The 72089-nt window shown below is 39.7% G+C and overlaps 1 protein-coding gene and 2 pseudogenes across 1 annotated transcript; all 3 read left to right on the top strand.

Annotated features, from left to right (window-relative positions):
* The first annotated feature begins 9195 nt into the window (after positions 1 to 9195).
* Positions 9196 to 43522, top strand: LOC103234270 (uncharacterized). The gene is made up of 4 exons (XM_037995101.2): positions 9196 to 9324; positions 22838 to 22964; positions 24067 to 24162; positions 41874 to 43522. Exons 1-4 carry the CDS (start codon positions 9322 to 9324, stop codon positions 43352 to 43354), a joined length of 1707 nt encoding a protein of 568 aa, XP_037851029.2. The 5' UTR covers positions 9196 to 9321; the 3' UTR covers positions 43355 to 43522.
* Positions 26461 to 30628, top strand: LOC103234269 (hsc70-interacting protein-like; annotated as a pseudogene).
* Positions 43523 to 47707: 4185 nt separating the features above from the next.
* Positions 47708 to 60527, top strand: LOC140711890 (cytochrome c oxidase assembly protein COX16 homolog, mitochondrial pseudogene; annotated as a pseudogene).
* The last annotated feature ends 11562 nt before the right edge of the window (positions 60528 to 72089 follow it).

The following is a 72089-nucleotide window of genomic DNA, read 5'->3' on the forward strand; positions in this document are numbered from 1 at the left end:
GCCTGCATGACAGGAGTGAAACTCCATCTCAAAAAGAAAATGTAAATAAATAAATATAGGGCCAGGCGTGGTGGCTCATGCCTGTAATCCCAGCATTTTGGGAGGCTAAGGCAGGTGGATCACCTGAGGTCAGGAGTTCAAGACCAGCCTGGCCAACATGATGAAACCCCATCTCTACTAAAATTACAAAAAATTAGCCAGATGTGGTGGCGGGCACCTGTAACCCAGCTACTCAGGAGACTGAGGCAGAAGAATCGCTTGAACCTGGGTGGTGGAGGTTGCAGTGAGCTGAGATCATGCCACTGCACTTCAGCCTGGGCAATGAGAGACACTCTGTCTCAAAATAAATAAATAAACAAACATAAATAAATGAAAATAAATTGTGTGTGTGTGTATGTGTTGGGGTGTGACTATTCTAAATTACTAAAATAGGTTTGACATCTTTCTTTTGTCAAACATATAAACATGAGAAAACAATAAAAACTTCATGTTTTCTGCTCTCCCATGGGCCATTTAAACATTTACACAGAAATTTTATTCAATTGTCCTTTATAATGCATGTTTTCTCACAGTAGGAAAGCTTTCTCATCCAAGAAGTCTGCTGTTATAGCAGTAGCTAAAAGGATATAAGGAAATGTTTTTCTCATGGGACATTTCTGAAAAAGTCTCCAACGATAAAGATACTTATTTCACTACACAAGTTTTAAAAATGTTAAATAAGGTATAATGGATACAATAGTATAAGAAAAGCTAACTAAATTGACTGGATTGCTTTTGTAACTGCAAATTGATGACAATCATATACACTTAGAGTGAAAAAAATGTGTTGACCCTCATAAAATAGTCATTGGAAGGCCTATGCACCTAAACATAGATCCTCATGTATCTTCTGTTACTGAAGTATAGTATGACTAAATGCAGCAAGGCTTTAATGCATTATGACAAAGCATATTTTCACCAGGTAAAGAAAGCCTTTTAAGAGTCTACTGACTGAGGACAGTAACTCTTTATAATCTACAACCCAGAGATCAAGTCTGCTTGCCATCTACACTGCAGTAAGACTCCAGGACCTTGAACCTTGGATTCATAATCTCACAACTCAGAAGCAGACCTCCAAACTCTTACAATTTTATACCCATTGGAGATCTTAAGGTAAAGTTAACTAGGAAAGTTTTTCCTCAAAAGGAGATGGCAACCCTGATGTAGATCACTATTTTCACAAAATCAAAAATCAAGACATTTCTACTATCATGACACTCTTAGTTCACTGTTTTTTTTTGTTTGTTTGTTTTGTTTTTGCCTCTGCAAACAAAAGGAATAAGAGGCTGGGCACCATGGCTCACACCTATAATCCCAGCACTTTGGGAGGCTGAGGTGGTTGGATTTTTTTTTTTTTCTTTTGCTTCTGCAAACAAAAGAAATAAGAGGCTGGGTACGGTGGCTCATGCCTGTAATCCCAGCACTTTGGGAGGCTGAGGTTGGTGGATCACCTGAGGTCAGAAGTTCAAGACCAGCCTGACCACCATGGAGAAACCCCGACTCTACTAAAATACAAAATTAGCTGGGTGTGGTGGCATGTGCCTGTAATTCTAGCTACTCGGGAGGCTGAGGCAGGAGAATCACTTGAACTCAGGAGGCAGAGGTTGCAGTGAGCTGAGATCATGCCATTGCACTCCAGCCTGGGCAACAAGAGTAAAATCATGTGTTTAAAAAAAAAAAGAAAAGAAAAAGAAAAGAAAAAGAAAAAAAGGATCTTTTGTGTGCACTCATGGGTTTTACTTTTATATGTAGAGGATTTTGCAGTCAACTTTATCTATGAACAAACTTATGCCTTGATAGATTAAAGATGAAAGGCCAATGTGGGTGAGACATTTTAATGGGACATTTGTTGCCTCATAACATCAGAAACAGAATATTGGTCCACTGCTCTCAACTTACTTCATAAGTTAAAGAGAACTTATTCAGAATAGGATAAAGAGCATTGCCAGGAAGCCATTACTCTTCTGAATGAGCATCATTTGGTAGGTTATTTTTTTCCATGGTTTAGAGTAAATGAGACAATGGTTAGAAATTTATCCCCCATAATAGGGCTCTATAGCAGATTCTAGTCTAAGAATTATGGTTACACTATTGTAGAAAGTAAAAAGTTTCCTCTTCAAAGTTTCCCTTCTTGTTAAATAATAAATCGTAAGTGTTAAAAATAATAGTTTCTTTTAAAGACTAACTTCCTTCAAGCCTCCTTGCTCTGTGCTAACAACACTTTGTTAAGCTCTATCCTATGTAGCTGCTAGACATGCTCACAGGCACATAGTGCATTCTATGTCCATGTACCTTAACCAAGATATTTGTGCTGGACATGCTCACAGGCACATTCCAGCTCACAGCCTATGTCCCTTCCCTATTTGGCATAAGCAGCTTCTTCCTTTCCTTTGTTCTCCCTTGCCTTTACCTATTTAGGAAAGTTTTAAATTATTAGCCAGTTGGGTTAACTTAGATTATGTGGTCTGGCTCCAGCCAATGGAGACGGGACACAGTAGCAAGGACAAGCTGTGTAAGGGCTAAAAATTGTTTCCCTCCTTTGTTCAGGTGTGCTCTCATCATTGTTCCATCTGGGGAGCACCCTTTCTGCAGAAAGTAAAATTGCCTTGCTGAGACAACTTTTTGTCTGAATGTTAATTTTTCCTTGTGGTACCAAGGAACAAGCATTCTGTTTCTAAATAAACATTTTACTTATAACAACTATAGACTTTAAATTTTCCTCCTAAAGTTGTTCTGAATAATATAATTTTTCTAGATTACTTACTGGATAAACAGAGAAGTATCTGTGCAGTTGCTAACACTCGTAGTTGCACACAGAGAAATACATTGGGTATTACAGAGATTCAGTTGTAGGGGATTAATGAATACTCTGCCTGGTTGAAATGAGTAGGCCATTAGTCTAGTTAACTATTTGATCTATTTAATTTCAGTTGGTTGTTCATGGGAACCCTGGCCAAAAAAACATACTTAAAAGTTGTAGTAGTATTCTTCTGATAAAAATTGCTTCCCTCTTTTGTTCAGGTGTGCTCTCGCCAGTCAAACCAACATGGAGAAACCCTGTCTCTACGAAAAACACAAAATTAGCTGGGTGTGGTGCTGTGATAGTCAAAATAGTGTCTCCCTATTGCAGTGTATTCTCTCAAAAGTTATAAATGTTTGCATGTAGTCATCTCTAGAATGGTCAAATGGTATCTCTCTCTCTCTCTCTCTCCGTTTTTTTTTTTTTTTTTTTTTTTTTTTTTTTTTTTAAGATGGAGTCTTGCTCTGTCACCCAGACTGGAGTGCAGTGGTTTGATCTCGGCTCACTGCAACCTCCGCCTCCTGGGTTCAAGTGATTCTCCCACCTCAGCCTCCCAAGTAGTTGGGATTATAGGCATCTGCCACCATGCCCAGCTAAATCGTATTTTTAGTAGAGATGGGGTTTCACCATGTTGGCCAGGCTGGTCTTGAACTCCTGACCTTGTGATCCACCCACCTCAGCCTCCCAAAGTGCTGGGATTACAGGCATGAGCCACCACACCCGGCCCAAATGGTCTTTCTTTAACTGGCATTAAAAAAACTCAAAGACATATGTGACCATGGGGACACCATAACATATGAATGACATTATAAGGACAAAACCCCAAAATAATAAAAACTAAGAATGGCAATAAGACCCCTGAGTTTTGGTCTCACTTTGACCTATGTGAGAACTTAACCTAAAGGAGAAAATGTTTTAAACAAAGTTATTGAAGGCCATCATTCTGGACTGAATTTGTGCACTAGGCCCAAACAGACCAAACCAAACCAAATGGAGTCACTCATGGTAAATATGACATAATCAAACTGAAAATTTAAGGAAATAGGAAGATCCTTAGGATCTACAGGCCAAGTTTTGTTTTTCTTTTGTAAATAGCAGATTTGAACACAAGGAGATCCCCTCTACTGTAATCCTTTAAAAAACTAATAACCTGAAGTCTTTGTTTTCACTTTTCAAAACCCATAGTTCTGCTATTTTAAAGTGAAAATTGAGACTCATTAAGTACTTTTTTTTTTTTTTTTTTTTTTGGACACGGAGTTTTGCTCTTGTCATGGACCCAGGCTGGAGTGCAATGATGCGATCTCAGCTCACTGCAACCTCTGCCTTCTGGGTTCAAGGTATTCTCCTGCCTCAGCCTCCTGAGTAGCTTGGATTACAGGCACCCACCACCACCATGCCCGGCTAATTTTTGTATTTTCAGTAGAGATGGGGTTTCACCATGTTGGCCAGGCTGGTCTCAAGCTCCTGACCTCAGGTGATCTGCCTGCCTCAGCCTCCCAAAGTGCTGGGATTACAGGTGTGAGTCACCACATCCAGCCTAAAAAAGTACTTTTTAATGGTGACAGAGTGACATCAATATCTAAAGTTCTAGTCTATTTCTCAGCATTGAGAAGATGTCCAAAAGTGAGAAATTGTTAAATTATAGCCTAAAGCTGTTTCCTATTGTGTTTAATTTTGGTTAATAGGTTTTTTTAATATATAGTAAATGGAAACCTAACTGGATATGTAAATAGACTGTAACCCATTTTTGTACCAACTGCTGTGTTATTGTGAATAAGAGGACATCAACTGTTCAAACCATGTTCAAATAAGGCAAATTCCTGGCTGGAATCAATCTTGCTGTTTGTGTACCTCACTTTCATTATCTGAATGTCACTTTGCTTTTTCTGTCCATAAATCCTTTTCCCATCGTGTGGCTGTGCTGGAGTCTCATTGAGCCTACTGTGGATCTACAGTCTGCCTGATTTGCAAATTATTAATTGCTCAGTTAAATTCTGTTAAATTTAATTTTATTTCTTTAAAGTTTTTTTTTCTTTTAAAAGTTTTCAAATTTTTTCTATGATGAAAAATACATAATGTGTTGTTGGGCCTTTTCTTTTTCTTGAGACGGAGTTTCACTCTTGTTGCCCAAGCTGGAGTGCAATGGTAGGATCTTGGCTCACTGCAACCTCGGCCTCCCGGGTTCAAGTGATTCTCCTGCCTCAGCCTTCAGAGTATCTGGGTTATAGGCACTTGCCACCAAGCTCGGCTGATTTTTTGTATTTTTAGTAGAAACAGGGTTTCACCATGTTAGCCAGGCTGGTCTCAAACTCCTGACCTCAGGTGATCCACCCACCTCAGCAACCCAAAGGGCTGGGATTACAGGTGTGAGCCACCGTTCCCGGCCCCAATTTTTTCTATGACGAAAAATGTATAATGTGTTGTTGGGCTTTGATCTTTTTCTTTTTTTTTCTTTCTTTTTTTTTTTTTGAGATGGTGTTTTGCTCTTGTCACTCATGTTAGATTGCAATGGCAGGATCTCCACTCACTGCAACCTCCGCCTCCTGGGTTCAAATGATTCTCCTTCCTCAGCCTCCCAAGTAGCTGGGTATATAGGTGAGCACCACCATGTCCAGATAATTTGTATTTCTAGTAGAGATGGGGTTTCATCATGATTGGCCAGGATGGTCTTGAACTCCTCATCTCAGGTGATCCACCCACCTCGGCCTCTCTGGGATTACAGGCGTAAACCACAACGCCTGGCCAGCTTTGATTTCATAAACTCAGTCCTAGCTATTTTTCCAAATTATTTTATGTCCTTTTTGATTTATTTATGTATTTTGAGACAGGGTCTCACTCTACTACCCAGGCTGAAATGCAATGGTGTAACCAATCATGACTCATCACAGCCTCGACCTTCCAGGCTCCAGCAATCTTCCTGCCCCAGCCAACTGAGTAGCTGGGACTACAGACATGCACCATTATGCCTGGCTAATTTAACTTTTTTTTTTTCATGGAGACAAGATTTTACTGTGTTGCCAAAGCTGCACTTGAACTCCTGAGCTCATGTGATTCTCCCGTTTCAGCCTCCTAAAGTACTACAATTACAGGTTTAAGCCACCATCTGCTTCTGGAATTTCTTGAGAGAATTATTCTCAATAATAAACAGTAACATATCAGCATGAATCTAAAGAATATATATCCTCTATGGTAGAAGTTTCACTCTCCAGGATTTCAAAGGACTAGGGCAGATTCTGTAACAGTGTTATCTATGGTGGTGCATGGACTTTGAAGTCAGACAGAATTTATTCTGAATCTCAGCTCAGCCACTTAGTAGCTGTTAGTCTTTGGACAAGTTTCTTTCTGTGGAAGAGTTCTATAAACCATGTACATTAAAAAGGGCAGAATAATAATGATTGCCAAAATGGTCACAATTTTTCATCCTCCTATATTCCTGCCCATTGCCAGGTGCTTTTACAGTTATTCTAATTGACATCCAGTATCTGCTTTCTGAACACTAGATCTGGCAGCTCATATTTGCTCAGGGCAGTAGAAACCTGTGAACATGACAGTGGGCTAGTTTGCGGCCCAAGCTCAAATGGTCTTGAATGTTTCTTGCTTTTATTTCAGAATGCTGCCATCTCCATGGGAAAAATCCATGTTGGCCAGCCGGAGAATAAGATACCATGGAATGGAGAAAAAAGTTGCCCCTGTTGACAGCTCCAGAAGCAGAAGCTCACTCCCAGAAACACAGCTGCTTAGTCAACATGCAGTTGATGATACATGTCTAAAAATGCTCAGCTGAGACTAGAGAAATGGCCCCACTGAGCCCAGCCCAAATGGCTGACCCTTTCAATTATCGCTAATAAGTTTTGGATGGTTTGTTATGCTGCAATAGCTAACTAATACATGCACCCAGTGCAGATAGGATGCCAGGATTTAATGACAGATTCAGTACTACTTACCTTCTCACAGTGGACACCCTAAAGGTACTATTTTTTTTCCTCTGATTTAGAGTTGGATGTCTTGTAAGGTAATATTGAGTAATGCAGAAATACATGTAGATATTGTATGCATGTGACTGGTGCTTATTATCCACACAGTTCCTCACACCACAGGAGAAAATAGACAACCACAGCCTAATCATAAGGGCCAAGGTCAAATAGCAAAATAAGCTTGCCTTTAATCTATTTTCTTCATATCTAAAAATTGGAGGTCAAGAGTGTGGACAGACCTGACGACATAGGGTTCTCTTCTGTGGCCACATCATCCTTTGTTCATTGTCTGATCTCTAAAAGGAAGGAGGGCAAGAGGTGGCCAGCAGTGGTCTACCTGTGGTTATTTTATTCCTGTTGCTCTCTGTTCTTTTTTTTTTTTTTTTTTTTTTTTTTGAGGCAGTCTTGCTCTGCCACCCAGGCTGGAGTGCAGGGGCGTGATCTCAGCTCACTGCAACCTCTGCCTCCCAGGTTCGAGTGATTCTTCTGCCGAGTAGCTGGGATTACCATACCCAGATAATTTTTGTATTTTTAGTAGAGATGGGGTTTCACCATGTTGGTCAGGCTGGTCTTGAACTCTTGACCTCGTGATCCGCCCGCCTTGGTCTCCCAAAGTGCTGGGATTACAGGCATGAGGCACTGTGCCCGGCCTGCCCTCTGCTCTTTCTATGGCCACTATCTGTTCTACCCCCAGAACTGAAGAGAGATGTTGGTAGGGAGAGGCTGTCCCCTCACCTCTGGTAGAAAAGGGATATTCAGGCCGTTCACCCTCCTGATGTCAGAGCTGCACTTCAATGTAGCAGCTGTTGGCCATGCGTTGCTACTGGGTGCCTGGAATGTGCCTGGTCTGAACTGCGATGTGCTAGAAAGGTAAAACACGAGTTAAGTTTCAAAGGTTTAGTTCCATATATATATACACACACACACACACACACACACTTCGTTAATAATTACGTATTTCTCATATATTAAAATGACAATATTTTGGAAATATTGGGTTAAATTGTTACAATCAATTTCACCTGTTCTTTGTTTCTTTTTAAAAAACAGAGCCAAAGTCTTTTTAAAGTTTGGCTACAAATTAGCTGGGCATGGTGGCGAGCACCTGTAATCCCAGCTACTCGGGAGGCTGAGGCAGGAGAATCACTTGAACCTGGGAGGTGGAGGTTGCAGTGAGCTGAGATCACGCCATTGCACTCCAACCTGGGCAACAGTGCGAGACCCGGTCTAAAATCTAAAAAAATTAAAAATAAAAAAATAAAGTTTGGCTACTAGAAAATTTTAAATTTACATGTGACTCACATTTTATTATTTTATTTTATTTATTTTTTATTTTTTTGAGATGGAGTTTCACTCTTGTTGCCCAGACTGGAGTGCAGAGGTATGATCTCTGCTCACTGCAACCTCCACCTCCCAGGATCAAGCTATTCTCCTGCCCCAGCCTCCCAAGTAGCTGGGATTACAGGCGCCTGCCACCATGACCAGCTAATTTTTTTGTATTGTTTTACAGACGGGGTTTCACCATGTTGGCCAGACTGGTCTCGAACTCCGGATCTCAGGTGGTCCACCTTCCTAGGCCTCCCAAAGTACTGAGATTACAGGCGTGAGGCACAGCATCCAACTTGTGGCTCACATTTTATTTCAGAGAATTGCCTCCTTTTTAAAATCCCAGGCTGCCTGCTCAAAGGACCAGTAGCCAGGAAGGTCATAAAATATAAAATTTTAGAACAATTGGGCCGGGCGCGGTGGCTCACGCCGAGCCCAGAGGCTCGGCCGGAAGGAGGCCAAGGTGGGAGGATCACCTGAGGTCAGGAGTTCGAGACCAGCCTGACCAACATGGGGAAACCCTGTCTCTACTAAAAATACAAAAAAATTAGCCAGGCATGGTGGCGCATGCCTGTAATCTCAGCTACTCGGGAGGCTGAGGCAGGAGAATCGCTTGAACCCGGGAGGCGGAGGTTGTGGTGAGCCAAGATCGCGCCATTGTACTCCAGCCAGGGCAACAAGAGCGAAACTCAGTCTCAAAAAAAAAATTTTTTTTAGAACAATTGTTGTATTCTTTTCATTTGTGATAGCCATATAGCATATTATTTACAAGAGCATATGACCTTACACACAAGATTAAAGGCAAACAACCTCTTGGGTGGGCCTAGCTCAGCTCACGGAGGAAGCCTTGCCTGAAAAGGCTGCAGCCTAGGCGGTCACACTTCATTCAGCCCAGCATCTGATCACATCTTCCGTCACTCAGGGCCTGAAGGGGCGGGTCTTAAACATTATCCAATCAGGGACTCTGAGCTAGGGGACAGTTCAATCAGACACGCAGCTGGACCGGACAGGGCGGCTTCCGGGTTTGGCGCGGCCTTTGTCTCTCGCTTCAGCTGGAGCTCCAGGTCTCGTTTTCGCTGCTCTTTGTCCTCTGCTCTTAGAGGCCCAGACTCTGTGGCTCTGTGACCGACAGGTATTGGGAGATCCACAGTTAAGACGCCAGGACCCCCTGGAAGCCTAGAAATGGTGAGAGTGCGGTCCGACATCCCGAGAGAGGGGAAGGGCTGGTTGAAACCGGTGGGAAGTGGCTGTGGCGGGACTCAGGCCTCCCTGTAGTCAGCTTCACAATCTGCGCCCCGAGTTCTCCTTGCCCAGCTCAATGTCAATCCCCTTCAGCCATAAGATGGCTGCTGCGCCGACAGCCTGGCCCCCGGGCGTCCTGTCTATTCCTTGCGTAGTGACCGTGCCCAGGTCTGGAGCCTTCTCTCGACAGCTCTGCAAGGGCAGCGCGGCGCCTTCCCAGATTGTGCACGGACCATGGGAGGGTCGTCAGGGGAAAATCCTGACTTGGGGTGCGGGTTCATGAATGGGAAGAGCTTTGGTATGTGGAGTTGCCAGTTGCTATTTTCTCATATTAAAAAACGGTGGCAGTCATCGCAAAAAATATTAAAGAATTTAATCAAAGAGTGATTCAATAATTGTAGAGCACAAAAGTATGTTTTGTAGTTTGTGGTTCATGGGAGGAGCTTGAAGGAAAGACTTTTATAAGGTACATGATGAAGAAAACTATATTTAATAATTGGTTAGGTACAGTTACGTAGCAGTTTTTGTTAAGTAGAAACCCTGGGACTAGAGCCTCCTCAGTGTAATTGCCTGCCCCTTCATTATTCTCACACTCCACAGGGGACTGATTTTTCCACTGCATTTTTCTCGTGCATTCTCAGCAGGGTCTCAAGTGTACTTCCCAGCCCCATTCCTCCAGCCTAACTCTGGCCTGCAGTTAGATTTAAACTGAAAATAAACTAAAATACTAAATTTCCAGTTCCTTCTGACATTTCCAAATGCCAGCTTCTCTTTCCTAATTCATGTTCTCAACTGTTTTTCCTTTAGTGTACATTTTTGATACCGTATTTTAATCATTTTTTGACGAAGCATTGGATGGCACTTAAAATTGTTTTCTGTTTGAAAATAGTTCTCATGAGAAGAAAGCAAAAAATAATTCCCTGACACTGTATTTTATGAAATTTCTATGCCTCTTTTTTTTTTTTTTTTTTTAATCTTCCTTAGGCACAGAAATCTTATCAGAATGTTTTCGGGTGAAGGTTTTTGGAGGTATGGAGTGTAGCTTCTCAAGGGAGTAGGTGGATGCCCTGGAGCTAAGAGGCATCTCCTGGCATACTTTTCCTTTGAAAAGCTAACCCCTGGAGACATTTTGTCTTCACCCAACCCAGCTTTCATTTCTTGGAGACACAATGCTGGTCAGCCAATCAGATGCTGGTATTGAGGGGAAAACACGGAAATAATTTCTGCCCTCTGAATTCTCTGAATTTTGTGGGGGGGAAAAAAAAGGTATCCCAAAAGACAAAGAAAAACCTGACCCAAGTGAGATGGTGCAAGAACTTACAAAGTAAAATGCACCTGGGGCATAGTGTAAGGTCTCCTGAGAGGGTGGTTATTGAGCACTTAAGGTGAGCAGACTGGGGCGGGTGAATATCAGTCAGACACATTTGTTTTCTTTCTTTTCTCCCTTCCTTCCTTCCTTCCTTCCTTCCTTCCTTCCTTCCTTCCTTCCTTCCTTCCTTCCTTCCTTCCTTCCTCCCTCCCTCCCTCCCTCCCTCTCTCTTTCTTTCTTTTCTTTCTCTTTCTTTCTTTCTTCTTTCTTTTCTTCTTTCCTTTTTTTTTTTTTTTTTTTTTTTTAAGATGGAGTTTCACTCTTGTTGCCCAGGCTGCAGTGCAATGGTGCGATCTCAGGTCACCGCAACCTCCGCCTCCTGGGTTCAAGCAATTCTCCTGCCTCAGCCGTTCGAGTAGCTGGGCTTACAGGCATGCACTACCATACCTGGCTAATTGTTTTGTATTTTTAGTGGAGACGGGGTTTCTCCATGTTGGTCAGGGTGGTCTCGGAACTCCCAACCTCAGGTGATCCGCCCGCCTTGGCCTCCCAACATGCTAGGATTATAGGCAAGAGCCACCGCGCCTGGCCTAGACACATCTGTTTTCTAATTAGCACTATCACTCCCTGGGTTTGTCACCTTGAAAAGATTTGTTCACTTATGTTGACTTCCATTATTTAACTGATAATTGCATTTTATTAGTAGGACTTGAAAGGTAAGAAAATATTAACAAGGTTCATAAAAGAGGTGGATTTCAGATAAAAATTAATATTAATCATGTATTTTACTTGTGAGAAATTCTCATTTAACTTTTCCTTTCTTAGAGTAAGTTTAGAAATGTTCTCAGGTGTATTTTTTTGTGTATATACACATAATCAAGTATATATATATATACATTTATATTTATATTTAATATGGACTCTTGCTCTTGTTGCCCAGGCTAGAGTGCAATGGCACAATCTCAGCTCACTGCAACCTCCGCCTCCCGGGTTCAAGCGATTCTCCTGCCTCAGCCTCCCGAGTAGCTGGAATTACAGGTGGGGCGCCACCATGCCCAGCTAATTTTTGTATTTTTAGTAGAGAACGGGATTTCTCCATGTTGGCCAGGCTGGTCTTGAACTCCTGATCTGGACACAGAGAGAGAGAGAGAGAGAGATATGTAAAATATAATGTATATATATATAATATATATAAAATAATATATGCACATATATAATATATACACATATATATTAAGGATAGATCTTTATTTTTAAAATTTTTTCCTGTAAGTTATTCAAGTACAGGTGGTATTTGGTTACATGAGTAAATTCTTTTTTTGTTTGTTTTTGAGAGGGAGTCTTGTTCTGTTGACCAGGCTGGAGTGTAGTGGCACAATCTCAGCTCACTGCAACCTTTCACCTCCTGGGTTGAAGCAATTCTCCTGCCTCAGCCTCCCGAGTAGCTGGGATTATAGGCAAGCACCACCATGCCCAGCTGATTTTTGTATGTTTAGTAGAGACAGGGTTTCACGATGTTGGCCAGGCTGGTCTGGAACTCCTGATCTTGTGATCCACCCACCTCAGCTTCCCAAAGTGCTGGAATTACAGGCATGAGCCACTGCGCCCAGCCTACATGAGTAAGTTCTTTAGTGGTGATTTGTGAGGTTTTGGTGCACCCATCACCGGAGCATTATACACTGCAACATATTTGTAGTCTTTTATCCCTCGTCCCCCTTCTACTCTTCCCCTCAAATCCCCAAAGTCCACTGTATTATTCTTATGCCTTTGCATCCTCATAGCTTAGCTCCCACATATCAAAACATACAATGTTTGGTTTTCAACTCCTGAGATACTTCACTTAGAATAATAGTCTCCAGTCTCATCCAGGTTACTGCAAATGCTGTTAATTTGTTTTTTATGGCTGTGTAGTATTCCTTTGTATACATATACCACAGTTTCTCTATCCACTTGTTGATTGATGGGCATTTGGGTTGGTTCCATGATTTTGCTGTTGTGAAATGTGCCACTATAAACATGCACGTGCAAGTATCTTTTTCGAATAATGACTTCTTTTCCTCTGGGTCAATACCCAGAAGTGGGATTGCTGGATCAAATGGTAGTACAACTTTTAGTTCTTTAAGGAATCTCCACATTGTTTTCCATAGTGGCTTTTCTAGTTTACATTCCTACCAGCAATGTAGAAGTGTTCCCTGTTCACCACATCCATGCCAACATCTACTGCTTTTTGATCTTTTGATCATGGCCATTCTTGCAGGAGTAAGATGGTATCGCATTGTGGTTTTGATTTGCATTTCCCTGATCATTAGTGATGTTGAGGATTTTTTCATATGTTTGTTGGTCACTTGTATATCTTCTTTTGAGAATCGTTTATTCATGTCCTTAGTCCACTTTTTGATGGGATTGTTTGGTTTGTACTGATTTGTTTGGGTTTGTTGTAGATTGTTTTGTACTGATTTGTTTGGGTTTGTTGTAGACTCTAGATATTAGTCCTTTGTCAGACGTATAGATTGTGAAGACTTTTTCTCACTCTGTGGGTTGTCTGTTTACTCTGCTGACTTCCTTTTGCTGTGTAAAAACTATTTAGTTTAATTAGGTCCCAGATATTTATCTTTGTTTTTATTGCATTTGCTTTTGAGTTCTTGGTCGTGAAATCCTTGCCTAAGTCAGTGTCTAGAAGGGTTTTTCCAATGTTATCTTTTATAATTTTTATAGTTTCCGATCTTAGGTTTAAGTCCTTAATCCATCTTGAGCTGATTTTTGTATAAGATGAGAGATGAGGATCCAGTTTCATTCTCCTACATATAGCTAGCCAGTGTTCCCAGTACCATTTGTTGAAAAGGATGTCCTTTCCCCACTTTATGTTCTTGTTTGCTTTGCTGAAGATCAGTTGGCTGTAAGTATTTGAGTTTATTTCTGGGTTCTCTATTCTGTTCCATTGGTCTGTGTGCCTATTTTTAAACCAGTAACATGCTGTTTTGGTGACTATGCCCTTATAGTATAGTTTGACATCAGGTAATGTTATGCCTCCAGATTTGTTGTTTTTGCTTAGCCTTGTTTTGGCTATGCAGGCTCTTTTTTGTTCCATATGAATTTTAGAATTTTTTTAATTCTGTGAAGAATTATGGTGGTATTTTGATAAGGACTGCACTAAATTTGTAGATTGCTTTCGGCAGTATGGTCATTTTCACAATACTGATTCTACTCATCCATGAGCATGGGATTTGTTTCCATTTGTTTGTGCCATCTATGATTTCTTTCAGCAGTGTCAGGTGTATTTTTTTTTGGCTTGGTAATTTCCAATAAAATTTCAAGGCTGTTTCAGAATGCTACCAAGAAAAAGAATAGGGGAAATGTGTTTCCCATTTTGGCTGTAGAAAATGAATACATTTTCACAAGAAAATGTAGTAGATAATTGCTGAGTTACATAGATTCATGAAAGCATCAGTTCCTCTTTTTGCAGGGTAAATTTGTGACAATGAATATCTCTGTTCAAATCCTGTTATCTTGATTTCTGAATTTTATGCTAAATTTTATTTGAAACTTGGTATCTCCTAGACATGTTTCCATATGGCTAATTGTTTACTATATGACTTTTAATGGAAATAATAAAATAATGCATTTATTGTTTGAAAGGAATAGATACTTTTGCTTTTCTTATTGAGATATGAAATATAAGCACTCTAAAGTTTTCTTCTCTTATGTCAACACTGTGTTTGAGAAACTGCTGGATTTATTTTTTTATTTTTGTATTTTTTGAGATGGAATTTCACTCTTGTTGCCCAGGCTGGAATGAAATGCCATGATCTCGGCTTACTGCAGCCTCCGCCTCCCGGGTTCAAACTATTCTCCTGCCTCAGCCTCCTGAGTTGCTGAGATTATAGGCATGCGCCTCCACACCTGGTTAATTTTGTGTTTTTAGTAGAGACGAGGTGTCTGCATGTTGGTCAGGCTGGTCTCAAACTCCTGAACTCAGGTGATCCGCCCGCCTCAGCCTCCCAAAGTGCTGGGATTACAGGCTTGAGCCACTGAACATGGCCGCCACACTTCTTTTTACAATGGTTGAACTAATTTTCACTCCCACCAGCAGTATATAAGCATTTCCTTTCCTCTGCAACTTTGCCAGCATCTATTGCTGACTTTTTAACAGTAGCCATTCTGACTGGTGTGAGATGGTATCTCATTGGGTGTTTTTTTAAATTTATCTAATAATTGATGAGCATTTGTAAAATATGCTTATTAGCCACATGTATGTCTTGTTTTGAAAAGCATCTGTTCAGCCATGCATGGCTGTCTCTACTAAAAATACAAAATTAGCTGGGCGTGGTGGCGCATGCCTGTAATCCCTGCTACTCTGGAGGCTGAGGCAGAAGAATCCCTTGAACCTGGAAGGCGGAGGTTGTGGTGAGCTGAGATCACGCCATTGCACTCCAGCCTGGGCAACGAGAGCGAAACTCCGTCTCAAAAAAAAATAAAAGCTCATATTGGGAGTACACAAAAATTGACCACAAAGATAGGAGTAAATTTAGTAATACAGAATAATAAGGACTAAAACATACCAAGTTCCTTTGACAGAAAACTAATTATGCAAGGCAATTATCTAATATTTGCAGATTGAAATACTTACACTGCAAAAGCAAGAACAGTTCAGTGTATAAACTGAAAAGTGGAGTCTGTAGTTGTACTTTGGTTTCTATTTATTACTTAAGAACAATTAGCATAGTTATGTGAAGTGTTTTTAGACAACATACATTCATATAAATTAAAAAGTATTTTCTACAATAGTATGAATATAAGATCAAAATATGTACTTTGAATGCATCTCCTAAGCACTCATTTTAATATTGTTATTTATACTTCTGAAATATAAAGTGTTTAAACTGAATTATGGTTATAGATAATTTTTTTAAATCCTGCATACATTATGACTAGTACATTAAAATTATTTATACTTATTTATATAATATCCCAAAAAAATACTACCAAATTGTAACATGCATCTGACATACATATTGCTTTATCCAATAGGTATAGTTATAGGTAAGCATAATTTTAGTGTCTTTCATTTTACTAAATTGGAATGCTGCCCTTCCAGGACAAATAGACAGGTGATATGGTCACCCAAAAGCCGTAATAGCCCTTCAGTTAGTTATGCGGCAAGCTCTCATATATTCTATTATATGAACAAAGTCAGATTCCAGTTCCTAATTAAAAAAAGTGCTGGTGAATTGTCAGTTGTATTTCAATATGGAACCCCCATTCAATGGCTAGGAGACGAGAGCAGCAGAGATGGAAGAGAAACTTATAAAATTCTGCTGAGAATATGCTTTTTTTCTTCATAATGTTCATGTTTCTCATGCCAAGAGTAGCTGTGCATTAGGGGTAGTTTGAGAGAAACTCCTTTTAGGGGAATATTTTCTGGCTGACTTGATCAATCATCTAATCTGAGTTTTTTCTCAAGATACATTTAACTTCTTTTTTCTCTCAATATAACTTTGCAATAGAATCAGACTGAGAGCTGTTCTTCTCTTCAATGCTTTGGATGTCTGTTTTAGAAGCCCTAATACAATCCCTTGGTGTTGACATAGAGGTGGGTTTTCACAGGGAGAACCATCCTATCTCTATCTGGACTCATGCTGGAAATCCAGTAGTATTTTTTTCAAGTCACCATAATAAATTGAAACTGAGGCTGACACACTGCTCCCATTCCCGTTATTATGAAGGTGCAATTCTACCCCCAAATCCTGTAGGCTCTCCTGTACCATAGTCTTCAGTCTCTGATGAGGTACTGGAGTGCTGCTGTGGCAATTGGGGTTCATTTAAGATGTAAGCTGCCAGCTGTGAGCTCTGTGCTTTGGGGTGTGCCTCACTGGCAGATGGTAGGGGTCAAGAGAGGACACTAGCCACAAGTAGAGGGCAAGCAGGAGTGCTGAAGCTGAGTGCTCAGAACATAGAGAGCCATTGCTTTAAAGTGTAAATAACCAAAAAGATAGCACCCTATTCAACCATTGTAGTAGGAGATTGAGAGTCTACCTTCAGCAGGCACCTGGCTTCAAGTCGCACAACTACCTCCTGTCATGAAGATGTGAAAAGTTTATTTTGTCATTGATTATAACCAATTAGCATACACAGATGGCATCCCCAGTGACCAGGTGAATTTAGGATGAGCTATGTATGACATGGTGCTGTAAATTCTTCTACTTGTGGACTAATTATGATGACCGTCTTTCTGTCTTTGCAGTCTCTTAAGCAGATTGATTGTGATGCATGGTTTAATTGTGTAATAAAACAGTTTTCTTTCTGTCCTATCATTGTGAAGTTTTTCTGGGGCTGGAGATAATTTCTCTTGTTATACTTTCCAAACACAGTCTAGAATTACCAGACATGATATAAACATACAAGGTGCTAACCAGGCTTTACTCTACAAGGGTCTTTCCCTCTCAGGCTTCCAATCAACTCACAATTGTGCTGCAAAGTGCATGCTCTTCCCTAATTATGCAGGAAGAATTGCGTCTCTGCCTATTTGATATCTATTGTCCTCTACAGTCACTTCCAGAGAGGCTAGATCAGATTTCTACAAATCTTACAGGGCAGCAATCAACCGTTTTACCTCTTTCAGTGACTTTTTTGTTGTTGTTGTTGAGTTGGAGTCTCGCTCCATTGCCAGGCTGGAGTGCAGTGGCATGATCTCAGCTCACTGTAACCTCTGTCTCCTGGGTTCAAGCGATTTTCCTGCCTCAGCCTCCCAAGTAGCTGGGATTACAGATGTGTACCACCATGCCTGGCTAATTTTTTTTTCTTTTGTATTTGTAGTAGAGATGGGGTTTCACCAAAGACTGGGCACGGTGGCTCACACCTGTAATCCCAGCACTTTGGGAGGCCCAAGCAGGCAGATCACCTGAGGTTAGGAGTTCGAGACCAGCCTGACCAACACGGAGAAACTTCGTCTCTACTAAAAATACAAAAATTAACTGAGCGTGGTGGCACATGCCTATAATGCCAGCTACTGGGGAGGCTGAGGCAGGAGAATCACTTGAACATGGGAGGTGGAGGTTGCAGTGAGCCAAGGTTGTGCTATTACACTCCAGCCTGGGCAACAAGAGTGAAACTTCATCTCAGAAAAAAAAAAAAAGAGATGAGGTTTCACCATATTGGCCAGGCTCTGGTCTCAAACTCCTGACCTCATGATCCACCCATCTCGGCCTCCCAAAGTGCTGGGATTACAGGCATGAGCCACCATTCCTGGCCTCTGGGACTCATATCATCAGACTTAAAACTGACTTAGAGACCATGGGGCCCAGAAACCCAATCAGAGTAACATGTGTGGATTGAATAGACATGTAGACATGATAATTTTTAATTTCCTTTTTTCTCCTCTTGCTAAAAAGTCACAAGTGTGCAAGTAACACCCGCTGCTACTCCACCCATCCAGAACCTAAATCTGCAGCTCCAATTTCTGAATCTAGATCTTGAGGCTTGGAAAAAATGAAAACTTTGCCCAGTATGGTGGCTTACTCCTGTAATCCCAGCACTTTGGGAGGCCAAGGTGGGCAGATCACCTGAGGTTGGGAGTTCGAGACCAGCCTTACCAACATGGAGAAACCCTGTCTCTACTAAAAATACAAAAAATTAGCCACGCATGGTGGTGAATGCCTGTAATCCCAGCTACTCGGGAGGCTGAGGCAGGAGAATTGCCTGAACCTGGGAGGAGGAGATTGCAGTGAGCTGAGATTGCACCACTGCACTCCAGCCTGGGCAACAAGAGCAAAACTCCATCTCAAAAAGAAAAAGAAAAGAAAAGAAGAAAAGGATTTGCATTTCTTATATAAAAAGTGTTTTGTTGTTGTTGTTTGTTTGTTTTTGTTTTTGTTTTTTTTGAGGCAGAGTTTCACTCTTGTTGTCCAGGCTGGAGTGCAATGGCACCAACTCGGCTCACCGCAACCTCCACCTCCCAGGTTCAGGTGATTCTCCTGCCTCAGCCTCTCAGTAGCTGGGATTACAGGCATGCACCACCACGCCCGGCTAATAATACTTTTCTTCATAAGTCTCAGAGAGACATTAAAATAAGGCCACAATTACGTCTTTTTTCTTTGAGCTATGTATTTACCTCTGGAAACTGCTTGCTATTGCCACAAGTAGCTATAAATTGAACTACTAATGCCACACTGGACACTATAACCCACACCCTATAGCCGAACAATGTATATCCAATCAATAATCAATTTATTTTTGTAAAAAAAAAAAAACTTTGACAGACAACTTTGTATCAATCCACTTTATGTGTCTCTCTTTTTGCCTTTACAAATCCACTTGTAACTGCTGCTAATCAAAGTATATGTTCCAGGCAACTTGAATCTTTGCTCCCAGGTTACAATCCTCAAGTTTGGCCCAAATAAATTGTATACTTATATTCATGTTTTCTCAGCTATTTCCTTTTAGGTAAGCATCATTTGGAATGTGCCAGAGCAGCCTCTGAGGGGATCTCTCCTTTGATTGTACTTTGCTTTCTGTAACACCTAAGGATGCAGAGTTAGGTTGATCCCACTTAGAATCTGCACATAAGATCTGGCTTCTGCCTGGGATTACAAGACAGGGCCAGACTTTGAATTGGGAATGTACTGAAAACCAATAGAAGGCATTTTCTGCATTGTGAGATGTCAGCATAGACATCCTACAGCTCCCTTTGAGACTGTGGCTCTTTGAGCTTTTTAGATTTTGTCCAATAAGATCTTGTAGCAGGTCTGCCACAGTTATGTGAGAGGATCCAGATGTAAATAGAATCTGATGGCAAATTCTGTAAATATAAATAAACATCTTAAGAGTGAGAGATCAAGACCACAAAGTAGCCAGAGCCATGACCACAACTATACCTGCCTATAAAATTTTATGTACAATATTCTTGTCCTTCCTCCTACCCAAAAGCTAGTTAATCAGAACAAGTAATTCTGGAGCTCAACCAGGGCAGTTCCATTTTCTATTTAGAATTATTATGACTCTCTCTAGCCTGGCTTATTATTGGACCCTCAGCCCAGGGTCACTGGGAACCCTCTCACAATTTCGTAGGCATTTTTTGAGACATTTGAGGATGTCCAGAGCAGAATTGTATCAGGCTGACAAGAGTGGTTAATTCTGCTTTTGTCTCATTGTAAGAGAAATGAGTCATCCTGTGTTTGTCCTTCCCTTATACAAGGGATGTTTTTTGTTGGTACCCAGATGAGAGTTTCTCCAGTTTTCTGGTACTTAGGTAAAAACAAGGAGGAGATCTGGAGACTCAAGCAGATAAACTGATTGCTGTAATTTTATATGGCCATTAGAAAAATAGATGAAGCAGTCATGGTTTCTACAATCCAGGAACTCTTAGTCTAGACTAGCAACTGAAAAAATGGTTGTATTAATTATCATTTGGTTGGTACAGCAAATAGATGTGTGAAAAAATCGTGAGCTTCATTTGGGCCACTTTCTTTATATTGTTGTGGCTTCTGATGTCATCACCTGAAGGGATATTTATGGACAGAAGCATTATTATTTTTTGATTTCTTTTACCTTGATAAGAATACATATTTATCTTCTAATAATATTACCCTAGAAAACTTTAAGAGATTTGTTTAAATTGCTTATTAGTATATGTTATAAAATTGACAGGGCAGTGGCTAGAAAAGATTAAAATTACACAAACACTGGGATTTAAGTTTCTCTTAGGTAAGCTTAGGAAAAACAGAAGTTGAAATACCCCAGTGGCATAGAGAACAGAATTCTACAGAGGGTCTCTCCCTTCCCCAGTTCTGTTCAGATTCACCCTTTTTGAGGACCTTGTTTAGATCTCACCCAGCCCTGGAGTCTTGCCTCACAGAATTGATCAGAAGAGATCAGGGTTTTGGTTGGTGAATTCTGCTGCCTTTCTAGAGCTGGTGCTCCCAATTTCCAGAAACCCAAAAGCAGATAAATCAGAAAAATAACGTATGTATTTTAGGGTCGTAATTTCTTAATTTTTCATTAAAACCAAGGTTGCAGAAACATTCCATTTAGCAACTTGTTTTCTATTCCTGCAGATTCAGTAGTTGCTCCACAAGTCACAAAAAAGTAAAAATAAACCCAGTAAAAATTCCTTGAAACTACATTAAACTTTTTCTGTAATCCTCTCATCTGTCTATATTAGGCTTTTATTCTACACTTTTTTTTTTTTTTTTTGAGACATAGTGTCGCACTGTTGCCCAGGCTGGAGTGCAATGGCATGATCTTGGCTCACTGCAACCTCCACCTCCCAGGTTCAAACAATTCTCCTGCCTCAGCCTCCTGAGTATCTGGGATTACAGGCACCCACCACCATGCCTAGCTAATTTTTGTATTTTTAGTAGAGATGGGGCTTCACCATGTTGGCCAGGCTGGTCTCAAACTCCTGACCTCCTGATCTGCCCTCCTCGGCCTCCCAAAGTGCTGGGATTATAGGCGTGAACCACCATGCCTGGCTTTTCTACACATTTTTTAAAAAACTAATGACAGAGAAACAGTAGAAGAGATATAAATGCTGGGCTCTTTATCTAAATCCTGGTAATTAGTAAACACTTAGTACCAACTCCCATGATGTTACAAGAATTATATAATATTTTATTCCCAGCACAGTGCTCTGTAACATACTTTTTTTTTTTTTTTTTTTTTTTGAGACAGGGTCTTTCTCTGTCACCCAGGCCAGAGTGCAGTGACACAATCTCAGCTCACTACAACCTCCTCTTCCTGGGTTCAAGCGATTCTCCCACTTCAGCCTCCTGAGTAACTGGGATTACAGGCACATGCCACCACGCCTGGCTAATTTTTGTATTTTTAGTAGAGATGAGGTTTCACCATGTTGTCCAGGTTGACCTTGCACTCCTGATCTCAAGTTATCCACCTGCCTTGACATCCCAAAGTACTAGGATTACAGGCATAAGCCACCGCACCCAGCCTGTAACATACTGTTGAGGGCACATAGTACCTGCTTAATAAACCTTGCATTAGTACACGTTGTTTTGCAAATGCAGACTTACTCAGACATTGCTGCCTCTGTTTCCTTTGTAAACTTTAAAGAGCCAGGAAAGAATATGAAACTTTAGGATGAAGATGGGTTGTCTTTATTTGTACCAGAAATACTTGTGTTGTGACAAGAGTGCTGAGTGTAAGGGACTCTGCTGTGCCTGCTTTCTCTAACTAATGCTAATCATGAGCCCAGGGGGAGCAACATTAGCATTGACAGGGGACATGTTTAAAACATTTATCCATGGATCCTTTCCAAACCTGCAGAATCCCATTACATAGAGTGGGTCCAAAATTACTAAGTGAATTTTAAGCTCACTAAAGCTTGAGAGGCAGTGCTTAGCTAAGTGGTTGTCAGCCTAGTCTTCTCATTAGGATTACACAGCCAGTTTGCAGAAATCTCTGCACTTGTCCCCTCCCCACAGGTTCTGTTTATTGCTCCGGGTGGCCACATCCATATTGTTTGTTTTGAGATGGAATCTCACTCTGTCTCCCAGGCTGGAGTGTAGTGGCTTGATCTCGGTTTACTGCACCATCTGCCTCCCAGGTTCAAGTGATTCTCCTTGAGTCAGCCTCCCAAGTAGCTGGGATTACAGGCGCCCGCCACTGTGCCTGACTAATTTTTGTATTTTTTTTTTTTTGGAGATGGAGTCTCACTCTGTCGCCAGGCTGGAGTGCAGTTGTTAGGAATTCAAAAACTGAGACTTTATTCCAGATCTTCTGAAAAAATAATCTCCACTAACAAGATCTCCAGTTTATTTTACAGACTAAAATTTGAGAAGCACTTTCTAACTCAACATTTCTTTTCCATCTGAAAAATATACACAAGTCATTCTGTATGATGTATATATAGCTATAAAAAATGTACATGTTTGTGTCCATGCCCTTAAGTTTATGCTTTATGATTCAGAAAAGTAACATATATACGCTGATGTTGTGGATCTTATACTACTGTCTTTTCTCAGAGTTAGAGAATACATTAGAGAATATTTCTGGGTTGAAAATTATTTTATTGGATAATTTCAGTCACTCCTATAAGTCAGAACCAGTTCTCTTTACTCTCTCATTTCACCTTGAGTCAAATTAAAAATTCTGTCCATAACCACTTGGTAAATATGTATGTGTGTATGTGTTTTTCAGGGACTATTGACATTTATGGATGTGGCTGTAGAATTCTCTCTGGAGGAGTGGCAGTGCCTGGACACAGCACAGCAGAATTTATATAGGAATGTCATGTTAGAGAACTACAGAAACCTGGTATTCCTGGGTGAGGATAAGTTTTTTTTTTTTAATTTTTATTATTATTATTATTATTATTTTTTGACACAGAATTTTACTCTGTTGCCCAGGCGCGCACTGTAACGTTTGCCTCCAGGGTTCAAGTGATTCTCCTGCCTCAGCCTCCTGAGTAGCTGGGACTACAGGCGTGGGCCACCATATCCGGTTAATTTTTGTATTTTTAGTAGAGACAGGGTTTTACCATGTTAGTCAGGCTGGTCTCGAACTCCTGACCTCAGGATCCGCCTGCCTCAGCCTCCCAAAGTGCTGGGATTACAGGCGTGAGCCGCTGCGCCCTGCGGGTGAGGATAACTTTAATACACAATTCCTGATATACTCTAAAGGTTTCATTTCTGTTTTTGTCGCATTTTTTTTGACAATTTATGCTGTACATAAATGAGTTTCAGATACCTGTTTTTAAGAAAATGTAGGATTTATCTGTGTAGATGTTTCACCCTGACCTGAACTTTCCATCTTTCTGAGCTGATCTGTATCCTTCACTCTAGTGGTAATTCCAGAAATTTAGTGGTATAAAATATTGTTGCCCACACCTTAAAATCTAATTGCCACCACCAGTTTTTGATTCAGTAGCACTGAGTAGTAAAATTAAGAACATACAAATTGAAAATATTTTCTTAATATTTAGAAATTTTGTTATAAGTTAGTATTTTGTGATTAATTTACTAGAATATTCTATCACATTCTCTTTAAAATATTTTTTTCTGAGATGGAGTCTTGTTCTGTCACTCAGACTGGATGCAGTGTGCAATCTCAGCTCACTGCAACCTTTGCCTCCTGGGTTCTAGCTCTTCTCCTGTCTCAGCCTCCTGGCAGCTAGGACTACAGGCGTGCTGCACCACCACATCCAGCTAATTTCTGTATTTTCAGTAGAGACAGGGTTTTGACATTGTTGATCAGTCTGGTCTCAAACTCCTGACCTCAGGTGATCTACCCACCTTGGCCTCTCAGAGTGCTGGCATTACCGGCATGAGCCACCGTGCCTGGCCTACATTCTCTTTACTGAGAAAATTACTAGGTTGGTAATTGGAGAATATGAGCAAGATTCATGTTATTTATTTTTAATAAAACAGGTATTGCTGTGTCTAATTTAGACCTGATCACCTGTCTGGAGCAAGGAAAAGAGCCCTGGAATATGAAGAGACACGAGATGGTAGCCAAACCCCCAGGTAGGTGAGAGCGATTATAACAGACGACACAGATGAGAGGTCCAAAGGTGAAAAAGAAAGCCAGTCCTTAAAATGTGACTTGGAAATCTGTGTTCCAAAGGAAATAGTTTCTAGGCAGCTTTTTTTTTTTTTTTTTTTTTTACTTCAACATAGGGGCATCTTCTGTCTTATGCTGATTCTTTAAAAATTCCCTTCAGTGATCTTCCTTCAAGTTTACAGTGAGCTAAAGTCCTCTTCATGGCATATAAGAGATTGTACAATCTGACTTTTTTTTTCCATTGTTTTTGGAGACTCAGAAATGTCTGCATAATTTTGAGAAACTCTGTGTTACACTATTTTGTAAGTTCTCTTTTTGCATCATGTCTGAAATGTGTAAGAGTTGTGGTTTCTGTTCCATTTTTTTTGTTTGTTTATTTTTCTGCACATTTCATCCTGTTTGTATTACTACAGGCTTGAAATATAGTTTGAAATTAAGAAGTGTGATGTTCTGCTTTGTTTTTATTCCTCATGATTGCTTTGACTATTCAAAGTTTCTTGTAGTTTTGGCTGGGTGCAGTGGCTCACAGCTATAATCCTATCACTTTGGGAGGCTGAGGCAGAAGGATCCCTTGAGCCTAGGAGTTGGATACCAACCTGGGCAACATAAGGAGACCCTGTCTCTTAAAAAGATTTATTGGGCTGGGCATGGTGGCTCATGCCTGTAACCCAGCACTTTGGGAGGCCGAGGTGGGTGGATCACCTGAGGTCAGGAGTTCAAGACCAACCTGACCAACATGGTGAAACCTCGTCTCTACTAAGAATACAAAAAATTAGCCAGGCGTGGTGGTGCATGCCTGTAATCCCAGTCACTCTGGAGGCTGAGGGAGGAGAATCACTTGAACCGGGGAGGCAGAGGTTGCTGCAAGCTGAGATTGTGCCACTGTACTCCAGCCTCAGCAATAAGAGTGAAACTTCATCTCAAGAAAAAAAAAAAAGGGTTTATTTTAGTTTCATGTAAATTTAGGGATTGTATTTTCAATTACTGTGAAAAAATGCCACTGGAATTTTGGTAGGGAGTTTCTTGAATCTATAGATCACTTTGGATAATATGGTACTTTAACAATATTTATTCTTTAAATCCATAGATATTAAATATTTTAAAGCTTACTTGAATCTTTTCTAATTTCTTCATTGAAATCTTATATCTTTAATTGTAAAGATTTTTTTTCACTTTCTTGGGTCAATTTGTTCTCAGAAATACATTGTTTTAATGCTATTGTAAATAATATTGTTTTCTTTATTTTAGACAATTTAGATTTATGAAACCATAACTTGTATGTTGATTTTATATTTGGTAATTTACTGAGTGTATTTATTAATTTAGATAGGTTTTAATGTACTGTTTATATATTTTTATATATAAGATTTTATGATCTACAAACAGAAACATTTTACTTAGTTGTCTTCAATTTCAATGGGTTTTTTATTTTTTGACTAATTCTTCTGCCACATACTTTCAGTGTTATGTTAAAAGAGAAGCATTAACAAGTGGGCACAATATAGTTTGGCATTGGTGTCTGTGAATTTGAAAATGCAAATACCTCTTCAAGTTTTTATAAACTGATTTCAGGAGGTAAAGTTTTTTTGTTTTTGTTTTTCCGAGACTAAGTCTGGCTCTGTCACCAGGCTGTAGTGCAGTCGCGTGATCTCGGCTCACTGCAACCTCCACCTCCTGGGTTCAAGCGATTCTGGTGCCTCAGCCTCCCGAGTAGCTGGGATTACAGACGCATGCCACCATGCCCAGCTAATTTTTAGTAGAGATGAGGTTTCACTATGTTGGTCAGGCTGGTCTCGAACTCCTGACCCTGTGATCCACCCTCCTCAGCTTCCCAACTTGCTAGGATTATAGGCATGAGCCATTTTGCCCAGCCAAGATCCTCTTTTTTGGGTGCCAGGGTTCTGGGATGCCCCCTGGGTTTGTGGAGAGGGGTAGTAGCTTGGTCTCAAGCCTGCAGTTTCTGTACTAGGGTCCATCTTTAGTTGGCTGGTTACAAGGGGCTTAGATAGTTGTAATTCCTATTTTATTTTATCTTGTTTTATTTTATTTTTCTTTTGAGATGGGGTCTTGCTCTTGTTGCCCTGACTGGAGTGCAGTGGTGTGATCTCAGCTAACTGAAACCACTGCTTCCCGGGTTCAAGCGATTCTCCTGCCTCAGCCTTCCGAGTAGCTGGGATTACATGCATGTGTCATCAGGCCTGGCTAATTTTGTATTTTTAGTAGAGACAGGGTTTCACCATGTTGATCAGGCTTGAACTCTTTTTTTTTTTTTTTTTTTTTTTTTTTTTTTTTTTTTTTGAGACGGAGTCTCGCTCTGTCGCCCAGGCTGGAGTGCAGTGGCGCAATCTCGGCTCACTGCAAGCTCCGCCTCCCGGGTTCACGCCATTCTCCTACCTCAGCCTCCCGAGTAGCTGGGACTACAGGCACCCGCCACTGCGCCCGGCTAATTTTTTTCTATTTTTTAGTAGAGACGGGGTTTCACCATGTTAGCCAGGATGGTCTCGATCTCCTGACCTCGTGATCCGCCCGTCTCGGCCTCCCAAAGTGCTAGGATTACAGGCTTGAGCCACCGCGCCCGGCATGGCTTGAACTCTTGACCTCAGGTGATCTGTCCACCTTGTCCTCTCAAAGTGCTGGGATTACAGGCATGAGCCATTGCACCCAGCTTCCCATTTTGTTTTTAAACAGACTGAATATCCTTCAGAATTTTGCTCTGTAGGGCAGACACTAGGGCACGTTTCTACATTCAGGTCTGCATATGGTTGGGCCTTATATCAAAATGTGGGTGAGTATGGCTTTCACTGAGTACCAAAGAGGATTTCTACAGGTCATTGTTTAGGTTTCTCTGTAGGCAGAACTGGCCATGAACTGTGGCCCATGGAGCTGGAACTGAGTCATTGAACTGTTTCAGGGACCACAGTGAAGGCCAAAGTCTGCTGCAGGCCTGCCTGTATGGCTATAAATCGATGTCTTACTCCAGGCCTCTGAAAGAACAGGACCTCTCCCATACTGTGCCTGGGAGTAGTTTGGGATGATTACAGAGGAAGTTCAGAATTCTCAGTGGGGGCTGGGTGTGGTGGCACACGCCTGTAATCCCAGAACTTTGGGAGGCCAAGTGGGCAGATCACCTGAGATCAGGAGTTCAAGACCAGCCTGGCCAACATGGCAAAACCTGTCTCTACAAAAATACAAAAATTAGCTGGGCATGGTGGTGCATGCCTATAGTCCCAGCTACTCGGGAGGCTGAGACAGGAGAATGTTGAACCCAGGAGGTGGAAGTTTCAGTGAGCTGAGGTCATGCCACTGCACTCCAGTGTGGGCGACCCACACCACAGTGAGATTTTGTCTCAAAAAAAAAAAGAACGCATATATACATATATGAATTCTCAGTGGAACCAAGTTGAGGAGTGGGCTGTTTTCTTACCTGTAGCCAAGAACAGGGGTCCTGTAGTTTGCCACCTGAATGAGGGCCTGGCTTCTGAAAAGAATATTCCTTAATTTGGGGCTTTAGCAGAGTTTCACTTCTCCCTCCCTGGATCTCAAAGCTCTCTTAAAGGCACTTATTTTGGAGATCGGGGCTTTCTACATAACCCAGGCTGGTCTTGAAATCCTAGCCTGAAATGATTTTTCAACCGTGATGTACCATGTAACTCTCATTACAGGTGTGAGCCATAATGCGTGGCTCGCTCATAAAGGCATTTATGTCAGGAATGGCTGACACCTGTGGTCTCAGCTACTTGGGAAATTAAAGGGGTAGGATTATTTCAGCCTGAGAGTTTGAGGCTAAGTGAGCCATAATTGTGCCACTGTTCTCCAGCTTGGGTGATAGAGTGAGATCTTGTCTGAAAAAGAAGCTATACATTTCAGCCATGTTAAGTATATTCACATTGCTATGCAAAAGACTTCTAGAAATTTCACATCTTGTTAAACTAAAACTCAAATACACATTAAGTAACAATAACTTATGTTACCCTCTCTCCACCCCTTGACAAATACCCTTCCACTTTCTGTTTTTATGAGGGTAACTACGTAAGGCATCTCATATAAGTGGAATTATACAGTATCCATCATTTTGCATCTGGCTTATTTCAGGTGACATAATACTCTCAAAGTTTGTCTTAAAATATGAACAGATTGGCTGGGCACCGTGGCTCCCGCCTATAATCCCAGCACTTTGGGAGGCCGAGGCAGGCGGATCACCTGAGGTTAGGAGTTCGAGACCAGCCTGGCCAACATGGTGAAACCCTGCCTCTACTAAAAATACAAAAATTAGCTGGGTGTTGTAGCACATGCTGTAATCCCAGCTACTCAGGAGGATGAGGCAGGAGAATCCCTTAGAACCTGGGAGGTAGAGGTTACAGTGAGCCGAGATTGCACCACTGCACTCTAGGCTGGGCAACAGAGCGAGGCTCTGCGTCAAAAAGCAAAATAAAAAAGTGACAAGATTTTGTAAGAAGTCTTTTAAGACTGAATAGCCCCTTCTGCACGGTCACGCCGAGCCAGTGCCTGAACCTGGAACTGGACCGCAGTCCCCCAACTTCGCCCACCACCTCCCTACCATGGACCCCTGCAAAGCGAACGAGCTTCAGGCCTTTGTGAAAACATGTAAGCAGGATCCGAGCGTTCTTCACACTGAGGAAATGCACTTCCTGAGGGAATGGGTAGAGAGCATGGGGGGTAAAGTACCACCTGCTACTCAGAAAGCTAAATCAGAAGAAAATACCAAGGAAGAAAAATCTGATAGTAAGAAGGTGGAGGAAGACTTAAAGGCAGACAAACCATCAAGTGAGGAAAGTAATCTAGAAATTGATAAAGAAGGTGTGATTGAACCAGACACTGATGCCCCTTAAGAAATGGGAGATGAGGCCGGGCGCGGTGGCTCAAGCCTGTAATCCCAGCACTTTGGGAGGTCGAGATGGGCGGATCACGAGGTCAGGAGATCGAGACCATCCTGGCTAACACGTTGAAACCCCGTCTCTACTAAAAAAAAACACAAAAAAACTAGCCGGGCGAGGTGGCGAGAGTCTGTAGTCCCAGCTACTCCGGAGGCTGAGGCAGGAGAATGGCGTAAACCTGGGAGGCGGAGCTTGCAGTGAGCTGAGATCCGGCCACTGCACTCCAGCCTGGGCTACAGAGCCAGACTCCGTCTCAAAAAAAAAAAAAAAAAGAAAGAAAGAAATGGGAGATGAAAATGCAGAGATAACAGAGGGGATAATAGATCAGGCAAATGATGAGAAAGTGGCTGCTATTGAAGCCCTAAATGATGGTGAGCTCCAGAAAGCCATTGACTTATTCACAGGTGCCATCAAGCTGAATATCCTCACTTGGCCATTTTGCATGCCAAGAGGGCCAGCGTCTTTGTCAAGTTACAGAAGCCAAATGCTGTCATTCGAAACTGACAGAGCCATTGAAATAAATCCTGATTCAGCTCAGCCTTACAAGTGGCGAGGGAAAGCACACTCATCTTCTAGGCCACTGGGAAGAAACAGCTCATGATCTTGCCCTTGCCTGTGAATTGAATTATGATGAAGATGCTAGTGCAATGCTGAAAGAAGTTCAACCTAGGGCACAGAAAATTGCAGAACATCAGAGAAAATATGAGCGAAAACGTGAAGAGCGAGAGATCAAAGAAAGAGTAGAACAAGTTAAGAAGGCTTGAGAAGAGCATGAGAGATCCCAGAGGGAGGAAGAAGCCAGATGACAGTGAGGAGCTCAGTGTGGCTCTTTTCCAGGTGGCTTTCCTTGGGGAATGCCTGGTAGTTTTTCCCAGAGGAATGCCTGGAATGGGAGGGAGCATGCCTGGAATGGCCGGAATGAAATTCTTAGTGATCCAGAGGTTCTTGCAGCCATGCAGGATCCAGAAGTTATGGTGGCCTTCCAGGATGTGGCTCAGAACCCAGCAAATATGTCAAAATACCAGAGCAACACAAAGGTTATGAATCTTACCATTAAATTGTCAGCCATATTTGGAGGTTAAGCGTAATGCCTGTCAGTCCTCTGGGCCCAAGCCAAGCCATCGCATCCCCTGTGACTTGCACGTATATGCCCAGATGGCCTGAAGTAACTGAAGAATCACAAAAGAAGTGAAAATGGCCAGTCCTTGCCTTAAATGATGACATTACCTTGTGAAAGTCCTTTTCCTGGCTCAAAAAGCTCCCCTACTGAGCACCTTGTGACCCCTACTCCTGCCCACCACAGAACAACCCCCCTTTGACTGTAATTTTCCTTTACCTACCCAAATCCTATAAAATGGCCCACCGTTATCTCCCTTCGCTGACTCTTTTCGGACTCAGCCCACCTGCACCCAGGTGGTTAAAAAGCTTTATTGCTCACACAAAGCCTGTTTGGTGGTCTCCTCACACAGACGCGCATGACGATGCCCTTCTGATAAATAAAGCCCTTGCTGAAGGAAAAGCAACATAGATCACCTTATGGATGTCGCAGTAATACAAACCAATGTACCTCTGACTGTCTCATCAAGAGAGCTGGGGTGCTTTGAAGATAATCCCTACCCCTCTCCCCCAAATGCAGCTGAAACATTTTATAGTGGTTTGCCATTAGGGTATTCATTCAGATAATGTTTTCCTACTAGGAATTACAAACTTTAAACACTTTAAATCCTAAAAATATTTAAAATAAATTTAAAGGATCTGTTAATTCTTATATTTTTCTTTACTAACCATTTTGGATTTTTTTTTCTTTGAATTACTGGGCAGGGAAGATACTTATGTATGGAAGATTATTGCTCCAGTTTGAGTGAAATAAATATTAGTGTGAGGCAAACATTAAAAAAAGACTGAATAATATTCCATTGTATGTTTACGTTACATTTTTTGAAGTATTTATAAATTAAGGAACATCTGGGTTTCTTCAGCCTTTTGGCTTTTGTGAATACTGATACAATAAACATAAATGTTCAAATGTCTTACAGGTCCTGTGTTGCATATTTTGAATATAGATTCATAAATAAAATTGCTGTATTTGCTGATAATTCCATTTTTAATTACTTGAGAAACATTTATAACTGTTTTTTGTTTGTTTTTTTTTTTTGAGACAGAGTCTTGCTCTGTCGCCCAAGCTGGAGTGCAGTGGCACGATCTCGGCTCACTGCAAGCTCTGCCTCCCGGGTTCAAGTGATTCTCCTGCCTCAGCCTCCCAAGTAGCTGGGATTACAGGTATACACCATCACGCCCGTCTAATTTTTGTATTTTTAGTAGAGATGGGGTTTCACCATGTTGGTCAGGCTGGTCTTGAACTCTCAACCTTGAGATCTGCCTGCCTCGGCCTCCCAAAGTGCTGGGATTACAGGTCTGAGCCTCCATGCCTGGCCGACATTTATAACATTTTAAAACAATGGCTGCATCTTTGTTTTATACCAACAATCAACAGGGGTTTTATTTTCATTGCATTATCAACAGATTTGGTGTTTTTCATAAATTTACAGTGGCCATTTAGTGGGTGTGAGGTGATTTTATTTTTCATTTTTCTGTGTTTCTCTACAAATTATTAATTTTGTTTTTCTTTTCAAATGCTTTTTCCCATTTGGGTAATTTTTTAAATGAAAATTCAGTTCAATTATTTTTTCATTAATAAATCAAGTTATTCAGCTTTATTGTTCAGTTTTAAGTTGTTTATATATTTTGAATATTAACTCATCACTCGTCTCTTGTGATTTGCAAATATTTTCACCCATTTTCTAGGAGGCATTGTCTATTGAATTTTTGTTTTGATGTGCCGAAATTTTGAAGTATAGTGCAGTTAAATCTTAATGGTTATAGTTGTTGCAGTTGCTCATGCATTTAGTGTCGTATCTAAAAAAAAAAATAGCCGGGTGCGGTGGCTCACGCCTGTAATCCCAGCACTTTGGGAGGCCGAGGCGGGCGGATCACAAGGTCAGGAGATCGAGACCACGGTGAAACCCCATCTCTACTAAAACATACAAAAAATTAGCCAGGTGCTGTGGCGGGCACCTGTAATCCCAGCTAGTCCGGACGCTGAGGCAGGAGAATGGCATGAACCCGGGAGACAGAGCTTGCAGTGAGCCGAGATCGCGTCACTGCACTCCAGCCTGGGGGACAGAGCGAGACTCCGTCTCAAAAAATAAATAAAAAATAAAAAAATAAAAAAATAAATAAAAAAAATAGTGCCAAGACCAATGACATGCCTTTTTCCTATATTTTTTCTAAGAGATGTTAGTTATCTTTTCATGTCTAAGTGTTTAGTTAAACCATTTTTTTTGTATTTGGTGCAAGGAAATGATCCAACTTTATTTCTTCAGTGTCGATATCCAGTTTTCGACATTATTTTTTGAAGAGAGTATCTTTGCTCTGTTGTATGCTCATGGCAACTTAGTGAAAGATTATTTAATCTTATACAGGAGAGTTCATTTCTGGGCTCTCTATTCTGTTCTTTCATCTGTTTATTTTTGTGTCAGTACCACATTGTTTTGTTTTTGTAGCTTTTAATATGTTTTGAAATCAGAAACTATAATGCCGCTTTGTTCTTTTTCAGGGGTGTTTATCTATAGTTTATAATCAAATTAAAATATTTTAGGCCAGGTGCGGTGGCTTACGCTTATAATCCCAGCACTTTGGGAGGCCAAGGCGGGCAGATCATGAGGTCAGGTGTTCGAGACCATCCTGATGAACATGGTGAAACCCTGTCTCTACTAAAAAAAAAATTAGAAAATTAGCTGGGCCTGGTGGCGGGCACCTGTAATCCCAGCTATTCAGGAGGTTGAGGCAGGAGAATCACTTGAATCCGGGAAGCAGAGGTTTCAGTGAGCTGAGATCATGCCACTGTACCACTGCACTCTAGCCTGGCAATAGAGTGAGACTCCATTTGGAGGAAAAAAAAAAAAAAATCAAACTGTATTTCTGTAAAAAACTGTGTGATTAGGGTTTTTATAGAGATTATATTAAATTCATTCACCACTGTAGGTCATAGTAATGTCTTTAAAAAATTAAATTTTTGGACCCTGGAGCAAGAATACATTGAAGAGTGATTAGGTGCAGTGGCTCACGCCTGCAATTCCAGCACTTTGGGAGGCTGAGGCGAGCGAATCACAAGGTCAAGAGATCAAGACCATCCCGGCCACCCTGGTGGAACCCCGTTTCTACTAAAAATACAAAAATTAGGTGGGCATGGTGGCACACACCTGTATTCCCAGCTACTCAGGAGGCTGAGGCAGGAGAATCGCTTGAACCCTGGAGGCAGAGGTTGCAGAGAGCTGAGATCACGCTATTGCACTCCAGCCTGGTGAGAGTGAGACTCTATCTCAAAAAAAAAAAAAAAGAATATGTTGAAGAGTGTGTTTTAATTTCATATATTTTTGGATTTGCCAGTTTTACTTTGATTTTTAATTCCTACTTTCAGTTTTGGTCAGAAAACATAGTGTATAATTTTGGTCTTCTTAAATGTATTTGTTGTTATTTTGAGGCAGCATCTTACTCTGTTGCCCAGGCTGTAGTGCAGTGACATGATTTTGGCTTACTGCAACCTCAGCCTGCTGGGCTCAAGTGATCCTTTTACCTCAAATTTTTGAGCTGGGACTACAGACATATACTACTACCCCTGGTTAATTTTTTGATTTATTGGTAGCGACACGGTCTCGCTATGTTGCATAAGCTGGTCCCAAACTTTTTGCCCCATGTGATTCTCCCAAAGTGTTGAGATTATAGGTATGAGCCTCTGCACTCAGCCGGTATTCATAAATTTAATAAGACTTGGTATGCGTCGTAACAGAACACACCAGGAACAAGTAAGAATATTGCATATATTCTCTTGCTTTTGCCTGGAAAGTTTTGTACATATCTGTTAAGCCTAGTTGGTGATATGATATGGTAGGCCTAAGGTTAGAGGATGTCTACTTTCTCTAAACCTCATCCTTCAATATAATCCTCCTGTTTGATGTGGGACCTGATGGGATGTGTTTGGGTTATAGGGGAGCAAATTCCTCATAAATGGCTTGGCACCATCCTTTTGATAATCAAAAAGGCTACACTCTATTGATTCAAATGAGAACTGGTTGGTTAAAAAAAAACCTGGCTTCTTCACCTCACACTTACTCTCTCTCTTACTGTGTGATGTGTCCAGTTATACTTGACCTTCCACCATGATTATAAGCTTACTGGGATGCTTACTCACCAAAAGCAGATGCTGGCACATACTTCCTGTACAGTCTGCTGAACTGTGAGCCAAATAAATCTTTTTTCTTTATAAATTACCTACTCTCAGGTATTCCTCTATATGTAAGATAATTAATACCGTCTACAATGTTGTCTGAGTTTTTTGTTTTCTTATTTATTATTGCAAATGGGGTGTTGGTGTTTACAGTTATTATGTTGCTATGTATTTCTTCACTCTTGTCACTATTTGCTTCATCCATTTTGCAGCTCTGATGTTTTATACATATATACATATGTATAGAGGGATATAATAGTTATAGATTCCTGGTAAATTGACCTATTTTATCATTATATAATATCAGTTTTGTTCTCATGCTAGTACTTGACTAAAAGCATATTATGTCTAATATAATTATAACTGCCTCACCCAATTGTGGTTACTATTTGCATGAAAAATAAATTTTTCTATTATGTTACTTTCAGCCTATTCAATACAATGCTAAAACCAGTCTTTTGTAGGCAGCATATTGTATGCTTTTTTCTAAAGTTACTCAGGCATTTTATTTCTTTTTCTTCTCTATAATTTTATTTATTTATTCATTTATTTTATTTTTTTTCTTTTTGAGAAAGAATCTTACTCCAGGCTGGAGTGCTGTAGCGTGATCTTGGCTCACTGCAACCTCCACCTCCCGGATTCAAGTGATTCTCATGCCTCAGTCTCCCAAGTAGCTGGGATTACAGGCATGTGCCACCATACCCATCTAATTTTTTCTGTTTTCAGTAGAGATGGGGTTTCACTGTGTTGGCCAGGGTAGTGTCAAACTCCTGGTCTCAAGTGATCCACCCACCTTGGCCTCCCAAAATGCTGGGATTACAGGCATGAGCCACCACGCCTGGCCTATTTATTCATTCAGTTTTGAAATAGGATTCACTGTGTCAATCAGGCTGGTTTTCAGTGGCATGATCAAACTCTCATGATCCTCTCATTTCAGCCTCTCAAATAGCTGTATTACAAATATGTGCCATCACACCCAGCAAGTTTTGTTGTATTTTTTTTGTAGAGACAGGGTTTTGAGATGTTGCTCAGGCTGATCTCAAACTCCTGGGATCAAGTGATCAGCCCACTTTGACCTCACAACGTCCTGGGATTATGTTTCTTTCTATCAAGTAGTTTAATTAATTTGTATTTAAAATGGTTACTTTAAAATAGAGTTACTATGATCAGTTTTACTGTTACTGTTATACGTTTCTTGTAGATATGCTTTTTTCTCATTTCTTGTTTTATTGGATTTATTTTTGTTTATTCTGTATAGTGACATGCTTTGGTTATTTTTCCATTTCGTTATTTATACTTTCCATAAATATCTTTGTAATTGTCTTGAGAAATGGAGATTACATAAAACATTTTAGTATGAAAATAATATATTTTATTTTATTTTATTTTATGTTTTTGAGATAGAGTCTCACTCTGTCACCCAGGCTGGAGTGCAATGGCATGATCTTGGCTCACTGCAACCTCCGCCTCCCAGGTTCAAGCAATTCTCCTGCCTCAGCCTCCCAAGTACCTGGGCTTACAGGTACCTGCCACCACACCCAGCTAATTTTTTGTATTTTTAGTAGAGATGGGGTTTTGCCACGTTGGGCAGGCTGGTCTTGAACTCCTGACCTCAGGTGATACACCTGCCTCAGCCTCTCAAAGTACTGGAATTATAGACGTGAGCCACAGCGCCCAGCCAAAACTAAAATGATATATTTTAATCTCATAACAACTTCTATTTAATACAAAAGCTATATCTTTATGTTTTTCAGTAGTTATTGATATTAAAGGTTATTTTATACTATATATCTACTAACAGATTTATATTTTATATTTCATATTCTGTAGAAGTAGTTTAAGGATTTTATGTACCATCATTATGATAGTAAATAATTCTATATGTGTCTGTATATTTACATGTAATAGAGAGCTTTATTTTATACATGGTTTTATGATGCTGGCGAGCATCATTTTAATTTTCAAAATAATGGGCTCATTTTAGTATTTCTCTTTGCTTCTATGTAGAGTCTCACTATGTTGCTCAAGCTAATCTTGAACTCCTATTCTCAAGTGATCTGGCTGCCTTGGCCTTCTGAAACTGTAGGATTCATAGGCCTGAACCACTGTGCATGGACACCATGTAGTACTTTTCATAGGACTGTGCTAGTAGTGATGAACACCCACACCTTTTATTTTGGAGTCTTTATTTTTATCTTGTTTTTAAAGTAAAATAATTTTGGATCAAGTGTTATTGGTTAGAAATTTTTTTTTATTACATCAAAATTTGGAAAGTTCTTAGGTTTTTCTTTTCTTCTTTGAGACTAAGTCTCACTCTGTTGCCCAGGCTGGAGTGCAGTGACGTGATCTCGGCTAACCGCAATCTCCACCTCCCGAGTTCAAGTGATTCTCCTGCCTCAGCTTCCTGGGTAGCTGGGATTACAGGCACGTGCTACCATGCCCAGCTGATTTTTGTTTTTTTGTTTTTTATTTTTGAGATGGAGTCTTGCTGCGTTGCCCAGGCTAGAATGCAGTGGCTTGATCTTGGCTCACTGCCACCTCTACCTCCCGGGTTCAAGCAATTCTCCGGTCTCAGCCTCCCGAATAGCTGGGATTACAGGGGCCTGCCACCACACCTGGCCTTTTTTTTTTTTTTTTGTATTTTTAGTAGAGATGGGATTTCACCATGTTGGCCAGGCTGGTCTCAAACTCCTGATTTCAAGTGACCCATCTGCCTCAGCCTCTGCAAGTGCTGGGATTACAGGCATGAGCCACTGCACCTCACCTAAAAATTTTTTAAATATTTAGTTTTTTCATATTAATTATATTTATATTGGTATGCAACATATGCTAAAATGTTTTTATCTTGCAAAGCTAAATCTGTGTTTTTTTGGTGTGCGTGTATGAGACAGAGTCTCACTCTGTCACCCAGGCTGGAGTGCAGTGGTGCAATCTCGCCTCACTGCAACCTCCGCCTCCCAGGTTCAAGCAATTCTCTGCCTTAACCTCCCGGGTAGCTGGGATTACAGGCACCCACCACCATGCCTGGCTAATTTTTGTATTTTTAGTAGAGATGGGGTTTCACTATCTTGGCCAGGCTGGCCTTGAACTCCTGACCTCGTGATCCACCTGCCTCGGCCCCCAAAAGTGCTGGGAGTACAGGCGTGAGCCACCACGCCTGACCATAAAGCTGAATCTTAATATACATGAAACAACTACCAATTATTCCCATTTCATCTCACTTTTCAAACACCACTCTTGTTCTGTTTCAGAGAGTGTAACTGTTATATATATCATACGATTTCTGTCTTTTTGTGACTGGCTCGTTTCATTTTGCATAATGTCGTTAAGATTTATCTTTATAGTTGTTATAATATTTTCTGCTTTTTGCAAACTGAGTGATATTCCAGTGTTTTTATATTTCAAATTATATTTACTAAATGATTTTGTAACAGAAATTTGCATTGCTTTTACCTATTGGCTTTGAGTAACAGTGCTGCAATAATTATGGGTATGCAAATGACTCTTTATATGACTGTATATGTGAAAGTTCATGTGCTGGATTCTATTTTATTTATCTACTTTCTTTATATTCATACAAAATTGTTTTTATTATGTAGCTTTGTCATGTGTTTTGAAGTAAAAAACTGTAATGCCTCCAACATTGTTCCTTTTTTTGAAGATTGTTGAGTATAGTCTCTTGAGATTCCATATACTTTTGGGGTTGCTGTTTCTATTTCTTCAGAAATGCAATAAGAAATTTGAAAAACATTACATTCAATCTCTAGATTACTTTGAGCCGTATGGAAATCTACACAATATTATTTCAACCTTTGAACAAGAGCACACTCAAAATGTGTTGTTTAATTTCTATGTATTTGTGAATTTTTCCATTCTTTATAATCCCATTCCATTTTGGTCACAGAAAGTAATTCATAAGATTTCTGTTTTAAAAAATGTGTTAAGAATTTTTTTTGGCCTAACAGATGGTCCTTTCAAGGAGAATGTTGTATGAGCTATCGGGAAGGGTGTATATCCTAATGTTCAACTCTCTATACCTCTATTAGAAATAATTGCTCCATACTGATTTCAAGTTTTCTATTCCCTGGCTAATATTCCATCTTGTTTTATTTTTATTCAGAAAATGGAGTCTTGATATATTCTATAATTATATTGCTCTCTGTGTGTTTCTTCAATTTTGTCAATGTTTGTTTTATATATTTGAAACCTTAATGTGAGATGTGCATGTGTATACACACACACACACACACACACACACACTAGTCATTCGTTCCCAGTAAATGAATCTACTATTGTTCAGTGTCCTTTTTTCTCTTTTCAGAGTTTTGACTTAAAGTACATCTTGTTAAATATGATACTTTTTGACTTAAGATGTAGCTTGTGTAGTATTATTTTGACCTCTTCTCTCATTTGGTTAATATTTGCGTAAAATTTCTACTTTCATCTTGCTACTTTCAGTCTTTTTTTTATCATTAGATTTCAACTGACTCTTGTAAAAAGGCAAATGAATCTTGGCATTTAAAAGATTTTAATAAATCATTTTGTTGAAAATTATGTCTCTAGATTGAGAAATTAATTTTATATATATTTAAATAATTTTCTGAAAGCAAAACTAATGTAATTTTATTAATTCTCTTTAACTCTTGTATCTTTGTCCCTCATTTTCCCTCTTTCTGTCTTTTGTGTCCTTTGGTTTTTGTATTATATGCTTTCACTACTTGCTTATTTTCTTTTGTGTATCTATACAGATATTTTCTTTGTGGTACCTTGGGAATTACATAAAAACTTAAAAAAAAAAACAATTTTAATGTAGTAAAAAATTAACCTTATTTGCACCACAATTGCTTGAATCCAGGAAACGTAGGTTGCAGTGAGCCGAGATCATGCCAGCCTGGGCAACAGAGTGAGACTCCATCTGAAAACAAAACAAAAAAAATTGACCTTGTTTGCATACAAAAAGTTCTTTCTCATTACATCTGCTTTCTACTTTGTTATTGATGTTGCTAATTATATCCATACATATTTTTAAATTGTTATTTATTCATTTTTTTTTGAGAGACAGTCTTGCTCTGTCACCTAGGCTGAATTGCAGTGGTGTAATCTTGGCTCACTGCAACCTTCACTTTTCAGGTTCAAGCAGTTCTCCTGCCTCAGCCTCCCAAGTAGCTGGGATTACAATTGTCTGTCACCACGCCCAGCTAATTTTTATATATTCAGTTGAGATGGGGTTTCACCATGTTGGCCAGGCTGGTCTTGAACTCCTGACCTCAGGTGATCCACCCTCCTCATGCTCCCAAAGTGCTGGGATTACAGGCATGAGCCACTGTGCCTGGCCGCTAATTATTTATTTTTATGTTACATTAACAGATGTTTATAATCATTTCTATGCTTTTATCTTTAAAATTTTATAGAATAATTAATAATGTTTTCTGCATGATTATTAAAATGCTAAGGAATTCTATTTTTGTGTATGTAAATATCTTTCCCAGAAAGTTATATTTTTTTGTATGATTATGTGTTTTCCTGCATCATGTTATTTTCAGTGGGAAGAACTCCTTTCAGCATCTTTGGTATGTAGGGCATATGTAGTGCCAATATACTTTTTCAGGATTAGGTTATTTTTAGAAGGTCTTTCTTTTTATTCAGTTGAACAGTTCTTTATTTATTTATTTATTTATTTATTTATTTATTTATTTATTTTTGAAAAGGAGTTTCACTCTTGTTGCCCAAGCTTGAGTGCAGTGGCATGATCTTGGCTCACTGCAATCTCTGCCTCCCAGGTCCAACCGATTCTCCTGCCTCAGCCTCCTGAGTAGCTGGGATTACAGGCGCATGTGACCTCGCCTGGCTAATTTTTTATATTTTTAGTAGAAATGGAGTTTCACCATGTTAGCTAGGCTGGTCTCGAACTCCTGACCTCAGGTGATCCGCCTGCCTCGGCCTTCCAAAGTGCTGGGATTATAGGCATGAGCCACTTTGCCCAACCAGTTCTTTTTAGTTGTATTATTTTCACTTGACAGCTGTTTTTTTTTTTTTTTCCAGGGCTTTGACTATATCACCCAGTTCTCGTCAGGTATTCCAATTTTTTTTGAAAATTTACTGGTTATCTCATAAGACATTTTTATAAATGATACATTACTTTGTCTTGCAGCTCCCAAGATTCTCTTCTTGACTGTGACATTTTTATCTTCCTAATTTATGTTTTTTGATATTTTTAATATTTTTGTTGTTATCCTGAGTTTTCTAAACTTCAGTAGTTGTCTGTGTTCCTGTTTCATTCACTGTGTAGTATTTAATTTATTTTAAATTTTAAAAATTTGTACATCTTTATATTCCTATGGTTGCTTTCTGAAAGTTTAGTAATGTTTTTGATGGGGTCATCCTGCCCTAATATTTTGTATACATTAATCTTTGATTGAGATTTAGACATTAAAAACAAGCTACCTGTCACAATCTTTTTTTTTTTTTTTTTTTTTTTTTTTTGAGACGGAGTTTTGCGCTTGTTGCCCAGGCTGGAGTGCAGTGGCATGATATCAGCTTACCACAGCCTCTGTCTCCCAAGTTCAAGTGATTCTCCTGCCTCAGCCTCCCTAGTTGCTGGGATTACAGGCATGTGCCACCATGCCCAGCTAATTTTGTATTTTTAGTAGAGACGGGGTTTCTCCTTGTTGGTCAGGCTGGTCTTGAACTCCCGACCTCAGGTGATTTACCCTTGTTGGCCTCCCAAAGTGCTGGGATTACAGCTGTGAGCCACCGTGCCTGGCCCTGTCACAATCTTTATAATGTAGCTTAGGCCTGGGACAGTCTGAAACCAGTTGTCTTGGCTAGAGATTTTGGGAGTCTCTCTAACATTTTCTTAGATTGTGTCTTGTCTAAAATTTTGTGGGCTTTTTAAGTTAAACAAGTATGTTAGCGTTTCTTCTAAATACTCAGTAATCACTTGCTAAACCTGTTTCCTGTATGTGGTACTGCAGTCTCTGCTGCTGTAACACTTAACTTTGGTCTCAGCAGACTCAAACTGTCATTCCAAAGTATACTACCATTTATTTTAGTACTTTTTGTCATGGGAGACAGAAACCAGTGTCTGAAAAGGCCCCTGAGAGCCAGAAATAAAGATGTATGTGACACTATTTTTTTTAGTCATTTAAAAAAGAAACCAGGAGTTGACAATTTACTTCTGAAGGCGCCATGTTATATTGGGCAGCAGAAAGAGATGTGTTGGGTAAATGTAACAGACTTTTCTTTTTTCTCCTATGTGGCTCTTTGCATTATCCTCGCCTGGGACACTGCACACACTTTACTCATTTATAAATTTTTCACAAATGTATTTTGGTCAGAATGTTTTTGTTACATTTATATGTCTATAAAGGATTTAGGATCTGTGGTGTTTTGCTGTGCCATTTTGCTTACATAGCTGGTGTAAGTTAGATTTGTAAATGACATTAATTGGAGCCGAGTAAGTGGAATAATTTGTTATTTTTATTTGTTTCAGCTATGTGTTCTCATTTTGCCAAAGACCTTAGGCCAGAGCAGTACATAAAAAATTCATTCCAACAAGTGATACTGAGAAGATATGGAAAATGTGGATATCAGAATTTACAATTAAGAAAAGGCTGTAAAAGTGCGGATGAGCATAAGTTGCACAAAGGAGGTCATAAGGAACTTAACCAGTGTGTGACAACTACCCAGGGCAAAGTAGTTCAGTATGATAAATATGTGAAAGTCTTTCATAAATATTCAAATTCAAAGAGACATAAGATAAGACATACTGGAAAAAATCCTTTCAAATGTAAAGAATGTGGCAAATCATTTTGCATGCTTTCACAACTAACTCAACATGAGATAATTCATACTGGAGAGAAACCCTACAAATGTGGAGAATGTGGCAAAGCTTTTAAAAAGTCCTCAAACCTTACTAATCATAAGATAATTCATACTGGAGAGAAACCCTACAAATGTGAAGAATGTGGAAAAGCTTTTAACCAGTCCTCAACTCTTACTAGACATAAGATAATTCATACTGGAGAGAAACTCTACAAATGTGAAGAATGTGGCAAAGCTTTTAACCGGTCCTCAAACCTTACTAAACATAAGATAGTTCATACTGGAGAGAAACCCTACAAATGTGAAGAATGTGGCAAAGCTTTTAAGCAGTCCTCAAACCTTACTAATCACAAGAAAATTCATACTGGAGAGAAACCTTACAAATGTGGAGAATGTGGCAAAGCCTTTACTTTATCTTCACACCTTACTACACATAAGAGAATTCATACTGGAGAGAAACCCTATAAATGTGAAGCGTGTGGCAAAGCTTTTAGTGTATTCTCAACCCTTACTAAACATAAGATAATTCATACTGAAGAGAAACCCTATAAATGTGAAGAATGTGGTAAAGCTTTTAACCGGTCCTCACACCTTACTAATCATAAGGTAATTCATACTGGAGAGAAACCCTACAAATGTGAAGAATGTGGTAAAGCCTTTACCAAGTCCTCAACTCTCACTTATCATAAGGTAATTCATACTGGAAAGAAACCCTACAAATGTGAAGAATGTGGTAAAGCCTTTAGTATATTCTCAATCCTTACTAAACATAAAGTAATTCATACTGAAGAGAAACCCTACAAATGTGAAGAATGTGGCAAAACTTTTAACTACTCCTCAAATTTTACTAATCATAAAAAAATTCATACTGGAGAGAAACCCTATAAATGTGAAGAATGTGGCAAAAGCTTTATTCTGTCCTCTCACCTTACTACACATAAGATAATTCATACTGGAGAGAAACCCTACAAATGTAAAGAATGTGGCAAAGCTTTTAACCAGTCCTCAACCCTTATGAAACATAAGATAATTCATACTGGAGAGAAACCCTACAAATGTGAAGAATGTGGCAAAGCCTTTAACCAGTCCCCAAACCTTACTAAACATAAGAGAATTCATACCAAAGAGAAACCCTACAAATGTAAATAATGTGTCAAATCCTTTGGTGTATTTTCAACTTTTATTAAAACACAAGATAATACTGGAGAGAAATCCTACAAATGTGATAAATATGGCAAAGCCTTTAAATGGCTCTTAATCATTATGGAAAAAAAAAAGATAATTCATACTAGAGAGAAACCCTACAAATGTAAAGAATGTGGCAAAGTACTTAACTGGTCCCCAAATCTTATCACACGTAAAAAAAAAAAAAAAAAAACCACTTATACTGGAGAGAAACTACAAAGCTGGAGGACATCGCAGTAATTTTGACAACACCTTAAACTTTTCTGAGCATAAAATAAATCATACTACTGAGGAACTTTCAAAATGTGAAAAATGTGACAAAACCTTTAAATGATTTGTCACACTTGATTGTAGGTAAGATAATTATTACTAGAAAAACTCTTACAAGTGTGAAGAATGTGGCAAACTTTTTAATGAATACTCACACCTTATTGCCAGGAAAGCGTTTACACTTGAGAAAAATTATACCAATATAAAGACTGTGAAAAAGCCATTAATGTCTACTCACATCTTACTCAACATCAGAGAGTACTTAATAAAAGTATTATAAATTTAATTACTGTCAAAAAATCTTTCGGAAAATATAAGCTTTTAAAGTAAAGAAGAGTATTTATTTTGAAGACAAACATTACAAATAAAAGAGGGTTGTAGTACCTTTACTTGTATCGCAGATCTTACTCTACACGTTTTGTACTAGAGAAAACCATGAAGCAGTTGCTTAAACTTTGTTCAACATCAGAGAATTCAGATTGGAGAACAACACTGCAAACATAATAAATTTGATTTTTTTTTCCCAAAACTACAACTTAGACAACACCAGAGGGTTCATACTGAAATATATTTTTGCAGATGCAGTATATATTTAAAACATTTAATCCAAAATTAAGTCTATGTAAATATCAGAGAATTTACAGTAGAAATATCTAAGGTAGGGCCGGGCATGGTGGCTCACGCCTGTAATCCCAGCACTTTGGGAGGCTGAGGTGGGTGGATCACAAAGTCAACAGATTGAGACCATCCTGGTCAACATAATAAAACCCTGTCTCTACTAAAAATATAAAAATTAGCTGGGCATGGTGGCACGTGCCTGTAGTCTCAGTTTCTCGGAAGGCTGAGGCAGGAGAATCACTTGAACCCGGGAGGCAGAGGTTGCAGTGAGCCGAGATTATACCGCTGCACTCCAGGCTGGTGACAGAGTGAAACTCCATCTCAAAAACAAAAACAAAAAATGCTAAGGTACTGACACTTCAGACATTACACTATATCAAAGTGCTGAGTGTAAAAAATGATCCCAAATGGTAGATAAATTTATTTGTACATAATTTTAATTACATTCAAACTATACTTCCCTCTCCCCACCCTTGAGACAGAGAATCTCTCTGTCATCCAGGCTGGAGTGCAGTGGCACAATCTCAGCTCACTGCAGCCTCTGTCTCCTGGGTTCAAGCAATTATCCTGCCTCAGCCTACTGAGTAGCTGGGATTACAGGCGCACACCACCACGTCCAGCTGATTTTTATGTTTTTGGTAGAGATGGGGTTTCACCATGTTGGTCAGGCTAGTCTTGAACTTCTGACCTCATGATCTGCCCAGCTTGGCTTCCCAAAGTGCTGTGAATACAGGCTTACGCCACTGCGCCCAGCCCAAAGTATACTTTTTTCCTTGAAAAGAAGTACAGATTTTTTAAAAAGCTAATAATGCTGTAATTCAACTCTGAAATTACTTGATGCTATTTCTTCATTTCTGTTGTATTCACATGTGATCAGCTGTCACTGCATCAAAGATAGGAGAGTTTCTTTTTTTTTAGGTGGGCATTATTTATGACCTTTTCTTTGGAAGAGTAAGGACATTAAAATGTTACATGCATGATGAAAATCTAAGTGGAGACGCTATTTGTGGTTAACTTATGATATTGAGTGGTGCATGAGGTAGGTGTTCACAGTAATATTCTTTTACATTATAGTGAGAACATACTTGTTTTGTTAAAATTAAAAAATTAGTATATGATTTTACTACTTGTACTTTTATGTAATAAAATGCAGTACATTTTAAAATTTCAGATTATGTGTGAACTTAATTGCTTAATTATACAGTTTTTAACATGTTAATACTATTGTGCATTCAATGAAGCATTATTATGCCACTAACTGAAACCCATCCCATTTACTCAAAGGTGTAGGTAAAAGATAGTAAGAATATACTATTTGGTAACATAATCAACTAACATCTCTGGTAATCTCTTTTGCCAGTGGCTTTCAACTGCAAATAAGTTAAAAAATATTGTTTCTGTAGGTTAAATTTTTATTCTTTTTTTCTCATTTAAATCTGTTTTTTAAATTTTGTGGGTACAAAGTATGTGTATATATTTATGCCATATAACATATATTTTGATATAGGCATATAATATGTAATTATCACATCAGGGTAAATGAGGTATGCATCACCTCTAGCATTTATGTTTTGTATTACAAACAATCCAGTTCTACACTTTAGTTATTTTTATTTTGTATTGTTTATTTTTTGAGACGGAGTTTTGCTCTATCGCCCAGGCTGGAGTGCAGTGGCGGATCTTGGCTCACTTCAACCTCCACTTCCGAGTTCAAGCGATTCTCCTGCCTCAGCTTCCTGAGTAGCCAGAATTACAGGTGCGTACTACCATGCCCAGCTAATTTTTGTATTTTTAGTAGAGACGGGGATTCTGTGTTGGTCAGGCTGGTCTTGAACTCCTGACCTCGTGATCCACACACCTTAGCCTTTCAAAATGCTGGGATTACAGGTGTGAGCCACCATACCTGGCCTTAAGTTATTTTTAAATGTACAACTAAGTTGTTATTGACTACAATATTCTTAAAATTTTGTTATATATACATTTTTGAACTTTTGACCTCTCTGCCTGCAAACACATATGACTTTTAGTTTTGATTTACATAAAGTTAAATATACACATACATTGTTCTAAAGATGTAAGAAAACTGTTCTAAAGTGTAAGAAAATTGTTCTAGGCTGGGCGCGGTGGCTCACGCTTGTAATCCCGGCACTTTGGAAGGTCGAGGCGGGCAGATCACGAGGTCAGGAAATCGAGACCAGCCTGGCCAACATGATGAAACCCCGTCTCTACTAAAAACACACAAAAAATTAGCCAGGCATGGTAGCAGGTGCCTGTAATCCCAGCCACTCAGAAGGCTGAGGCAGGAGAATCACTTGTACCTGGGAGGCAGAGGTTGCAATGAATCGACACTGCACCATTACACTCCAGCCTGGGCAACAAGAGAAAAACTCCACCTCAAAAAAAAAAAAAAAAAAAAAAAAGTCTATTCTTCAAGAAGAGATTCCAGGAATTTCAAGTTTATATGTTCGAACATATATCCTCCCTAGAAGGGTACTGGTGTATTTGCAATCAAGGTGTAGGATTTCTGGCCTTCCTTGTTTAGCCGTGTTTGTAAGAAATAGGCAGAAAGTAAAGCAGAGTCAACCATGACATTTCTAGTTACTGCAGCCACAGCACCTCAAATCTAATGTTATGACAACTAGAAATTATGACTGTATTTCAAAAGTAAGAAAAATGAATTAATAAATACTTTCTAGATGATAGTATTAATATTTTAGTAGCTTATGATTGTGAGTCACAATTGCCCCATTGGGTTTATTGAAAAGCAGTTATTTATCTTCTAAGGTAAATAGAGAATAGGCATTCTATAATCCTATGCATACAGATCTTTTAAGCTTGGCACTGTGTTTAGATTTGAATACATTCATACATTTGTAGTAATTTAAATTTTAATATTTTTCTAATAGAAGTGAAAAAATAGTTAACATGAGTTGAACAGAAACTTCACGTGTTCATTAAATAACATTTAAAACTACATTGTGACTAGCAATTCCAATCTGTTTGATTTAGTAGTGACTAAAATGATATCTTTTATTCAATCAGAAATAGTATTTTTATATTGGTGTTTCTGAAACTTTCAGAAACTGTAGATCGCTTAATGGGTAATAATACACATGCAAACTACAAATTTTCTACATAATAAGCTTATCTTAGCTTTTAATATAAATATTCAGTATATTTCAAAAGTAAAATTAGCGGCTCTTTCCAGGCGCAGTGGCTCACACCTGTAATCCCAACACTTTGGGAGGCCGAGGCGGGTGGATCACGAGGTCAGGGGTTCACGACCAGCCTGCCCAACATGGTGAAACCCCGTCTCTACTAAAAATACAAAAATTAGCCGGGCATGGTGGTGTGTACCTGCAATCCCAGCCACTCAGGAGGCTGAGACGGGAGAATGGCTTGAACCCAGAGAGGCGGAGGTTGCAGTGAGCCGAGATCATGCTATTGCTCTCCAGCCTGGGCGACAGAGCAAGACTCCATCTCAAAAAAAAAAAAAAAAAAAAAAAAAAAGAAACTAGTGGCTCTTTTAAGTGATGAGACAGGTATAATTGTTAGGCCAGGCACCGTGGCTCATGCCTATAATCCCAGCACTTTGGGAGGCTGAGGTAGGTGGATTATGAGGTCAGGAGTTTGAGACCAGCCTGGCCAAGACACTGAAACACTGTCTCTACTAAAAATACAAAAATTAGCTGGGTGTGGTGGCACCTGTAGTCCCAGCTACTCAGGAGGCTGAGGCAGGAGAATCACTTGAACCCGGAGGCAGAGGTTGCAGTGAGCCAAGATTACACAACTGCACTCCATCCTGGTGACAGAGGGAGACTCTGTCTCAAAAAAAAAAAGTTTTAAATTGGTAAGGTGGAAGTCGTCAAGCTGTTGCTGTTTGATGATAAATAATATAGTGGTATATCTAGAAAACATTAAAGACTCCTCTGAAAAGCTTCTATAACTGATAAATGAATTCAGCAAAGTTTCAGGATATAAAATTAATGTACACAAATCAGTAGCAATCTACAAATTCAATGCAATTTCCATCAAAATACCACCAACATTCTTCACAGAAGTAGAAAAAACACTGATAAAATCCATATGGAACCAAAAAAGAGCTCACATAGCCAAAGCAAGACTAAGCCAAAAGAACAAATCTGGAGGCATCACATTACCTGATTTCAAGTCATACTATATGTTATAAGCCCATAGTTCCCAAAATAGCATGATACTGGTATAAAAACAGGCACATAGATCACTAGAACAGAATATAGAACCCAGAAATAAACCCAAATAGCCTACTCCTGAATGATTTTTTTTTTTTTTTTTTTGAAACAGAGACTCACTTTGTTGCCCAGGCTGGAGTGCAGTGGCATGATCTTGGCTCACTGCAACATCCACCTCTTAGATTCAAGCAATTCAGCCTCTGAGTAGGTAGGATTAGAGGAACAAGCCACCATGCCTGGCTAATTTTTGTATTTTTAGTAGAGATGTAGTTTCACTATTTTGGCAAGGCTAGTCTCAAACTCCTGACCTCAAGTGATCTGCCCACCTCAGCCTCCCAAAGTGCTGAAATTACAGGAGTGAGCCACCATGCCCAGCCTCCTGAGTGAGCTTTGAATCAACAACAAAATTAAGATGGAAGTTTAAAAACACTTTGATTTGAATGACAATAATGACACAACTTATGAATACCTCTGACATACAGCAAAAGTGGTGCTAAGACAAAGTTGATAGCAAAAAATGCCTACATCAAAAAGTCTAAAATAGCACAAGTAGACTACGTATGGTTACACCTCAAAAAACTAGAGAAGCAAAAACAAATCAAATCCAAATGCAGCAGCAAAGAAAAAATAACAAAGATCAGAGAAAAACTAACTGAGGTTGAAACAAAAAAAATACAAGGAGATAAATGCAACAAAAAGCTGGTTGTTTACAAAGATGAATAAAATTGGTAGACCATTATTAGCAAGATTAACCAAAAAAAGGCAGAGAGAAGATCTAAATAAGTTCAATTAGAAACAAAATGGAAGATATTACAGACAATACCACAGAAATACAAAAGATTATTGAAGGCTACCATAAATACATTTACATATACAAATTAGAAAACGTAGAGAAGCTGCATAAATTCCTGGAAATGCACAATCCTTTTAGATTAAGCCCGGAAGAAATGGAAACTCTGAACAGACCAATAAGAGGTAGTGAAATTGAAATAGTAATAAAAAATTGCCAACCAAAAAGTCCAGGAGCATATGAATTCACAGATATATTTTATCATCAGACATTCAAAGAAGAATTGGTACCAATCTTACTGAAACTATTCAAAAGATAAAAAGGGAAACTTCTCTAAATCATTCCATCAAGCCAGTATCACCCTAATCCCCAAACCAGAAAAAGACATGACAAAAAAACAAAAAAAGTAAATATTTCTGATGAACTTAGATGATGATAAAATTATCAGCAAAATCCTAGCTAAGCAAATATAACAGCATATCAAAAAGATAATACACCACGATCAAGTGCATTTTATACCAGAAATGAAAGGATGGTTTAATATATGCAGGTAAGTAAATGTGATATACCACATAAACAGATTTAAAAACAAAAATCACATGATTATCTCAATAGGCTCAGAAAAAAACCTGACAAAATCCAGCATTGCTTCAGCATTAAAACCTTAACAAAATCGGCATAGAGGGGACATAGCTTCAGGTAATAAAAGTCATTTATGGCAAACCCACAGCCCACATTATACTGAATGGGAAAAAGTTGAAAGCATTACTCCTGAGAGCTAGAACAAGACAAGGATGTCCACTTTCACCACTTCTATTCAACATATTGCTGGAAGTCTTAGCCAGAGCATTCAAATAAGAGAAAGAAATAAAGGGTATCCAAATTGGAAAAGAGGAAGTCAAACTGTGACTGTTCATTGATGATATGATTGTATACCTAAAAAACACTAAAGACATCCAAAAAGCTCCTAGATCTGATAAATTAATTCAGTAAAGTTTCAGGATACAAAATCAATGTACACAATTCAGTAGCACTGCCATACACAAACAGCAACCCAAACTAGGAATCAAATCAAGAATTCAGCCCCTCTTACAACAGCTGCAAAATATTATAATAATTATTATTATTAGGAATATACTTAGCCAAGGAGGCAAATGATCTCTACAAGGTAAATAACAAAACACTGTTGAAATAAATTATAGCTGACACAAACAAATGGAAACACATTTCATGCTCATGGATAAGTAGAGTGACTATTGTGAAGATGACCATAATAATAAAAACAATCTACAAATTCCATGCAGTTTCCATAAAGATAACATCATCATTCTTCACAGAACTAAAAAAAATTAAAAAGACAATTATAAAATTCATATGGAACCAAAAAAAGCCCACACAGCCAAAACAAGACTAAGTAATAAGAACAAATCTGAAGGGATTGCATTACCAACTTCAAACTATACCAAAGGGTGATAGTTATCAAAACAGTATGATACTGGTATAAAAATAGGCATGCAGACCAACAGAATAGAATAGCAAACCCAGAAATGAACCGAAATACATACAGCCGACTAATTTTTAACTATGTTAACAAAATCATAAAGTATAAAAAGGATACCCTAAGGCTGGGCGTGGTGGCTATGCCTGTAATCCCAGCACTTTGGGAGGCCAGGGCAGTTGGATCGCCTGAGGTCAGGGGTTTGAGACCAGCCTGGCCAACATGGTGAAACCTCGTCTCTAATAAAACTACAAAAATTAGCTAGTCACAGTGGCTGATGCCTGTAATCCCAGCACTTTGGGAGACTGAGGCATGTGGATCACTTGAGGTCAGGAGTTCAAGACCAGCCTGACCAACATGGCAAAACCCAGTCTCTACTAATAATACCAAAAAAATTAGCCAGGCATGGTGGCACGTGCCTGTAATTCCAGCTACTCAGGAGGCTGAAGCAGGAGCATCGCTTGAACCCAGGAGGCAGAGGTTAGAGTGAGCCAAGATTGTGCCATTGTACTCCAGCCTGGGCAACAAGAGCAAAACTCCGTCTCAAAAAAAAAAAAAAAAAAAAAAGGCCGGGCGTGGTGGCTCAGGCCTATAATCCCAGCACTTTGGGATGCCAAGACGGGTGGATCACGAGGTCAGGAGATCGAGACCATCCTGGCGAACACGGTGAAACTCCGTCTCTACTAAAAAGTACAAAAAAAGTAGCTGGGCAAGGTGGCGGGTGCCTGTAGTCCCAGCTACTCGGGAGGCTGAGGCAGGAGAATGGCGTGAACCGGGGAGGCGGAGCTGGCAGTGAGCTGAGATCCGGCCACTGCACTCCAGCCTGGGCTACAGAGAGAAACTCCGTCTCAAAAAAAAAAAAGACATCCTGTTAAACAAATGGTGCTGAGATAGTTGGTAAGCCACGTGTAGAATAAGAAAATTGGGTCTTCATCTCTCATCCTGTACAAAAGTCAACTCAACATGGATCAAAGACTTAAATCTAAGATCTGAAACTATAAAAATTCTAGAAGATAACATCAGAAGAACACTTCTAGACATTTGCTTAGGCAAAGAGTTTATAACCAAGAACCCTAAAGCAAATGCAAAAAAACAAACAAAAAAAAATCAATCAATAAATGGGACTTAATTAAACTGAAAAGCTTCTGCACAGTAAAATAAGTAATCAGCAGAGTAAAGAGAAAACCCAGAGTAGAAAATATTTACAACCAATGCATTCAACAAAGGCCTGTTATCCAGAATCTACAAGGAACTCGAACAAATCAGCAAGAAAAAACAAACAAACGAATAATCCCATGAAAATGTGTGTGAAGGACATGAACGGACAATTCTTGAAAGATGATATACAAATGGCCAACAAACATATAAAAAAAAAATGCTTGGAAACCTATCAGTAAGGACCGAGCACCAAACAACCAGGGAAAGTTGGTGAGTCAAGGACGTACTCATGTTGATGAGAGCTTGGGCCGCTGAGATTTGAGCATCTGTATTGGGCCTGCTTGGAGTTCTAAACGGATGGAAGAGTTCAGTCATGTTTGCACCCGCAGTGATGTGTGCTTTGTGCAAGAACAAGACTCTCCACTACAAAGTCCCCATGTTGTTGCTAATTGTTGGAGTTTCTTTTGATCTTTGTGAGTTTTCACAAATCTGACATGATGCTGTGAAGATTAAAATGGATCCTGAGTTGGAAAAAAAATACTGAAAGCAAATAGTATCATTAGGTCAGAATATGAGAAAATAAAAGACTCTACTTTTGATGACTGGAAGAATATTCAAGGACCCAAGCCTTGGAAAGACCTGACCTCCTCCAAGAAAGAAATCCAGAAATCCCTAAGACTAAGACAACTTGACTGTGCTGATTCTTTTTGATTTTTAAATAATAATGTCGTCAACCGGATTTCCTAATACATACCCTTATCAAGAGGAAAGAAGATTCCAGGCCCATTGAAACCTGGATATGGGTAACTTGTTGGCAGATAATCTTGATAAAATGTCAAGTACAGGGCTGGGCACAGTGACTCACGCCTGTGATCCCAGCACTTTGGGAGGTCGAGGCAGGTGGATCATGAGGTCAGGAGTTCAAGACCAGCCTGGCCAGTATGTTGACACCTCATCTCTACTAAAACTACAAAAATTAGCTGGGTATGGTGGCATATACCTGTAGTTCTAGCTGCTCGAGAGGCTGAGGCAGAAGAATCACTTGAACCCAGGAGGCGGAGTTTGCATTGAACCGAGATCATGCCACTGCACTCCCTCCTGGATGGCAGAGTGAGACTTTATCTCACAAAAAAAAAAAAAAAAATACAGGTTTTTATACTTCTTGATTATTCCATCTGCAGATGAAAGTAACAACGTTGGACACATATATTTTACACCTTGAAATAAAAAATGTGAATACTGAAAAAAAAAAAAGCTCAACATCACTGATTATCAGGAAAGTGCATATTAAAATCACAGTGTGATACCACCTTACACCTGCAAGAATGGCCACAATTAAAACATCAAAAAACTAGATATTGCCATGGATGTGATGAAAATGGAGCACTTTAACACTGCTGGTGGAAATGTAAACTAGTACAATCACTATGGAAAAGAGCTAGGAATTTATTTATTTTTATTTTTATTTTTATTTTTTTGAGATAGAGTCTCATTCTGTCACCCAGGCTGAGTGCAGTGATGTGGGCTTACTGCAGCCTCTGCCTCCTGAGTTCAAGTGATTCTCCTGCCTCCCCCTCTTCAGTAGCTTGAACTACAGGCACATGCCACCATGACTGGCTAATTTGTTTGTACTTTTAGTAGAGATGGGTTTTCACCATGTTGGCCAGGCTGGTCTCAAATTCCTGATTTCAGGTGATTTACCCACCTTGGCATCCCAAAGAGTTGGGATTACAGGCTTGAGCCAGCACCCAGCCAGGAGATTTTTTTAAGAACTAAAAGTGGAACTACCATTTGATCCAGCAAACCCACTACTGGGTATTTACATGCAGAAAAAAGTCATTATATTAAAAAAAACACTTGCACAGGCGTGTTTGTAGCAAAACAATGTCCAATTGCAGAAATATGGAAGGACCCTAAATGCCCATCAACCATCAAGTGGATGAAGAAAATGTGATTCGTATATATCATGTAATACTCAGTCATTAAAAAATGGAGTAATGGCATTCGCAGCAACTTGAATGGATTAGAAGATCATTATTCTAAGTGAAGTAACTCAGGAATAAAAAAATCAACATCATATGTTCTCATTTACAAGTGGGAGGTAAGCTGTGGGGATTCCAAAGCATGAGAATTATATAATGAATGCTGAGGACTGGAGGGGAAGAGCAGGAGGTGGATGAGAACTAAAAGACTACACACTGGGTACAGTATACACCGCTTAGTTGCTGGGTGCACCCAAATCTCAGACATTACCGCTAAAGAACTTATCTATGTAGCCAAACAACACCTTTACTTCAAAAACTTAGAATAATAACAACAATTAAAAAAAAAAAAAAAAAACCCACAGAAGTTTACGTTGATATGCTTTGGCTTTTTTTTTTAGAAAGGATTTCACTCTTTCACCCAGGATGGAGTGCGGTAGATTGATCATGGCTCACTGCAGCCTCAAGCTCCTGGGCTCAGGTAATCCTCCTACCTCAGCTTCCTGAATAGCAGGTAATGATTTTTTTTTTTTTTTTTTTGAGATGGAGTCTCTGTCACCTAGGCTGGAGTGCAGTGGTGCAATCTCGGCTCACTACAAGCTCCACCTCCCAGGTTCAAGTGATTCTCCTGCCTCAGCCTCCCAAGTAGCTGCAACTACAGGCGCCCACCACCACACCTGGCTAACTTTTTGTATTTTTAGTAGAGACAGCATTTCACCGTGTTAGCTAAGATAGTCTCAATCTTCTGACTTCATGATCCACCAGCCTGGGCCTCCCAAAGTGCTGGGATTACACATGTGAGCCACCGTGCCTGACCGCTAATTGTTGTATATTGTGTAGACATGGGTTTTTGCCACGTTGGTATCAAATTTCTGGGTTTAAACAGTCTTTGTTTCTTGGCCTCCCAAAATGCTGGGATTACAAGCATGAGCCACCATGCCTGATTAGAATCTTATTTTTATATGATATAGAAAAGCTAAATATATTTAGATCTGTAAGTTGGCAGAAAGTTTGAAAAAAAAAAAACTTTTATTAAAAATATAAAATGGTTTTACCTCCAGCTTAACTTTGTAACAATTCCAACCAAACATGAAGTTTTCTTGCCAGAACTCAGAGGAGGGAATGAATCCAATGTGCAGACTTGACAGGTGGAAAGGTGTAAAAGTTCTGCTTGCTCTCTTTGCTGGGAGACTGGTAGCCTGGGGCAAGTTCTCAGCCCTGCTCACCCACTCCCTGAAAACTAACCTGGTGCTGTTGCAGGGAGAGGCATCATGGGAGCTAGACTGGTCTTTTTGGGTCGTGTGAGAGCTGGGTGAGGCCTGTGACTGTCTGCTTTTTTCCCACTTTCCTGACAACATGCATCACCACCAGAGGCAGCCATAATCCTCCTGGGAACATAACTTCATTGACCTGGGAACCACACCTCCATCTCATCACAGCGGCTACTGCAAGCCCCTCCAAAGGAGAGTCTCAGCTCAGACTTGCCTAACCCTGCCCCCACCTGATGGTCCTAGTTGGCCCCCACCTGATGAATTTAGCCAAAGACAAAATTCGTATTCTCTTGAAAGTTCTAAGGCCCTGTTCAGTACCTGATCCTCCCTATACTACTACAGTTGATGCTATCTTGAAAGTTTCACTTCCTGGCAGGAGGCCAACCAGCAGAAAACTAGTGCATTAAACAATTACAATTAAGGATTCCCATAGAGTCGATTTCACTCTCTGCAACCTCCACAACAGCAGGTGCTGGTATCCATGGCTGAGAGACCTGAAGATGATTCACATCACAGGACTCTGTGCAGACACCCCCAAGTGCCAGCCCAGAGACTAATAGCCCTGCTGTGTGGCTAGATCCAGAAGAGAAATAACGATCACTGTAGTTCAGCTCTTAGGAAGCCACATCCCTAGAAAAAGGGTTAGGGTATTACATCAAGGGAGCACCCTGTGAGACAAAGGAATGTATACAGCAGCCTTGAGCCCCCAGAACTCCCCTCTCACATACTCTACCCAAATGAGAAGGAACCAGAAAAAAAATTCTGGTAATATGAAAAAAACAATGTTCTTTAACATCATCCAAAAATCATACAAGTTTACCAGCAATGAATCCAAACCAAGAAGAAATCCATGTAGCGCCTAAAAAAAATTTAGAAAGTCAATTATTAAACTCATCAAGTAGGTACCATAGAAGGTAAAGTCTAATTTATGGAAATCAATGAATAATACAAGATATGAGCGGAGAAATCTTCAGTGAAAAAAACAGAATAAAATCACAACTTCAGGAAACAAAAAACACACTTAGAGAAATGCAAAATGTTCTGAAAAGTCTCAGTAATAGAGTTGAACAAGTAGAAGAAAGAAATTCCCAGCTCAAAAACAAGGTTTTTGAATTAACCCAATTGAACAAAGTCAAACAAAAAATAATTTTAAAAAAGCAACAAAGCCTCCAAGAAGTTTGGAATTATATTAAATTACCAAACCTAAAAATGATTTGCATTCCTGAGGAAGAAGAGAAATCTAAAAGATCAGAAAGCATATTTGGAAAAGTAATTGAGGTAAACTTTTCTTTCTTGGCTAGAGACCTAGACATTCAAATACAAGAAGCTCAAAGAACACCTGGGACATTCATTGCAAAATGACCATTGCCTAGACAAATTGTTATCAGGTTATCTAAAGTCAAGGCAAAGGAAAGAATGTTAAGAGCTGTGAGGCAAAAGCACCAGGTAACCTAAAAATATATAAAATAAAAATCTATGACATTAACAGCAAAAACCCTACAAGCAAGAAGGGATAGGAGCCCTATTTTCAGCCTACTTAAACAAACCTACTATCAGTGAAGAACTTTATATCTGGGAAAACTAAGCTTCATAATTGAAGAGAAAAAAGTCTTTTCATACAAATGCTGGGAGAATTCACCACTACCAAGCCAGCACTACAAAAACTGCTAAAAGGAACTCTAAGAAGTCCTGGAAAAATATCAAAACAGAACATCTTTAAAGCATAAATCTCACAGGGCCTATAAAATATGAATACAACAAATTAAAACAAAAAACAAAGTATTCAGGCAACAAATGGCATGATAAATGAAATAGTACCTCACATCTCAATACTAACATTGAATGTACATGGCCTAAATGTTCCACTTGAAAGATATAGAATTGCAGAATAGATAAGAATTCACCAAGAAAGTGTCTGCTGCCTTCAAGAAACTCACCTGACACACAAGGGTTAAGGTAAAAATGTGAAAAAAAAATCCATGCAAATGGATACCAAAAGTGAGCAGGAATAGCTATTCGCATATCAGACAAACACACTTTAAAGCAACAGCAGTTAAGAAAAGACAAAGTGGGATATTATATAATGATAAAAACTCTGTCAAACAGAAAAATATTACAATTCTAAATATATATGCACCTAACACTGAAGCTCCCAAATCAACGCATGAAACTTTCCATTTTAGTAATCTATATTTAGTAATCTATAGAAACTAACCCATTTTAGTAATCTATAATAGTAACCAAACACACAGATGCAAACACCCACATACACACTTAATTTATTAACTTAGATTATTTTTATCTTTCCTGTGATGAGTAATTAAATGCAGGTTTTGATAAAAGAAGCTTTTTTTTTTTTTTTTGCGTTTCTGATCTTGGTTATTTCTTTACTTCTGCTGGGTTTGGGTTTGGTTTGTTTTTATTTCTCAAGTTCCTTGAAGTGTGACCTTAGATTGTCTATTTGTGCTCTTTCAGATTTTTTGATGTAGGCATTTAAGCCTATGTACTTTCCTCTTAGCATCACTTTTTCCGTATCCCAGATGTTTTGATAGGTTGTGTCACTAATATCATTCAGTTCAAATAAGTTTTATATTTCCATCTTGATTTTATTGTTGACCCAGTGATCATTCAGGAGCAGGTTATTCAATTTTCATGTGTTTGCATGGTTTTCAAGGTTCCTTTTGGAGTTGATTTTCAATTTTATCTCCCTATGGTTTGAGAGACTACTTGATATAATCTTGATTTTCTTAAATTTATTAAGACTTGTTTAGTGGCCTATCATATGGTCTATCTTAGAGAAAAGTAGGCCATGATATATACCCCAGGTTCTCCTTTCCCAGCTCAGCCTCAGTCCCCTTCAGCCATAATATGGTGGCTGTGCCTACAGCCGGCCCCCCTGGGTGTCCTGTCTCTTCCCTGGGCAGTGACTGTGCCCTGGCCTGGTGCCCTCTCTGGGCAGCTCTGCATCCGCAGCGCTGCATCTCTCTCTGATTGTGCAAGGACCACGGGAGGGTTGTCAGAGGAGAATCCTGACTTGGGGTGCAGGTTCATGAATGGGAAGAGCTTTGGTCCATGGGGTTCCCGGTTCCTATTTTCTCCTATTAAAAATTTATGGGAGTTACTGCAAAAATATTAAAGAATTTAATCAAAGAGTGGTTCTAGAATTGTAGAGCACCCAGCTATGGTTTGTAGTTTGTGGTCTCTGGGAGAGGCTTGAAGGAAAGTCTTTTATTAAATGCATGATGAAGAAAACCAAGTTTAGTAATTGGTTAGGTACAGTTACATGGCACCCACCATTTTTTCCTCTTTTTTTTTTTTTTTGAGACAGAGTCTCACTCTGTCACCCAGGCTGGCTTGCAGTGGTGTGATTTCAGCTCCCTGCAACCTCTGCTTCCTGGGATCAAGAGATTCTCCTGCCTCAGCCTCCCGAGTAGCTGGGACTACGGGTGCGCACCACCACGCCCAGCTAATTTTTGTATCTTTTAGTAGAGACAGGGTTTCACCACGTTGGCCAGGATCGTCATGATCTCTTGACCTCGTGACCTGCCCGCCTCAGCCTCCCAAGGTGCTGGGATTACAGGCGTGAGCCTCTGCACCCAACCACGTGGTGTCTTTTTTTTTTTTTAGTAGTGTCTTAATTTGTACATTAAAGGTGAAAAATTCCTGGTTATGTAATCAGAGCTCAATTGGTAGTTTATAGTTGCTGAAGCCTGAATTTTGTTTTTCTGAATGTAATAATTAAAAATAATGCACCTGAGTTCAATTTTTTGTTTGTTTTTTTTAAAGTAGGAACCCAGGGACTAGAGAAACCTCAGTCTAATTGCCTGCCACTTAATTATTTTCACACTCCACAGGGAACTGATTTTCTGCTGCATTTTTCACCTGTATCCCAAGCAGGGTCTTGGGACCCATCCCCCATTTCTCCAGCCTCAATCTAGCTTGCAGTAAGATACTAAATTTCCAGTTTCTTCTAGCATTCCCAAATGCCAGCTTTTCCTCCCTAGTTCACATTATCACATATTTGTTTTTTAGTGTACTTTTTTCTACCATATTTTAATTAATTATTTTTTGGCAAAGCATTAAATGGAGCTGGTAAGAATGTTATCTGGTTGAACCTGGAAGGTGGAGGTTGCAGTGAGCCAAGATTGTGCCACCGCACTCCAGCCTGGGTGAGAGGGAGACTCCATCTCAAAAACAAACAGCATGGATTTAACTTTTTCAAAAATCAAACATGCTTAAGGAACATTTTTTGTAGAAACAAACCAATTTTAGATTTTTAGAGTACATTTCTCAAACACTTCAAGTTACCCTCCTGTGACAGTAGATATGTATTTTTCTATATTGTTATAATACAGCTTTGGCTGTCCTTTGTGGCCAACCCTATCATTTCTATTCTATTTTTTTGTGCAGTATTATGTTATGCATTTTACATTTTAAAAGTTGTAGTCCATGCAATGTAATTTTTAAACAATTGAGGCCGGGCGCGGTGGCTCACGCCTGTAATCCCAGCACTTTGGGAGGCTGAGGCAGGCGGATCACAAGGTCAGGAGATCGAGACCATCCTGGCTAACACGGTGAAACCCCGTCTCTACTAAAAATACAAAAAAATTAGCCAGGCGTGGTGGCGGGCGCCTGTAGTCCCAGCTACTCAGGAGGCTGAGGCAGGAGAATGGCATGATCCTGGGAGGCGCAGCTTGCAGTGAGCCGAGATCGCGCCATTGTACTCCAGCCGGGGGGACAGAGCGAGACTCCGTCACAAAAAAAAAAAAAAAAAAAACACGCAAAACATTTGAAAGAAAACCTTTTTCCATGTTAAATTCTCTGCTTAATCAGCAATAACTTTATTTTCACTCTTCAAAGGCATTTTTAACTGCCTGAAATGCAAAGAGGCAGTTAAAATGAGTGCGCTGAGCTGGACCCTCCAGTGTCAGTCTATTCACATTCACACAGGTGATCTTCTGGTGTAAGAGGGTGCACTTCAACAGCATTATCATAGCAATGTGGAACAGATGTAATAGAATAAAAGAGGAATCACTGCCTTCTAGGAAAAGGAGTTAATCTTATTTATTCTGTGTATGTGAGTATGTGGTGGTTGTAAGGTTGAGAATAAAGATTAAAATTACAGAAAACGCTTTACATTAGTAGTGCAGTGTAGTGCAGGTCCTATGCAATCTTCTTGTTTGTCAAACAAACTCTGAATGGTTTTGTCAAGTACTATGTTTCTGTATCCATCACTTATTCTATTCTGATAATTATTTTCTGGTTTTTTTTTTTTTTTTTTTTGAGACGGAGTCTCACTGTGTCGCCCAGGCTGGAGTGCAGTGGCTGGATCTCAGCTCACTGCAAGCTCCGCCTCCCGGGTTCACGCCATTCTCCTGCCTCAGCCTCCCGAGTAGCTGGGACTACAGGCGCCCGCCACCTCGCCCGGCTAGTTTTTTGTATTTTTTTAGTAGAGACGGAGTTTCACCGGGTTAGCCAGGATGGTCTTGATCTCCTGACCTCATGATCCGCCTGTCTCGGCCTCCCAAAGTGCTGGGATTACAGGCTTGAGCCACCGCGCCCGGCCAATTATTTTCTACTTCATTAATTTAAATATTCACTCAACATCATCCAGAGTCCTGTCCTTGATGCTTAAGTGTTCAGACATAAAATATTGTTGATAAAAAGATGGTTTTATTTGTTAATTTTACTACAGAGCATTTGATGCCAGTAAGCTTTAGTTCCTTGAAACTTTGAAAACATGCTTTAGTTTTTATTTAGTTTGAAAAGCCAAATTTGATCAAAAGTAAATATAACAATAAATGAATATAAATCATTTTGGAAGTGATTCAAATTATTATGTAAGATGTTAAATTTGACAGATATAATTGTGTCAGATTTTTTTTAAAAATTTGAATACATAAAGTGTAATAAAGCTGAAACTTGAAAAATATACGTCCTTTCATGATCATTTAAATTTTTAATTTAGCAGTTTTGGCTGTGTTTAAAATGTAGATATTGACATATCCCCAAAAATAATGTTAATGAAGAATACAAGACAAAGCACTATATAGTGTTGATGGCTGTTGTGAGACCTCAGTTCTTTGTTTCAAAAATTTAAACAAAAGACACAAACAATGAAGATGCAACATAAAGGGATTTATTGCAAAGTAGAAATACTATTTTAAAAATTAGGTGCAAAATAGCCCCAGGAGAGAAGGGATTCAGGGTGGGCTGCTTATAAGAATGAGATAGCAAAGACTGAGGGACTCCATTTATGGGAGTCTTGGATAATTATTTACAAAGAGGTGGAAAGTGGTGTTATTAGTAAGCATGTTCTGGGTGGTCCTGTTGGTGCACATACACAGTGGCTGTACATGCTTTTATGTGTCACATATCTCATTAGCATCTTAAATCTCCACTCACGTGTGTATTTTTTAGTATTATAATGAGTAAAAGGTCAGAGGACAAGTAAAATAAAAATGTGCATACTCTTTACAGGGGAGTTTCCCTGCTGAAGAGAGCTGTTCTTCAGTGAGCTGAAATACAATGCAAACATTGGGGTTTATTGTGTTGACAATATGCTGTCACCATGCAATCGCCATGGCTACTGCATGTCCTGAGGACATGGTGGCTTTCTTGGCTACCTAGCTAGCCTCAATAGTACTTGTCGTAGTTTATTTTCAACTATCAACTCTAAGACTAAGATTTAGCTGTTACGTCAATATTGTCAAAAGTGGGAAAATGAAATTTTTAAAATTAAACATTTGAGCTTGATTTGGGTCACTAGCTGTGTACCCAGGAAAAATTATTTTACATCCCTGGAGCTTCAGTCAATATGTATGCATTGGTGAATGTTTTTGTTTTTTGGTGTAAGTTTTTGTTTGTTTATATTTTAAAAGATTTTTTTCCTATTTTATGCTGATGTTAAGCTACACAAAACTTACCAAGAGCTCTATTTTACTACATTTTTCAACCAAAAGGTTAAATACTTAAATATTGAAAGTGGCATTCTGGATTATCCTTTTCCAAGTGATGGAATCTGCATTTATCAGACTACATTGCAGTTTTTCTTTATGTGGTGCAAGGTTATAAAAATGCCATCCAGTTGATTTCTTAGGTAACAGTAGAATGTGTTTTTTCAGACAGTAGCATGAGATTTCTTGACATGCTACCTTTAGACATAATGAAAAAAAATGAATAAATGTGTAGAAATTTGTCTTTATTTATAAGGTCATTAGAGGCTAAGTCATGGCAACACATGTAGTTCAATCCAAATTTCTTTGTATAAAATTTTGTTGAGCCACATCCATCTGTATATGTGACACTAATTTGGTAACAGCTTCTTTATACTAAGCCAGAATTCATTTTACCTGGTGGTTTTGTTTTAAATATGTGAGCTGTATTATATAACATTTAATTTATATAAGTAATATAAATTTAGTTCATAGGTTATAGAAAGAAAAGTACAGGCACACTAAAATTGAATTGGAATCTGGCAGCTGACACTGATTAACAGTTTGAGCAAATTTGACTTGATGTAAATTCCTATAAACAATACTGAAAGACAGAATGTTAACTAAAAATATCTTCAACAACATAATAGACTTATGAGATTTGAAAAAAAATGTTGATTTGTTTACCCATCATCAATATTAGGTTAAATTAGAAAATTGTATACACATCATACAAAAAGTGAAATTAGTAGTAAACTATACTCAGACTTCATCTGATTAAAACGAGACTTCTGGGTATTTGAAAGCATCAAATTATTGATGAGAAATATCTATTTTGAACAGATCCTTGATCTTATATACATATTACTACTAAGTAAAACCTAATGCAACTTTGATTTCTGAAATATTTGTGAATGTCTATCACTGACTGAAAAATCAAGAAATTATTTAAATCTGCTGACTAAATTTTGATGAAAATAGTTATTTTAATTGAATGCCAGTATTCATATAGTATGGCAAACCACCCATTTCTTTAGTATTCTGCTAGTTTATAAAATATGCCAGCATTTGTAGAGACATTTGTAAAAAAAAAAAAAAAAAAAAAAATTTTATATATATATATATATATATATGACTGGGCATGGTGGCTCACACCTGTAATCCCAGCACTTTGGGAGGCGGAGGCAGGTGGATCATGAGGTCAGGAGATCGAGACCATCCTGGCTAACACGGTGAAACCCCGTCTCTACTAAAAATACAAAAAATTAGCCAGGCATGGTGGTGGGCGCCTATAGTCCCAGCTGCTCGGGAGGCTGAGGCAGGAGAATGGCATGAACCTAGGAGGCGGGGCTTGCAATAAGCCGAGATCACACCACTGCACTCCAGTCTGGGAGATAGAGCGAGACTCTGTCTCAAAAAAATAAATAAATAAATAAAATTAAATTTAAAAAAATTTAGACATCAGAAAATAGTGATATTAATGTTAGGTTGTATACATAGTTTCCTGAACCCTACTGTAATCTGTGAAATTTTTTGTGTACAACAATCTTAGATTACCTAAAACAAAATGAAATTCTTTTTTCTTTTCTTTTCTTTTCTTTCCTTTATTTATTTATTTATGTTTTTGAGAAGGAGTTTTGCTTTTATTGCCCAGGCTCGAGTGCAGTGGCACAATCTTGGCTCACTGGAACTTATGTCTCCCGGATTCAAGTGATTCTCCTGCCTCAGCCTCCCAAGTAGCTGGGATTACAGGTGCCACCACCATGCCCAGCTAATTTTTTGTATTTTTAGTAGAGACGAGTTTCATTATGATGGCCAGGCTGGTCTCGAACTCCTGACCTCAGGCAATGCTCCTGCCTCAGCCTCCCAAAGTGCCGAGATTACAGGCGTGAGCCTACATGCCTGGCTAATGAAATTTCTTTCTTATGTTATGCTTAACATAGAAAAGTCCAAAATATATCCAGAGAGACAGGAACTATGACTGCCACTTTAAAAAACAAATGTTTTGGTGTGATACAATGTTTTCTGTCTGTGGAGATGGAAAACCAAACTTCAGAGTTTTCAAATCATAAACAAGAGCATTATTTGTGACTCTAAGCTTTCAATATATAAAACAAATACATTGTTTATTCTTCTTAATTTAAAATATAGTGGTTTTTGAACAATTCAGGTAACGTTAGACTATCAAAAACTTCTTAAGTCATATATGTGTCAACTGCATTTTCAAAATTATGAGAACTTAGGAAAAGTAAATGAAAGCCCTACAGTCTAGTTAAAAACATAATAGACTACTATTTGTGTTTGCCCTTATGATGAGAATCACCTTTATTTAGGAACAAACAGGAAATGCTGTGGTGGCAACTTGCTGGGTGGTGACTGTGATGAGATTTACTGTCTTAGAGATGGTGGGATCCAGTGGACCCCACCAGAATTGTCATCACCTTACCATGTTCACTGCTGTATTTTCTCTTCTGTCATTCATTTCCCAGACTCCTTCATCATTTCCGTTTCTATCCTTGGGGATGTTCGTGCAGTTTCACCCTCAGCTGCCCCAACAGTCTGTCCATTTGGCTCAATCTCTTCAGCAGTTTCTCTGGGTTCTTCTGTTCCTTGTCTGAGATTTATCAGCAGAACCTTGTTTTCAGTGACTATGGCTACTGCCACCTCCTGCCAGTGGGGCAGCTCCTGTGGCAGCCAAAGCGCCCACACCCTGGTACGCCTCCACTCTAACCCTTCGTCATGGCCCAGCTTGGTGCGCAGAAACCTGTCAACCAGAGCATTTCACGCAGCTGGGCAAGCTTTCCTTGGCATGCTGGGCAGTTCCCCCACCATCTTTATGCTGCCATCTCCCCTTTCATCAGAGAGACAGACAGGATGATGCAGGGGCTTGGTGACACCATAGAAGAGTCCAGGGTAGTGAGGAGGGGCTGGGCTGGGCAGCCTCAGGCCCGGTGCATGGTGGTGCCAGGTCGACCCACAGACTCTGGCACAGTGACGGATGAAAGACGTACACTGACACAGATATTTTGCCTGTCACTGCAGCTAAGGGGCTCTGCTGACAGAGTGAGCAGCACCCACCTCCATAAGCTGGCAAAGTTTGCATGTATTTATTACAGATTAAATGACAGAAGTCTCGAGTAAACACAATTAGTGGGTAATTAACATTGTCAACTGCCCAGCAGAGAGAAGTTCTGCCCACAAATGATCGAAGGTCCATCTTAGGACAGCATGAGTAAACAAGGTCTTTAGATAAGCGCCCCTACATTCCTTTGTACCTACTTCTGCCTAATTGCCTCTGGGAAAGAACAGCCGCCTTTGGCTCATTCCTTCCTGAAGCTTTGCAAAAACATCCTGGCCTTCCAAGAAGGTTTGCATCTTTCTGTATAATTTTTTCCACACCCTGACTGAACTCGTACATGGAGGCACCCCTCATGCCTGACCAGAGATCAGCCACTGCCACCCGAGGGGGACAGAGGTGCTTGGGCTCCACCAGCCAGTCTCACTCTGCACTAGCAGAGGTAAAAATTATTTTCTTAAAAAAAAAGTATAGAGAAGATCTTAGAGGTTTGACCCAATCAAATGTTTATTCTTTTCTTTTCATTTTTTTAAAATTTCAGCCTTTTCCTCTTAAATTGTGCTCTACTGAAGTCAGATTTCATGCTCCATCCTCATGGGAAAATTTTAATGTAATTATGGGACAATTTTAATATAATTATAATGGTCACAAATGTGGAAACTAAAAATTTTGTTATATTTTTACCTGCAAGTGCTGGGTTAACATTAAACTTTCAGTAGTGCTTTCTGAATTTTATACTTTACTATTTTCTATTTGATTCTGTTAACTATAGGAAATAAAAATCATAAAAGCTTGATTTGCATAGTTTCACATTTTACAAAGAATATGTATTCATTCTTTTAACTGATAAATGTGTGTTGACCACACATGATAAGCTATCCTTTTGGTAGCCTTAGAAAATAAAATAGAAAAGAAAGTATTGGTCTCTACACTCATGAAACTTTCAGTGTAACTTCATAAAATCATCATGCATTCCTGAGAAGTAGACACCTCTGAATTTTCCTATGAACCTCCTAACTTGGCTGGGCACAGTGGCTCATGCCTGTAATCCCAGCACTTTGGGAGGCTTAGGCAGGCAGATCACCTGAGGTCAGGAGTTCAAGACCAGCCTGATCATCATGGAGAAACCCCATCTCTACTAAAAATACAAAATTAGCCAGGCGTGGTGGCATATGCCTGTAATACCAGCTACTTGGGAGGCTGAGGCAGGAGAATTGCTTGAACCCAGGAGGCAGAGGTTGCAGTGAGCTGAGATTGTGCCATTGCACTTGAGCGTGGTCAACAAGAGCAAAACTCCATCTCAAACAAACAAAAAACAACGTCCTAACCCAAAGTAATCAGTATTTGAATTTCGTGTTATCATTTACTTTATGCAATTTTTTTTTTTTTAACAGAGTCTTGCTCTGTTGCCAGGCTGGAGTGCAGTAGTGTGATCTCTGCTCACTGCAACCTCCACCTCCCGGGTTCAAGTGATTCTCCTGCCTCAGCCTCCCGAGTAGCTGGGACTACAGGCATGTGACACCATGCCCAGCTAATTTTTGAACTTTTAGTAGAGACGGGGTTTCACCATGTTGGCCAGATGATCTCGATCTCTTGAACTTGTGATTCACCCACCTTGGCCTCCCAAAGTGCTGGGATTACAGGCATGAGCCTTGGTGCCCAGCCTAGTTTATGCAATTTTATCTGTAAACAATATACGTTTCAGTGTTGCTTGTTTTTTGACTTTAGATCAATTCTACAAGCTTTCATCTGTGACTTGCTTTTTTAATTATAATTGTTTCCATTTTTCCATGTTGCTTTGCGTAGCTATGTCCATTTTCACTGCTGCATAGTGTGAGTATACATCAATTTATAAACGAATTCTATAGCCAGCGGTTATTTGTGAATTCCAGTTACTCTATTTTTACCCACTTTGGAATTACTAGACATATTTTTTGACAAAATGGAGAATCAGAAAAGTGTATCATTTATAGTTTTAATTAGCATTTCCATAGTTATTAAAGAAGTTAGCATTTTTCAGAGGTTAATTGGTCATTGTGTTTTAAGATGTGCCATCTGTCCATTTTTAATGTATTTCATTTCTTTGTATATGAATACATATTCTATAATGTATATTTTCTAAATACTAATTTTTATAATATGTTTTTACATATTTTTTTCTTAGTTATGATTTGCCTTTCCACCATTTTTATTCAAACATGTTTTTCTAAGTTCTTGATAATCAAAAGTTCTTAAAATTTCATCTAATTTATAAATATTTTAATGCAAGTTTTTATATTGTGCCATGTTTAAGAAATTGTTTTACACCCACAGTTATAACAACAATATTATCTTGTATTTTCTCCTAAAAGTTTTAAATTCTCAATCTATGTGAAAAATTGGTGTGTCAGTTGCTATGTAGGAATCCAATCTACCCAGGTAGAACCAACTGTTTAGGTACTAGCTTATTGACTTGTTATACTTTAAAGTATAGTTGTAAAACTGATCTCATTTTAATCCGTTGGCTGGGACCATAAATTCAATGTTTAATAAAAATCTTGACAGTAGCATCCTTATAATGTTTATGACATCAAAAGACAATCTTTCAATAGTTTATCATGTACATATGATGTAGTTTATTTTAGATACCTTCTATATTAAGGCACGGTGGCTCATGCCTGCAATCCCAGCACTTTGGGAGGCAAGGCAGGTGGATCACAAGGTCAAGAGATTGAGACCATCCTAGCCAACATGGCAAAACCCTGTCTCTACTAAGAATACAAAAATTAGCAGGGTGTGGGGTCATGCAACTGTAATCCCAGCTACTTGGGAGGCTGAGGCAGGAGAATTGCTTGAATGCGGGAGGCAGAGGTAGAAGTGAACCAAGATCGTGCCACTGCACTCCATCCTGGGTTACAGAGCAAGACTCTATCTCAAAAAAATAAGAACAATAAAAACTTTTAAACATGATATTATTTTAAACAATTTTATGTTATTAAATTTAAAAATTTAGATAAAATTATTTTTCCAGAAAAGTATGTGTCAAAAAGTGACTGAAGAAGAAATAAAAAGGATAAATAAAAAATCAAAATGTATGTTTTTAATTTCACACAAATAATATATACATATATTATAAAAGAACAGCTTGATGAATGTTTACACAATGCATATACCAGGAACCCAGCATGCAGTGATGGAAGAGTGTGAACAACCTGGGCAGTCTCCTCTTTTTGGAACAGGAATTAAAAAAAATTAAAGAGTGTGTAAGCAGAAACTCAGTTGTATGTAAGAAAACCCAATTCCTCCCGAGAAAGAGAAAGAGCTGGAGTCCTTTAAAATTTACTGCTTGTTTTTCTGTGGTTAGTGAGCCTTTTCTCTCCTCCTTTCTCAAGCATTGTGAAGAGCCTGTTTCCCTAGCTGTGCAGCTGCAAGGTCACTAGACAGATAAACTCAAGTCGCAAAACATGTTTCTCCTTAGAAAGTAAGAAATTATGTAATGCATGTCTCAGTTGAATAACTGGCTTTGTTTCTCACTTCTGTAGTATGCTTCCCTCTGCACAGATCTCCCCCTACCGCATGAAATGCTTAAAAGGTAACTTAACTCTTTGTTCAGGGCTCAGTCCTTTGGATGTTAATCTGACTGGGCTGGTGCACCTAAATAATTAATGAATATCCTCCTGAACCCCATTGATCTCTCTGATTCCTTAAAAATCCCGCTACATTTCTGAGGGCTCACCTGGGATTGGAGATGACAGATTTACTGTCTCCTTTGCCTGCGAGACTAGAGCCCTGGGTGTGGGGAGACCCAGCATCCAAAGCACACCAAAGAGGAACTTCAACCAGATAGAAACTGGCCCTCCCCACATCCTTTGCACCCTGCCCAGCAGTGCAATAGAACTGGGAACAGGGCTGCAGGATGATACCAGCACTTCAGGAACCGTGGTAAAGAGCAAGGGCCCAAGGCAGCAAAGCCCATCCCATAAGGATGAAGGGGAGCTTGATCACCTCCCGGGGAGTGAACACTAATCCAACCCAGAGTGGCTGGGGGTAGCAGGAGTGGCTTGCCAATTTGGATGCACCTCGTGTCCCCATTAACACTGGAACTGGAAAAAACAAGGAAATGGGCCAATAGAGCAGCAAGTGAAGCAAGGTAAAGCTTGATGGCAGGGTGGCAAGAGTAGCTTGCCACTCCAACTGGGAGTGTGAGGGTACATGTGAACCTACCCAGGACACGAGAGAGGCTTACCCAGGACATGAGAGAGGTTTGTTTCATCTGATGAGGAATCTTGTGGCAGGAGAGGTGTGTGAAAGAGATGGTCTTGGGAGAGGCCAATGCGGGGAGTGACATGGGGAGGCACAGATCCTGTTATGCCCAGACCGTTTGTTCCCCAAAGAAGACCACCGGAGTCCAGTGTCAAAGCCAAGCGGCAAGGATCTTTATTACAAGTTCGAACCTGGTCCCTCCATTCTACAGCATATAAGAGAGGGCCTTGAACAATGCGAGCGTTTGCTTTTTATAGCCCGAAAGTTACAGGGGAACAAAGAAATTCTTTTGGTTCCCGTGCTTTCAGTAAAACCTTGAACGGCTGTCTCCTTATCGGAGGCTTTCCAGGTGGTGTTTATACTGGGCTCAGGGAGTTTGAGAGATATATGGCGATATGTGGTGGGATGGGAGGATGGAATGTGTTAGTACTAGGTTCAGGGAGTCTTGAGCTCGGGGCTGAGGAATGTGCCCAGCTCCTTTCATTCCCCCCTTCTTTTTAGGTATCTTTAGAGCCAATCTTGGGTCTTATAAGTCTGATTCTGTTTCAGCGTTTACAGGTTGGTATTGGGCTCTGAGGACCATGAGTTGTACAGTGTCAAATCTCTCCCTAACAAATCGTAAAATTCTGTTAACAACACAAGGTCCTATGGTAAGTAGAAATAGTAGACTTAGCAGGGGTCCAAGGAAGGGGGCTAACAGAGAAAACATAGAGGAATTCCACCATTGGTCTGCAGCTGAAGCAAACTGCCATGTTTTTACTTCTGCGCTTAACTTGCGTAACTGTTGGACCCGGTCCTCTACAAGCCCTGATTCATTTATGTAGAAACAACAGTCTTCTTTCAGAAATATACATGTACCACCTTTTTCTGCAGTGAGTAGGTCTAGGGCCCTCCGGTTCTGCAAGGTTACCTGAGCTAGGGACGTGAGCTGCCGCTGAAGGGAGGCAAGGGACTCAGCCGACTCCTCCATAGCAATGGCAAATTGTTGGTATAACTTGTTGCTTTCTATGAGGGTGTGACCTAGGGCTCCCCCCGCCAGTCCGGCCGCCATGAAGGATGCGGTGAGGGAGATTCCCGCAATGAGGGGGAGAAATATGGCTCGTGCAGGTCTTGGTCTAGGGACTGAGTGAATAGCAGTACTAGTCCAGTTACCGGTGTACCCTAGGAACTCGCCAGCAGTTAGTAGAGTCAACCGGGGAACTAATGTGACAGGAAGACACAGTAGGTTGGTAACAGAGGGACTAGGTAGGTTCTTAGATAATGTTCCATTACACCAGAAGAATATGCCCGGTGGAGCCTTTAGGGTGATATTAGGGGGCATTGCAGTGATGCTGCAGAGGCTGGTATTGGTTCCTGAGAAACAGTAGGGAAACTTCTCCTGACTGGGGTTTAGGTATAGGGGCACGTCTAGGATAGGAGCATATGAGAGGTTTTGGAGGTTGTTAGCTTGGGCAAAGGTAGAGGATCCCCATGGCAGAGGGACAGCGGTTAGCGGTGGACGCCCTAGAGTGGCACACAGAAAGCAGCCAGACAGGCTGTGAAGTCCTGTAAGGTTAGCAAGTTCTAGTCCTTCTTGTAATAACTTTAACCAGGAGAAAGGACGTAAGTCTTGTGTTAGTCTGTTTTCTTGTCGTTGGATATTCCCGTGGACCAGGGGCAGTACTTGCACTAGGTCTCGCCACAGATAGAGGTGACTGCTAGGCCATGTGGAGGAGGGGGAGTAGTATACAGCCCCATGTTGAGGCGTGGTCCAGCGGGAGTTCCAGGGGTCTCTAACTATCTATGTATATGAAAAGTCTCCATCCCGTCTACGATGGAAGGGCCACTTAGGGTCTAACTGTTTTCTCTCTCCCCAATAACAGGGTCTATGGATGTTACAATAGTTATAAGGACAGCCGGCATTTTGGTGCCACCAATAGTGTTTACAATTGTATTTAGTCTGATCAAACTCAAAGCATATTATTGGTGTCATAGGTTTGGCTATTTGAAAACCAGTAAAATTTAGTAGAATTGGGCTGTTGCACTCTGAGGAGGGGCAATCAGCACTGGCCAATAATTTCCCAGGCTTATGAGGTTGCCCAGGGTGGGTTCGGTTTTCATAAAGCCAGAATCTCCAGACAAAGGGATTAAGAGCTGGTTTTGTGATTTCTCCAGCGGCCACTAGGGCAGCTAACGTTATGGTTAAACTACCTAACTGCATGTTTACAGTGAGCTATGCTGCCGGCACAGGGTGAGTTTTAAGGGGTTGTTCTTAGCTCTGTCCACAGTCCACATGTCCGGTGCTTCAGCTGCCGCCGTGATTGGTCCCAGAAGGTCGGAGGTTGGGTCCACCGGCTTGACATGGGTGTAGTGGATCCATGACGCGATGCCTTCTACCTTCAGGGCGGTGGGTGTGGTTAGGAGTACCTGGAGTGGTCCTTTCCACCTGGGTTCTAGGGTCTCTTGTCGGTGTCGCTTGACCAGGACCCAATCTCCTGGCTGGTACGGATGGGGTGTCAGCGGGGGACCGGTCTCATATAGTTCTTTCAGCTTGGGCCAGATTTCTTGATGAATTTTCTGCAAGGCTTGTAGGGAAAATAAGAGTTCAGAAACATTTTCTGTTTCAGACTTGAGCAGATCATCTTTTAGGCTGGGAACTAAGGGTGGGG

This window comes from Chlorocebus sabaeus, chromosome 6, assembly GCF_047675955.1.
Source record: "Chlorocebus sabaeus isolate Y175 chromosome 6, mChlSab1.0.hap1, whole genome shotgun sequence".
Lineage (NCBI taxonomy): Eukaryota > Metazoa > Chordata > Mammalia > Primates > Cercopithecidae > Chlorocebus > Chlorocebus sabaeus.

What these genes read in the sequence shown, in the direction of transcription:
- LOC103234270 (XM_037995101.2), top strand. An exon ending in CAGAAACCTGGTATTCCTGG is followed by an intron (nt 22,965 to 24,066) that starts GTGAGGATAAGT and finishes TTAATAAAACAG; the next exon opens with GTATTGCTGTGTCTAATTTA. An exon ending in GATGGTAGCCAAACCCCCAG is followed by an intron (nt 24,163 to 41,873) that starts GTAGGTGAGAGC and finishes TATTTGTTTCAG; the next exon opens with CTATGTGTTCTCATTTTGCC.